This window comes from Dipteris shenzhenensis, chromosome 21 (genome assembly GCF_047967505.1).
Source record: "Dipteris shenzhenensis isolate YYH24624 ecotype China chromosome 21, Dip_SZ_1.0, whole genome shotgun sequence".
Lineage (NCBI taxonomy): Eukaryota > Viridiplantae > Streptophyta > Polypodiopsida > Gleicheniales > Dipteridaceae > Dipteris > Dipteris shenzhenensis.
The window spans coordinates 50340309-50412397 of NC_141616.1; the positions used below are offsets into that span (position 1 = coordinate 50340309).

The window sequence follows — 72089 nt, forward strand, 5'->3', positions numbered from 1 at the left end:
GATCAGGGAGAAGATGCAGCTCACGAGGACCAACGAACAAGCCAATAAGACGAGGACGATTCGGATTCGGATGAGTAGTAGTAGTAGTAGTGGTAGTGGCATTTTCTTCACCCTATACGTCATTTTGTATATCCGCTCGTTTGAGCAATTTTATATTGCCCTTTCGAAAGGGTAATTTTGTAACAAACAATGTTGTATATGTTCGACATGTATATGCTTTTGTTGCTCGATCATTTCATTTGAGCAATTTTGTATCACCCTTTTTTGCAAGGGAAATTTTGTTATAAAAAAACTTTGTTTTATAATTACCAAAAATAAAAAGAATTAGTGGGGCTAAACAGGGCCATAGCAAGCCCTGTTTAGCCCCACTAATCCTTTTTTTTAAAGTTCTATTAATCATCGCTATATAGCGATGTTTACCAGTGTCGCTATATAGCGATGATTAATAGTGTCACTATATAGCGACGTTTATCATCGTCGCTATATAGCGACGGTTCTTTTCCGATGCTTTTAGCGACTTTTATAGCGACGTTTGTGCTCGTGAAAAAAAAAAATTAATGTAAAAAGCGTCAGTATTTTTGTCGAAAAATGGCCTATGCCTTGTAGTGTAGCTTGATGGAGAGAGTGAAGCTACTGGAACAAGTAAGATGATAATGGCCTTCCTGGATGACACATTATTGCATGACTGTGTGTTGTGGTTATGCATGCATGCTCTACTTGGCTTTCTTCCTGGTGTTAGACACCCTTTGGCCTTTATAGAGTCCTAGATAAGAATCAAGTGGGTCAAAAACACTACTACACACAGACCCTATTGCGACGTTTACGTACCGATGTTTAGTGCCCGCTTAGCATTAATCGTCGGTATGAAAAGTGGGTTTCCTAAATCGTCGCTATATAGTGACTGTTGCTAAAAGTCGCTATATAGCGACTTTTATAAAAGTCACTATATAGCAACTTTTAAGTGTTGCTATATAGCGACACTGATATACAAATTTATAGCGACGCTTTTCCAGAGAGGTTTTTTTTTTAATAGGCCTTAAAAGTTAGTTTTTTCCAATGACAAATTTTTTTCAATTTTCATACATGTTTGAGCTCATAGAGAATAAAAAAATGAGAGCATGTACATCAAGCCTTTGAAGCTCATATATTCATGTCTAAGTTTGAGATGAGAAAAATCAAATAAGAGCATTTGCATCAACTTTTTCATCTTGAGCCAAGTTTAAGGCACCAAACAAGTCTATCTCCAACTCTATACCGAGTTGATCTTAGCATCGTACGTTCACCTAAAAGTATTTGATCATCTTCTTCAATAAAGCTTAAGTGTGGTGATTCTTAATGATTGTTGTCTTCTTCCTCAATATCGTGATCTCCATCCTCCTCCCGTGTGATGTCATTATGCACATATTCCTCTTGGCTCATATGGTGATCTACATCTTCTTCGCTAGATTCATCAATTGGATCCAGCATTGGTAGTGGCATCTCCATATCCACATCTTGATCTTCAAAAATTTGCTTACTTCGTGGTGCAACTTGGATCACGTACCACCATCTTGGATCAGAACGATTCGGATGAAAAACCACATATATTCAAGATGGGTGCCAAATGTCCTCAATTATATATATGAAATTATGCTCAAGTACATGTATCAATGGACTTTAAAAATGAAAGCTTCGACTAATTAAATTATTAGTATGCACCTGCTCACACAGTGCTCGGGAAGAACAAAAGTATCACTTTCATCGGTCTAATGTTTGGTGAAGTCTATTGCAAAGAGACCGCTACTATCTTTTCTCACTATCGCATGGGGACCGTTGTAAGTAGTTCTAAACCATTTTACATCAAGAATGAAAATAGTAAATCGTCTGAAATCAATTTCATAGATGTCGCGTATGGTTCCACAATAAACCAACTGTGAGGAGAGAAGATTGGTATTTGAAGCACTTGCTTGGCTATCTTGTGTGAAGATAGCGATGACTCCACAATCATACATGACTCTCTTTGAATCGATGCGTTCCACATGAAAATGTTGTCCATATGACCATAATGCACTGTACTTTTTGTACTGTAAAAGAGCATCATTAAAACAATGAAGATGCATCTATTTTATAGCATATATTGCCACAAATAATTACTTAATTACGTCAAGAGGTAAGAAACTTACATGCACCATACATCCAGATGATAACTCTCGCTCGTGCTCGTTTATTGTCTCTCCATCACGTTCGGCTTTACGTAGAGCCAGTTGTAGCCAATCAAGTGACATGTGAGTAGGGAGAAGAGCCAGATCCCGTGGATATGGTTGTGATCGCCTATACATTACTCTGAATCTCGTCCTTGCATTTATTCTTTCTGCTTTGGCCACTTCATATCTCTCAATCCACTTCTGCATCTCAAGGCTATTGAGGATACAAAACTTATTGAATTTCTCCATTTGCTCTTCGCTCATATTTCTTTCAATCCCTTTTACTTGCGGAACCTCGCCAACGATGTGATCATCATCCTTGTTGTGCCAAGCTTGCGGCATATTAGGATCCGTGGATGTAAGAAACTCTGTGATATATACTAATGACTCTTGCACAAGCCATCCCTCTGCCATGCTTACTTTCGGTCTTGCTCTTTGTCTTACAAACCCCTTTAAAGTTTTCATAAAGTGCTCGAGAAAAAACATCCATCGACTATGAACGGTACCTGCTATAGCCACCTCATCAACTATGTGCACAAGCAAGTGGACTTGAGTTGTCATAATGCTCGAGGGAAAGTGCTTCTCAAGCAAGCATACGGCTTCGATGGATTCCACCCTAGCCTTCTCGATGCTCGATATAGAGATCTCTTTTTGAGATATCTACCTATTTCACATGTCCATGCATATGTAAGATATTTGAGATATCCACCTATTTCACATGTCCATGAAGAAAATACATAATGCGATTTGATAGTAAGCATACCTCACAATACCATAGATCTTGAATATAACATTTCTAACATCTTCTTGTAAGCACCCTTTTATTGTAATTGGGAGGATGAACTATCAAAGCAACAATGAAGTCATGTCAACAATATAACATAATAATAATTACGCTAACACATCACAATTATCAGTACACTAATTCTACTTAGAATACCTGTAAGACCTTGTGCCAATCATGGGACTTGAGCCCACTAAGCTTATTGTCCTTTGAAAATGCTCCTTTCAAGTAACGCATGTACCCTGTCGGTGTTTGAAAAGAGGCAATGTTTGCCTTGACCGCTGCCTCTTCCCTCGTAGAGAGGATCCACGTTGCTTTCGGGAGGACAACTTTTCTTGAAGCATGTACTTGGGGCCACAAACGAGACATCCTATTCATAGCACGCAAGTCTTCTCGCACTCCACTCGAGTCCTTGGAACCAACCAAGTGTGCCCAAATAGTAGCCCCCACATTCTTGAAGATATGCATGGGATCCAAGAGATGATTGATTTGTAACTGACCCCAATAAGGAAGCTCGTAAAAGATCGATAGCCTCTTCATACCAGGAGGAGGTTCCTCTCCATTTGCCCTCCAAGCTTGAATCCAGTCACTTGCCTTCAAATATGATGGTGGTGGATCAAGCTGAGCTCCACGTGCGAGATGGTCGAGCGGAAGGTATCGAGCATGACCTTCATAAACATTTTTCCTCATATGTTTGGAGTAGTGTGCAAGCGATTTCAGAGCCGGTCCACAAACAGGACAAGCTTGGTACCCACTTGTAACAAGTCCAACACGCGTGCATGAATGTGTTAGTACAAGACATGCATGCAAAAGAGAGTCAAAAAAGCATAATCCCTCATTGTACATGTAAAGACACAACCACGTACCTGCGCACTCTCCATATCCTGGGTAGTCATGCATGGTCCACATAAAGATACCTCTGACCAAAATATCATTGGTATGTCTAGGAGCTCTGGAAATATCAAAGACCTGCACTCCTCTCCATAATATCTGTAACTCCTCTATCAAAGGTGCCATGTACACGTCCATGTTTTTTGCCTTGTACTTTCCTGGCACAAGTAGTGCAAGCATGAGGTGTCCGTTTTTTATTGTTAGCCATGGTGGGATATTGTAATTCACCACGACTATGGGCCATGTCGACCAAGATGTCGAGCGTAACCCGAAAGGATTCACGCCGTCCATGGCTAGCCCAAGATGTAAGTTGCGTGGCTCCCTCGCAAAGTCCGGCCACTGATTATCTATGTGCTTCCAAGCTGCACAATTTGCGGGAATCCTCAATGTGTCATCAGTGGACCGATGAGATGCATGCCATGTCATCAACTCCGCTATGGATTTGCATCGGAACATGTGTTGTATTCTTGCAATGATGGGAAAGTGTCTCAAGACCTTTACCGATATCCGCTCACCTTGCAAGTCATCTCTATATCGTTGTTCCCCACACTTTGGACAACTAGCCAAATCTCCATGCTCACAATGAAAGAGAATACAATCATTACGGCAAGCATGGATGGTACCATAATCCATACCCACCATTGTTAGCATCTTTTTCGCTTCATCTCTTGATGCGGGCATGGTATTTGGTGCAGGCAACATCTTCTGGAGCAACCTATGACAAAGACACTATCCAAATGATGATTCTCAAAACAAACAATATCGAAATAATGAGTCAAATTAATGCAAGAGCTAATGTCATTAAGGCCGAGATACTTGTATCCGACCACCCATACTGTACTTGTAGATTCAAGATTGAGAGACAAGCACGTAGTTTAGACATCCTAGCGCCCTCGTACAATTGTGTTGATTGCAACTCTTGCATTTTGACCTCAGACTATGACATCACGTGTACGTGGGATGTAGTGTCCCTAAAAATGGAATCCATCATGTCGACCATACCCTTGTCGTCATCCGGGAGACTATAGTCTTGCTGAAAGTGAGAAGGTATATGTGTACCCTCATCACCCTCCTCATCCTATTTTAAGATTTTGTGTAATATAAGATCTTCTATTTCCTGGTATACAATAAGATTGCGAACTTAAATAGCTTTGACTTACCGATGGTCCATCAACATGTGCAACACCAACGAGGGGTACTGGTTCCGGCTCCTCCCCATACATCCGCAAGTGGCGCATGATAATACGACGTTGATGTCATACTTCTCGCTTGCAATGAGTGCAATGACAGTAGAACCCCTCCGTAAGCCACTTCGTGCTCCCGGGCATTGGCGCATCATCGGACAAGCTTCCACTCGTCCCTTCCATCTACACTTATAAAATCACAACATAAGCATGAAGAAGAGATATTAACAGTTATAAAATAGCATGTTTGAGCTTCTTTTCATGTTACAACAAAAAGTGACTGTAAGCGTCACTATATAGCGACCTTTTTGCTCTGTTCTGTTGCTATATAGCCACGTTTTTAATTAAAAACATCGCTATATAGCGACGCATAAGAGTCACTATATAGCGACGTTGTGGGATAAAACCCGAAACTCTAATCGCGTAGTGTTTTCTTCGTCCTATTCTCTAATCTCTCAAGTAAGCAAGCCAATATCTCCTCCCACCTATTTTCGATGACCTCCCACCTATTTCAAGCAACCTCCCACTCTATTTTCCACTCCTCACCCTTCCCCTAGCTCAGCTTGTACTCCCTCTCTACCCTTTTCCCTCTTTGGTTTCTTGAAAGAAAGTTCTTCAAGAGGTGAGTTTGTTTCAACAATGTAGGTTGTTTGTTTGTTAGCTTTAGTTTTGTGAGTGTTTCTTCTTGTATTGCTAAACCTATAAACTAGTTTTCATGCTTGTTTTGAAAGGATTGAAACAAAAAACGAGATTTCAAGAAAGAAAGAAGACTCACCTCTTTTTTCTGTATTTCTCTTCCTTCTCTTTCTCCTTGTCTCCTCAATCTCCTCCCTTCAAGAAGTTGCTTTTGTAATCTCCTCCTTCCACTAACATCTTATTTGAAAAAATGGGTTGTTTTCTCTCTTTTGTAGGGCCAGTCCACTACACCGAGCGGGACATACTATTTGAGGTAAATGCTTCCTCTTTTTTCCATTTATTATTTTTGTTATTGCATTGCCCTGCAGCTAGCACCTTAAGTGCTAGCTGCACTGATGGGCGTAGGAACCCTCTCTTCCCCTCAAACTCTTTCCTTCTTCCCCCTTCTCTTATTCTATTTTTTCCCCCTTCTCTTTTTTCCCTCTTCTCTTTGTCTTAACTGTGTTGAGCTGTCCTAGCATGACATCTTGCACATTCTGCTTGATTAGGAGATAGGCATACTTGTCTTTCTTATCCCATTCTGCTTGAGCTCGGGCAATGGCAGGATCTTCTACTGGTGCGGAAACTGTTTGTGTAGATGTAGATCTCGTTGTAGATTCCATTGCTGGTGCTGTGACAACAGATGGAGTAGAGCTACTGGTGGCTGGATTGGCCAATGGTCTAGGTATAGATCCATCGACATACTCCCATTTGTCCTAAAGCACAAGAATGGTCTCCATTCGGTATTTCCATGTACCGTAATTGGAGTTGTCTAACTTAGCAGATGCCTCCAGATTGAGGTTTCTAGTCGACATGGTGCAAACAATGTACTCAAAAAAATGTCCTGGAAAACTCTGTATGAATCAACTACAAATACACTAAAGATGCCAAGTGAAATCTCTGTACCGTCGGTGAAGATAGAACTGCAGTATATAATATCTGATCTATGTTACAAGGCTTGTGGCAATGATGCCGGGAATAGCCAAGAGGCTTTACAAGGCTAAAAAATGATGTGCACGATGCCGTGAGATAGCCAAATAGGCTTTACAATGGTGGCATGTGTGTGTGAGATCAAGTGCTATCTGCCCACTGAACCAATCTACAATGCCTCTGTACTCTGAAGTCTACTCATTGAACTGATGAACGTAAGGTTTTAGGTAATGTAATGATGTGAAATCGGATGTGAGCATATGGACTGACTCTGAGTAGGTACTAGTCGAGAATTTCGGGCATGGCTTAGATTGGCAACTTGGGGAGTTCAAAGCATCCCCTCTATGGCGATCTAGTCTACTCTGATCTAGATCTAAACAAACCATCGATCGATGAAAGAGCAGCAAATAATTCCTTTTCTTTTGTTCTTTTTAAGTGCTGGGTCAGATGCGTCGATGTAGAGGCAAATGTGCGTGAAGGAAGTGGTTTTGTCGGCGAGGCACAAATGTGAGTGTAACTTGCACCGAAATGTGTGCATGATGTGACAAGCGCGTAGAGCACAAAAGAACGAGCGACTTTCCTTTTTGGAGCGCCCTCAAATTCTTCCTGGATCAAGAGATATGACTTGATCTAGGTGGAGGGGCAAAAGGAGTGCAAATGGTGCTCAATGATGATGTGTCACTGTGAGTCACATGCAGTGATGATGTGGCACTGTGCTTAGCAAGAGGTGTGCCAGTGAAGCTCTGTGCTGAGGTGGCAAGAGTGTGCACATGCAGTGTGTGCACAGTGTGCCTGGCAAGAGACTGTGCTTGCAGGGGTCAGTGCTGAGGTGGCACTACTGATGTGGCAGAGATGACGTGGCAGTGATGATGTGGCCTGGTGACGTGGCCTGATGACATGGCCTGATGATGTGGCCTAGTGACGTGGCCTGATGATGTGGCTTGATGACATGGCCTGATGATGTGGCACTGATGACGTGTCACTGATGATGTGGTAGGTGATGGGCTAATGACATGTCACTAGTGACGTGGCCAGATGATGTGGCTGTCGGTGCTGATGTGGCAGATGATGTGGCACTTAGAGATAAGGTTGCCACATGGCACACTGACGTGCTATCTTATCTTGCCACGTGTCGCTTGGAGAAGCTCACGGAATCTGCTGAGATGCTGATGGAATCTTGAAGATTCCGTCGTCATTTTCGTTGGAGAGGCCGATTGGAGCTCTGAGCAGTTGCAGAAGATGGGTTACGACTGGAGCCTTCGGAGTTGGCGGTTTTCATCCGTGGCGAAGCTACTTGGTCGTTGCCATTTGCTGAGTTGGTGGCGTAGCTATTGGAGCCGTGGTGGAGCTACAGCTCATGGCTGTTGGAGTAGAGCGGCTATGAATCGCGAGAGCGTTGAGAAGCGCTATGGAAGCCCGTTGGTGGAAAAGGGAGCCACCGCTCTTTGTTGCACGGGAGCCGATTGGGCATGCTTGTATGTAGGGCGCTGCTCGTTGTAGGGGTTTGTTGAGCTAGACGTTCATGGACGACTGCCGTTGATGAGCCAGTTGGGAGCCTATGTTGTTGTAGTAGCGGAGGTTGCTGCAAAGCGCTACTACACAGATGGAGCCAGGAGCCAGGAGCCGCACGTAGGAGGTGGCGAAGATGGTAGGAGTTGATGAGCCTTTGTGCTTAGTGCTTGTCGCAGCAGGTAGTCGATTAGGTCCTTTGCACAACTACTTAGCTTCCGCTTCGATGGCCGTCGCAGTGCAGAGCGTCAGTGCAATGGCAATCGATTCTCCTCCCCTCCTCAAGCCCGACGCTACAATTTTGTCAGAAATGGAGGAGGAAGACCTTTATACTCGAATGAAGACCCTTGAGCGGTAGCTTGAGTTCCTTGATATACAGGAAGAGTATGTGAAGGATGAGCGAAAGAATCTGAAATGGGAGCTTCTACGTGCCCAAGAGGAGGTGAAGCGCATTCAGTCTGTCCCTCTCATCATCGGACAATTCATGGAAATGGTCGATCAAAGCAATGGGATCGTGGGCTCGACGGCTGGCTCCAATTACTACGTTAGAATCCTGAGCACCATTGACAGGAAGCAATTCTTCACCCACAACCAGAAATTTGTGACCTCAAAGAACCATAGCACATCACAAAGCTCAGAGCCTTGTCGACTCGAGGAGAACCTCACAGAATGAATCTCTCTCAACTCAAAAGTAAACGAGATAGAGAAGGTTGAACCTTAGTCTCTGAGAAACTGAAATGAACCTCTCAAGCATGAACTCTCGTAACAGAATGGAACATGAATAGAATTCAACAGAAACTCTCTCAAAGAACTCAAGAATCTCTCTCTCCATAGACAGAAATTCTTCTCAATGAGAAGGAAATTTCTCTCTTTCAATGAACGGAAATCCTTCACTCAGCGGAAGTGAATGGAATGAAAGACAATCTCTCAATCTCACACTCTCAAGAATCTCAATGTCTCAGCGGAAGACAAGGAAGCTCTAATACCATGACAAAATATGAAGAGGGGAGAGGAGAAGAGTGGAGATGAGGAGAGAGGGCACAGCTAGAGAGCACACCACAAATGACTAACTGTACACTAGAATTAGTTGAAAAAATAGAATATATACAAACCCTTTTAGGGTTAGGGTTAGGGGATCTAACCCTTTCCTTTATAGCACTCTATAAGGTTAGTGCTATGCACATATGATCACGTGATGGTGCTATGCACACATGATCACATGATGTTGAGCGTGAACTCTCAACATCCACGCCCCTTCTGCACCTCCATCCCCTCTTATGCCCCTTCTGCACCTCCATCCCCTCCGCACCCCTTCTGTGCCTCCATCCCCTCCTGCGCCCCTTCTGCGCCTCCCACCCTCCCCTCACACTCCTCTCCCCCTCCCCACTCCCCTCTGGCTCTACCCCTCGGTCGCGATAGCCCCCCTCCCCTCCTCCCACTCAACCGCCACCAGCCACCACCCCCCCCTCTTTCAAAAAATAAAAATAAAAATAAATAAATAAATCCTAAAACTAACCCCGCCACTAACCTAGAGTTAGTTAGTTAGGTTGGGTTACGATAGGCTAACCTAGGGTGGGTAAGGTCAAGTAAGTTTAACTAGAGTTAGTTACATTAGATAATCTAACTGGAGTTAGTTAGATTAGGTTACACTAACTAGTGTTAGTTGGGTCTAACTAGTATTAGGTTAGTTCAATTAGAGTTAGGCTAATGTAACTATCACTAGATTAGTTTAGCCACAATTAGGTTAGAGTAACTAATTCTCGATTAGGTTAACTTAACTAACTAGTTAGGTTAGTAGCTAACTACCAGTTACATCAACTAGATTGGGCTAGTTAGGTCAATTGAGTTGGGTCAGTTACTCTCCCTTAGTTAGACTTTAAGTCCATTCACACTTAAACCTATTGACCAATGCACCCCCCCCCCCCAACACACACACACACAAAAAGGCCACATTTTACCCCTATTTTAACACATCATAACTCGTCCGTTTGGCAACCAAACTGGACCCCGTTTGAGGCACGGTTTCACACATGGAAACACCATGCTACAGGGATTTTTTCTAGCCCATTAAACACCATTTGGGAATCTCTAGCACTCGCCAATTTGCACCCTCGTGTGGGCCTCTTTTTGCACTAATTCGCTCATAAATTTTCATGGAGACGTCCAATTGACGATCTGTCTACACTGGCACATTTCCCTACACATGTGGGACAATCCTAAACACATTATTAACATGATGGTCCTTACAACACTAACACATCTCTAACCCCCCTAACACAACTACATCAACACCCGCACTTCCGACAAAGACACCTGTTCCACTCTCGCCAAATTTGCATGCAGCTACACTCCGTCCAATGCCTCTGACACCAATGCTCGCCAAATCCACATTCAAATCTGCTACAGCCAATGCCTCCGACAATCCTCTACCCCGATTCCCCCCCTGAAATTCAGAAAATCTCTTTGATTCCTCCACAACACAACATGGCCGAGTGCCATCGCGATGATGAGGATCTTGACCTCAATGCAAAGGGGACAATTTCTTTAACAATCGCATAAATTTTGGCAACATTAATAACAATCAAGGCAAGTGCCCCCTAAGCAAACTTGAACTTCCCAAATATAATGGTAGGGGCAATCCAGCCCGATTCCTCTAGCATTTTGATGCCGCATGCTGTGTGGGTGGAGATCAATCCAATGAAACCAAGGTCACTTGGTTTCTGATGGCCTAATCGATGAAGCCTCAGAATGGTATCTAGACCTCCTAGTGGAAGAAAGAGCCACATGGGACCTGCTGCAAATAGAATTTAAGAGGCATTCTCAATGTTGGCTCTTTCCTACGGCTTTCGTAGGAAGAGCAAGGTATTCTCAGTATCTTGATGTGATGTTCCTGAGGAGTAGTATTTTGTTTCACATAGATTCTTGTGACATCACTCCATGTATTTGTGATTCTTTCTATAAGTTCCATGTATGGACTTCATTGCTTGTATATTATCTTTGCATATATGTCACGATCACCAGCACATATATCTTTGCATATATGTCAAGATCGACCGCACATATATAACTACACTAGAGCTAGAGTTCCAATGCAGCAAAGAAAACACGCTAATAGAAAAGACTACCCACCTCACCAAAAGATGAAGTGACACCATTGGGAGGTGGACATGTCAGGTCATATGAAAATAGAATGATAAGGTCGAGCTTAATAAAATCTCTCCCTATTTAAGTGCAGTGGAGTGACAACTAAGAACCCATTCTGAAATCTAGCCCCAAACCTCTACAGATTGATCCACCTACTAGAAATCTATGGCATACCCAAAAGACTTCAAAATGCTCATGTTCTATCCTAATAACAATTTAAGATGAGCTAGACTCGGAGACAAGGGAGGAAGGTAGCTACAAGGAGGACATGCTTGGCAATTGGTTTTAGGACTTGGAGTTGGCACAAACGGTGTGAATATTCATTTACTTATCTATCTTTTCTCTTATTTCTTTAAGGTACTTGTCAATCTCATGATGTAGGTTTCTGTTGGTAGGACATCGTGGAGGCTTGAACATGTATAGAGCACCGAGTCTAGGATAAAGAGGATCCCCAGTGAAAGGAGGAGTTACTATGGGCATACAAGATGGTAGAGAGTAGCAAGCAGTTGGTGAGAAGAGTGTGTGATGAGGTCTGTTATAGTGCAGTAGACTAGCATAAAGAGCTATCAGATGCTTGCTACAGAGAGGTTGATAAGATAGTCGAGAGTTTGGAATTTCCCTAAGCTTGCTAAATGTGGTTGTATATTAGTTTAAATAAAAATCTTAGGCATTTTGTGGACTTGTGGACTTCTCAGACTACCATCATCCATGATCTATGTTGCTCTCCTCAGTTTGTAATACCTGATTTTGTGTTGATCTGCTCCCTCATGTTAATACTTAAATGTCTTTAGAAAGTTGTTGGTTTTTAAGTGACAATAATATGTGAGCATAATATTTTGTAAGAATATACAAATTATCTGAGTTCTATCTGAGTAAAGTGTTACCCCATCTTATTTACTCGACCAAAGTACACTCGGATCTCGATTTAATACATGAATACTTAAAGGTGAGCTATTTAGATTTGACTTCACAAGCTGAAATGTATGCTACCTTGCATGCCATTGCCCCTCAAGTAGTAACATCCATGGAGGAAAGGCAAAGTTGTTAGTATGCATGTAAAAAAAAAACTAAAATTTGAGTTAGAAATGTGGAGCCCAAGATCAACTAACTCATCTCTTTCTTTGGGGTTGGAGTGTGACTCTTTGAGGGTGTAGCCTGCTTACACCTGGCTGCTAGTTTTTCTTCTTTTTCGAAGAGTCAAGGCTGTTATTAGGCTAGCTGTCATTGCCAATGTACCCCTCCCAAGTATTTGTATTTGTGTTGATTGGCTTCTCATGCATGGTTCTCCTTTGTGAAGAAACATAAGCACTTGGCAAAGCATAAAATTTGCATAATAAGCTTGCACTAGACCATCTATTCCTACAAGAAATTGGTATCATAGCATACACTGAATAGTACCTACAAATAAGTTAATCTGAGGAGAATTTAAAAAATGTTGTTGTCCCACATGCTTGTGCTGGAATCACCTTTGACATTAATCATATCAAAACACAAAAGGTCATTACAGAGATATATTGTTATTTTAGTGAGTAAAAATGCTAAAGGACATCTTCCTAACCTCATTACTTGTGCTAACATGTTCTATTTGCATTAGTAGTGGTGTTAATAATATGATAGTGGTTTCATATACCACTTGATACCACTTCATACCAATAGAAAATAAGCATTGGTTTCTATCTTGTATATGATTTAGTAGTGGTATTAATAATAAAATAGTAGTGCTAGGAGTGATATCAGTATTACACTAAGCATAATGATACTTTCCATTACATATACCAGTTGACCGATAAACAAAGAACACTACCTTCCAACATCTGCATTACTAGTGGTGTTAATAATATAAAAGTCATTTCATACCAATAGATACTACTTCGGACCAACAGAAAATAAGCAATGCTTTCCAACATCTTGTATTGGATTTAATAGTTGCATTAATAATATAATAGTGTTCTAGGAGTGAAATACTAGTAAGCGTAATAGTAGTTTCCATCAGATAGACCACTTGATACTAACAAACAATAAGCACTACTTTTCAACATCTTGTTTTTCCTAAGTTTAATAGTAGTTTCTTGTCACAAATACCACTTCATACCAATAGAAAATATCACAAAGAGATGAAATACTGATATTAAGAACATGAGTGTGATGTCAATAGTACAATAGAGGTATTACAATAGGTTTCCTATAATTAGGTAGTAAGTAAGGTAACTCTCCAAGTTTAATAGGGACAAATACCACTTTATACCACTACACAATATCCACCATATTGAAATATACCTCTCCCAAGTTTAAAAGGGATAGATACCACTTTATACCACCACTACACAACATATTGAACGGTAGCTCTCCAAGTTTAATAGGGATAGATATCATTGTATACCACTACACAATATCCACCATTATTCAATCTCCAATGTAGATCTCTCACAACTCTTGATAATCTTCAAGACATCTCCCTTGTCTTCTAGACACCATCTCTTTTACAGAACGATGAATCTCCTAGTTGCACTTAGTTTTTAGGAAATTGAAAGGCATGCATGTGTGAAGTAGAATGAGTGGTATAAGTGTTTGCAAGGAGAAATCAAAAGATTTAGCATGTCACCATCGTTAGATAAGAGCATACTGCAAGTAGTGAAATTGTCATCGATGATGAGTACACACATCTCTTTGTGCAACTTTGGTAGTCATTGTGAAAACAATGAAATGCTTCACCTTTGATGAATCATCTATTTAATAAATTCAACTTGCAATCTCATTTGTTCCACTTCTATTGTCTTCTCCATGTAAGCATGCTGTACATGAGAAAAAGTAATGCATTGAGGAATTGTGATAGGTCTTGGGTGCATGTAAGTAACTCCTAATTTCTCTAAGAAGATAAATCTCAAGAACAATTAGTCAATACATTCATCACTTGTGCTTCCTCTAATGAGGTCTATAGGTTGTCATATGATTCCACACTAGAAGGGTTTGTGTACTACAATGCTTTTTGTAACCTGCAACTTCATCTTTGAGATGCTTTATAATGCTAGCATCAATCGCCATCGGCACGACAATTTTTGCTTATTCCAAGGCCTTCTCTGATGTACATAGTCTTTCCTTGAGGCTTGCCTTCAATCCAAATACTCCATCATTGCAATCCTGCTCACACTTTGCACTCTCCACATTTCCAGCCCATGAATCCATAAACAACATGAATTTCTATAGTTTTTGTTGCACCAACCCTAGGATATCTACTAGCAAATGTTCAGCTACATTGTCAACTTGGTCTTCCAAAATTTGCTCATTGAATTCTTCTAGGCCTAGAGCACATGCAATGTTAATGGATGCTTACCAGTGCCACTGTAGAGGCCATTGGTTGGTTCACTAGTTTCATGGGACCACATTTGTAGCTTTCTCAGAATGCCACCTTCTACACTTAGTTTACTCAAAACACTCTATCCAAACTCAACCCAATTAATTGCCCCTATGCAAACTTCAAATACAAATCCTTTTGCAAATTCCTTGGCTTCTCTCCCTCCATATAGAACTTGAACTCATGATTGAAGTCATCTTTTGTTTTGCAAAAGGCCTTTAGTGTTCCTTCTTCTACCTTGGGAGCACGCAAGTGGCTTATTAAAACTTTGTAGCACATCCCACCACCAAAAGCAAAAAAGGAGCCATCTGAATATTTGACTGAATACTAAAGGCCAAGAAACTAATGGTGAAGACAAAATTGAAAACGAGACCCAATAACAGAAACTCACCCTTGGAGAGTGCACACCTTCATCCTCCTTATTCTTTCGTTTACCAATGGGTTGAACAAGTTGCATTGCTGGAATTGAGCAGTCCCCACATAACATACTGGAAAAGAGTTCAAAAATGTGCATACGACCTATGTGGGTGGGGCAAGCAAGGAAGTTTTGGTTCTTGTGGCAAGCACAAGGCAGGGCATGCATGAAGTTTGTCGACGCAAAGTGTGGAGGGAAAGATGTGCATGGAAAAATGTTGTTGTATTGATGATGTCAAGCTATTAGCGTGGTGGTTGTTTATGGTAACCTGTTAACAAGTTTTAAATTTCAAACACATTCATATTCAATACCACTTCCTCAAGGTTTCACAAAATGGGTTAAAAGTGTACTAACTTACCTTTCATGTACCCAAATAGTTTTCTAGCTTTGTGAGCCACTCCTCAACTCATTGGGAGTCCGAGTGTACCCTTTAAACTTATGGACTAAGAGCATATCCTTCACATCCTTGTTTGCATAGTTCTTGTTGTACCCACTAGAATATCCGTCATCCTCATGTTTAAGACTCATATACTGAGAAAAAGGCATCTCATCACACACATCCTCAGGCAAAGCCCAATAAGAGCATAAGGAATCTAAAAGCATATCGTCCGTGGTCACTTGCTACCCATTTCGAGCATTTCATTGCATAGTAACACCACTCGCTTGATGCAAGGTCTACATTTGGCTAAAAGTGTTCTTTCTATCAAAGCCATAGAAGCACGCATTCCTGGTTGAGTCTGCCTCCTAAAGGCATCCCTTAAAAAGATGGCGCAATAAAATCCTGAGAAGGGGAGTAACCTCTCTCCCAGATGCCTTGCAACGCAAAACCATAGCCAAGCATACTCACGGGTGTAGTACTAAATGGATGCATACCCAAAGGTTGGCCTAGTATAGATGGCTTAGCCTATGTAGAAGCAGAAAGTTGTGAGCCAAAAGGTGGCCTAACCTCCGTCAAGAAAGTTCTCTACGGCACAAAAAAGGCATCACCCAAATTGGTATAATCCCCATGCTGGGGTACATGCAATGGTCTAGAAAATAGGTGCTCATAGGCACAACATGCATCAGCACCATAAACCCTCTGCGTTGGCCCAAAAACTCATCATGGCTATCTGACTAATCCCGATTTTGGGGTACATGCTACTTACCCTTACCCTGTATAGCAATGGCAGATGTGATCTCTACTGACCAATCTAATGTCCCATCTGAGCAAGAGCAATATCTGACATTAGCCATGGTCATGGTAAGCTACTCGCCAAGCTGCTATCCTATCTGGCAACAAGTACCCTAGAGCATAGAAGTAAGGGCATACAAAAATTGCGCCAGCACTTCTTGAGATGTAGGAGAGAGGGGTTGAGTGGTAGGAACTTTTGTACCACTAGTGGATGCAACCACTATGATAGGCACTTGCTCATACTGAGTAGCCTCATCACTGTCATGCAATATATCATGAGGGGGCATGCTTAGGTGCCATGATGACTATCACAGGAGAGAAGGAAGGTCAAATGTGTGGCTTTCCCTATTATAGTGTGTAGGGCCACAATAAGGTCGATGGAGAAGCTTTGGAGGAAGGTCGTCAAAGAGGTTTCAAAACGGGGCTTGAATGAGCCCAATTGAGGACGTGGAAGGCCTTCAAAAGATGCTATGATAAGATGGATTTTATTTTTTAGGGGGGTTCCTAAGTCACCTAGGATAATCAGTACACTATCCTAGGACTCCTAAGGCAGTCTCAAGGCAGTTAGGATTGTTGGTTAGTGTAATCTAACCAAACTATAATTTAACCCAATCCTAGTTAAATTGACCTAATCTAGCCCCACTAACTTAGCCTAGCCTAGCTAACCTGCTTAACCCAACTAATCAGATTTAAACTTACCTAACAATTAATTGACAACTCACGCTAAGGTTTTGCAACAGGCGATAGACATGGATCGCAAGATGGCAACACAACCCGATGGACTTTGATGGGCAGTGGCATGGGTGTGGCACCAAATCTCATAGGTCAAGGAGATTTGAAAGTGGCTAGAGAAACTTGTAATTTTATGGTCAAGCTGAGACTCTAGTTGGATGGTTCATTTGATTCATTTAAGTCTAGGTAGTCGTTTGGGACGTGAGTGGCCAAGCAATCCCTACCTTCAGCATTGGGGTTCCTTCAAACCCATTGTTTGGGTCCCTACAGATTGGTCAAGTAGCCGCTGATTCATGGGATGTTATGTCATGGTGCAATTGGAGTGAGTGATGATGAGGGTCTATCCATTGCAAGGCATCAACAATCAGACGGGAACTACCAAGCCATCATTGCTGCATGAAGGCTTCTAGCCCTATGTAGCAATTGAGCTTGTGACATAGTTCTAGAGTTTTCCAAGTAATATGCGATTGCTTCCTTGCATGGGCATCTGTATCTTAGAGCTAGATTGCCCCGTCTGAAGCCCCCTCTCAAGTCGAAACTAATACACTATTGCCAGATTGATGAACTTCAGTGCTCCAATGACAACGGGCAAGGATCAATCCATTGTATCTAGATTCCCACATTGGCAATCTCCTGTCCCATCTAGATTTCGAGCAGCTCATTAGACAATAGCTGCAGTAGAACACTAGAAGACCCCCTCTGGATCTACTAGGCCATAACATTCAAACAAAATATAGACTAGTTACATACTACCACCTAGGTCGGCAAGAAGAATGCCTCATGGCTCTAGGTCTTGCATGAAAGCTTGCCTTGATAAATGACTCCCTTCCTCCTACACCTGATTGGCATGTCATGCTACCACCAACAAGCAAGCAATCCTCCATCTAGATCCAAAAAGCCTACTAGCAATGCATCCTTTCTTATGCTACTAGAAGGATGGATATGTCATAGTAGTGGTAACACTATCCAATTGAATATTAGCTCCCTCATTGTTCCTTTGAGGACATTGCCGCCAGTAATAACCTTTTTGGCCACATCAGTTATATGTATGGGATGCCTTGAGTGCTTCTCATTCGTTAGCTATCAATTGATTTCTACCTTTTTGCTTAGTTGCCAAAGCCTCAGGCTGACTCTCATAGGTATGATCTACAAAGTGCTCCTCCTGGTCAAGCACCATCGGGACCACACTTCCTCCTAGGTCAATGAATTCATCCTTCCACGTGTTATCAAGGACAAATAAAAGGCCCCATACTAAGAGGATAGTTGGGATAGTAGAGCTATGTCCATGTCCTCAGACAATATCTGCTTCCTTGCCTGGAGGATCTCCTTCCAAAGTTCCCGTAACTTGTTGATGTGCTCTCGCATTGTTGAAGACTTCTTGGGATCCAACAATCGCATCTAGACTTCCATGGAAACCCCCTTCATGGGAGAGGTTTGATTATATAGGGATGCCAAGTGCTTCATTTGATTAATCACTTGAGGAGTACAATTAAGGAAAATGAATGACCTTACCCTTGCATTGGCATGCTGAGACATGGGCTCATCCTCCTTGTGCTCCAGGACGCCAAGATTGGATGCAAGGGGATCAGGTGTGGCAACTCCTATCAATATGAAATCTGCCAGATCATACAACTATAACACAGACTCCCTCATCACCCACTAGACTCCAAAATTCAGCCCCATCAAATTGGCAGTCATTATGGTCTTTGTATACAGAAGAAAAGTGGCACACTCATCTTTATTAGGAGAGTGTCTTGAAGATCATAATTCTTGATTTGTTTGAAGACCATAGATCCCTAAAAGTTGCACATGGGGGAGGCCAATCTAGATTTTTTCAAATAAGAGATTGTTGCTGTGGAGGGAAAGGAGTTGCTGCTCTAGTATGGTTGTTGGTTTTATTGTTGTTGCTATAGTGTCTTGTTGCTGTTCTAGAATGCCCAATCAATGTGTATTCATGAAACAAAGGCACAGTTTTGAGTGCACAATCAAGTGCACTAATGGTAGCTTGAGGAGCAAGATTGCTCTCAAATACCATCATAGTTATGGATGCCTTATGTATGCTTATTTGGAGATTGAGGGCTTGTAGGATGAAAGAGCTCATGAAGATTTTGAGAAAGCAAGCTGAGCATGAATGTATAGACAAGCAACAGATTAATGAAAATAGAGTTTGATCCATGGTTATTTCTTGTTCATTCTAACATAAAACTCGTCAACAAATATAGAGAAAGGAGTGACAGTTGAGACATAGTCAAAGAGAAGCACAACAAGAAACATCTCACAACAAGCCAACGATAGCCATGCTCCTCGACAATAGCAATTCAAGGAAGAGTTACTATTTTTAGAGATGATGAAGTACTTATGAAAGCTCATAGGCAAGTACTTGAAGAAGTGGTTTGACAACATGAATAGAAATGCAAGAGTCTGTTGGCCTTACAATAAAGCAATAGAAGTGGCCAACAAAGAGACTTTAGAGTAGCTCATTATTGAGTACAAGGAACCCAACAAACCAAGTAAGGGAATGGGCTAATGATGAGGTAGCACACGTGTCCTATTGATATGACACCTATGGCTATGGTATCCACATGGCCAAAATTGAGCCTAAGGTTTTAGCCCTTAGGATCTAGAGCCAGATAATAAAACATTATCCTTCCTCTTTTTGCTACTGGACATGCTGTTGATCTTGCTATCTCTTTAGCTCTTTGTGCTCGATGCAAGCTTCTCGTCCATGGGTTACATATAGCAAGGCTTATTCAAAGACTCTTCTTAGTAAATGGGCTTAATAGGAGTTCCTTTCTCTCCTTTCCTTGTTGACAGACCAGTGGGATCCGTTCTCCTTGTCTTGATCTTTGTATTGAATAGAAAGCTTGAACAAGTAGCATCACAAGTAGGTCTAGACCTCCTAAACATATTTTGCTCAAGCTACTATTCAGTTCTTCTTCTTGACAATGCTACACTCCTTGTAGCATAGAAACTGATCCAATTATTGACTTCTCTTGTGTTGTAAAGGGAAATTCCATAACCTCATAGCCTAAGAAAGTTTCTCTGATATCATGATAAAAGATAAGAAATGATCACCACTAAGCCTAGAGAACATGTCATCAATGTAAAATATAAGGAGGATCGAACCATGCAAGATAAACAATCTTGATGTGAGAGACAACAAGATAATAAGACTCAACTTAATCTCTATTACGATGTGATTGTCCATCATACAATGGGAGGATTCATATATAGATAGCCTTAAGATCACCAATTACACATCATCATGCCAAGTTTCTACCTTTTCTCACCTCTTTCCTTATCTCTCCACAACTCATCTTGATCTTCTAGAAATTTCTCATCACTCTCACTCTCTGACACTACCACTCCTCCACTCTTCTATTGATTCCCATTTCCAAGAAGGGGAGAGTTAGCAATAAGCCTTTGGAAACTGTACACACAGACATATGGAGGCTGTACAGAGTGTATCATTTGTTGATGGAGCCAAATTCTATATTTCCTTCATTGATGACCATAAAGGTATGACATGGGTATATGTCTTGAAGCATAAGAGTAGAGCCTTAGATACGTTCATTAAGTTTGAGAGGATTATTGAGAAGGAATTTGATATGTATGTGAAGTGCTTGAGATCAAGAAATGGTGGGGAATACATGTCTAGAGAATTTGATGACTACCTAAGGGAGAATGACATTAGGAGACATCTAACATGTAGCTACATGCCTCAGCAAAGTTCTGGTCACACTGAGAGGAGAAAATGAGTGATTGATGATGTTGCTAGGGATATTATGAACCAAATGGATGTTACATTGCATTATTGAGCAGAAGCAGTGCACATTGTAGTGCAACCCACCGCTATCATATCTGTCATATCTCCATATGAGATTATGACTATGAGGATGGTGATTGCATTGGTTACAAGCAAGGATGGAAATTAGGGAAGATGGATGTAAAGAATGCATTTTTGAGTGGGACATAGAGAGAAGAGCTATATGTGTAGCAACTTGACAAATATGTGCATCCTAGTTATCAAGGATATGTGTGCGGGTTGAAGAAGGCCATTTCTGGATTAAAGCATGCATCCCAAGCATCGTGCAAGATGATTAACAAGTACTTGATGAGTCTTGATTTTTTTCCCCAAAATATGAGTCTTGCATTTAGAGTCATTTACACTAGTAATTAATTATATGTGATGCACATGAAAAAAGGAATAATGATTACGGTTATATATGTAGATGACTTGATTAGGACAAGTAGTTATCGTGAGAAGCTTGCATATGTCAAAAGCAAGATAAGCAAGCAATTTGTTATATCAAGGAGTTAAGATAATTTCTAGGTATTGAGGTGCTAAGAATACTACATGATATATTGCTAATGGAATGGCAATGTCTTGATTATGCTAGAAAAATATGGCATGTTAGGATGTAAGCCAATTGATGCTACCATGTTGGGATGGAAAAGTAATATGGCATGTTGGAATGTAAACCGATTGATACTCCCATGGATTGGAATGGAAAGTTGGAGACGATGGCGCATACATTGAGGACATTGCAAAATGGTAGGAAGCCCAATCTAGCCTGCCATCACATGACCGGATTTGTGCTACATTGTTGGTATTACTAGTAGTTAGTTTATGCAAAATCTATGTAAGATCCATTAGGACATAGTGAAGAGGATTCTAAGATATGTGAAGGCCTATTTTACATATGGATTCTTCTATGAGAAAGGAAAAAACATATAACTCTCTGAATATTGAGAAGGAAACAACCAATAGTTCCATTGTCTAGCATAGAAGCATAGTATAGAGGCACTGAGTGGCCATATGTGAAGAAAGGATGAGATTATTGCTTGTTGAGTTGGATATTAACATTAATGGAAGTGTCATAATCTATTATGAGAACATCAGTAGTATTATGTTGGCAAAAAACCTAGTCTACCATGCCACTAGGACCAAATACATTGAAGTGCACTACTACTTCGTTAGAGACTAGGTGATTCGGTGGATAGAACCATCTAGAGTAGGTTTAAAAAAATGAATAGGTGGTTGACATATTCATGAAGTCCCTTGAGAAGGACAAGTTTGAGTACTTCCAAGGAGCTTTCAGAATTAATTCTTAGCTTAAGGAGGAGTATTGAGAACCCCTATCATACATGCTATGTGTTGATGGTGTGTGCGATGTGAACTAAACCTTGAGGTAGTAAGATAGGGTCTATATTGTATTATGAGATTGAGAAGGAAAAAGCCATCAAGAATGAAGAAGGAGAAGTTTGACTAAAAAATATGTCCCCCAAGTGCGACTATAGTGAGTGGAGGCCCTTAGTATGGTAAAAAATGTTCAAAATAATGGCATGATTTTCTTGAAAACCTATTTATTCTCTATGTTGATCACCAACCATGCTTCATTTAGTAAAAAAAATAGCCATCCAAGGAAGAATGGTACATTACATGTCATTGTTTTAGGAATTCAAATTCAAAATCATCCAAAAGCTCAGGAGTTGTTCAATGGGAGTAAGATGAAACCTTACCAAGCACCCACACTTCAAATTTCACATTTATGACACACTCATGAAAGAGAGAACTCACACATGTAGGTAACAAAAAACAAAGATGTACCATTTGGCAGCATCATGCAACCTTCATGCAGCCATTCAAGGAGATCCATCATAAGTAGCACCCAAAATGATCACAAAAACAAACCCTTCATGTATTCAAACAATTTCATTCATAGCCAATTTGTGTTGCACTTAGATTTAGATCCATCAATCCTCATAGCTCCCACTTTTTCTTTGTTCTGTCCCCTCTATACACAAAGCTTCATTGACACCCTCCATCTCAACCATCACCTTGTCGTTCTCTTTAGAGTCCCCTCTCTAGCCCATGCCTATCAAGAAGAGACTTTGAAAGCCACACTCTCATGTCATTCCACCACATCCCATCGACTGGACTCTTTGCAAGCCTTGCATCCTCTCGTGCTTACTCCTTGCAGTCCTAGTTCCTCCTTGTAATCCATCGGGGGATATTTTTTTGCGAGCTTTGCATGCGAGCTTTTTCATTTTCTTGCGAGCTTTTTTTAAGTTGTGAATGGAAAAGACATAAAAAGGAACACTGAAAACATACAGCTTTGTGAGCTTAAGGGTTTTCTTGCTATCTTTATTTGAGCCTCAAAGTAAGAATTTTGTGTAGTGAAAAAAAAATAAATGAAATTGGGGGAGCCATGAAGCACCTTCTACCGAATGCCATCTAAAACAAATTTCTATAGCTCACTAAATTTTTGCTATCCATATGACTGATCCATTTTGTACTCAAAATGATCAAGGAACGACTATTGGCATAGCCCTTGGCCAAGCTCTAGGGATCCTTTTTTTGGTCTTTGTTTAGGACAATCTTCCCCTTCATGTGAAGCTAATAAGGATGCCCTTTTAGTATCACTTATTATGATCTTGTTGAAATGATTGATTATTAATAACTACTAAGTATATATGTTCAAACTATTGATATACAATGACAAGTTCAGGCTCTTATGAAACAAAGAGTTTTCAAGAAAAACTTTTTAAATATTTATAATTTTGACACTACTACATAAGAAATGGCTTTGTTCATATCACACCGATCAGTTTGACTACAAACATGACCATATTTGGAGCCATATTGACCAAGTTATGGCCAAAATAAGACTTGCTGTTCAAGCTCCCCAAACATGGCCAGGGGCTGCACTAGCGCAACCCCATAAGTGCTTGGGGGGCTTGGACAGAAGCCATTCTTATTTTGGCCATAACATGGTCAATATTGACTCCAAACATGGTCATGTTTGTAGTCAAAATGATCGGAGTAAAATGAACAAAGCCATTTCTTGTGATAGAGTGTCAAAATTATATATAATTAAACAATATTGCTTTAATTTTTCTATTGAACACTTACAATTGGCAGTTTTTAACTAGAAGTAGGATGCCTTATTGGCATAAGGGTTAGCTTCTTGTGCATAGAGAACTCAAAGAGTATCTTCATAATTGTCTTGTGAAATGGTTTAGAGAGCCCAACGAGCTAGGTGGGACTAGGACATCTTGTTGGCATAAAGGCTTGCATCGGTCTTTAGAGACCCAAAGAGTATCTCTCGAGTATCTTCATAATTTTCTTGTGACATGGTTTGAGGATTACATATATTGTCATCAACACTTGTGATTAAAGAGACATGAAAGGTTTTCAAGATTAGGATCTATTACATTATTCGTGTGCATGCCTTGGTTGTAGTGCTTGCGTGGAATGAAAGTTTGGAATGCTTGCCTTCAAATACACGATGCTTTTTATGCATGACCAAAAAGATGCTTTGACGGCATGATTCTAATTAGTCATTGCATTAGTTTTAAGATCAATGATTTGAAGGTTTTTTTAAGAATGCAATTTTGAAATGATTGCCTTCATATAAAAAATGCATCCTTCCAATCATGGCATTTCTTTGAAGATGTGCATGCTTTTAATCCTTCAAACGCTTGTAGTGACTATATTACTTCAAATATTAATGCATGTTTAGAATCCTCTGAACATGCAACCACACAAGAATCTACCATTTGAGACCCTTACCCTCTTTTCTTGAGCTCTCACACTCCTCTAAATCCATGTCATAGAACCTTGACAACCGACCTTACTTCTCAAGTGATCATGGATCAAGGGTTGTGTTATAAGTGTTGCTCAAGATAAGTGACTCTTATATTATGTGAAGTCCCCCAAGAGTTTTGTTACATAATGTTCTAAAAAATGACCCAAAAAATCAAGTCCCCCAAGCTTTAGCCAAGGAAAAGCTCACAAAAAAATGAAAAAGCTTGCAATCAAAGCTCGCAAAAAATAAACACCCCCATTGGTCCACCTTGCAAGCCTTCTCCCTATAACTTTTTTTCCTTGTACTAATCATTGAAGCAAGGAAAATCATTGAAGTCTCAGAGGCACAATCCATGGTCCAATACCCTCCAACCAAATCCTTTGCAACATCCAATGGTCCCACTTCTGCAAGTAGTCTTGCAAACATGACATCCAATGCATCTAGTGATCTCTTGATCTCGATAGCTTTCTGAGACGTCTTGAGAGAATTGAATATGAAGGAGGGATACATTGTATGTGGGGGTGTAGAGTCCACATTCACACAAAGATGGATGAGGACATGATCAAAGTTCATGGAGGTAGTTTGCAAGCTAGTTTCTTAGGGCATTCATGGAAGAAACAAACCTTATTAAGGAATTTCCCCTTGTTTAGGTTAGTAATGATGGTGTAGTCAAGGTTTAACCTTGCCAATGAAGTTATAAAATATTTAAAGAAAATAAGGCATTTCGTTTTGAATACTCAAGGAATCACAAAGTACTAGAAAGTTTGAGAAATAGTAAAGCAACTACATGGAGCTCAAGTCTCCTATTCAAATGTGATTACCAGAACCTTAACCAAATTAAAGAACCATTTTAAGCACATGTCTCTAATATTGCATCAGACAAACAAAATTGCAATCCACCTGCTGGGCAAGGTCCTTTATGTGGGGGTTAAAGGTCACTGTGCCTTTACCCCAGTTATGTACAATACTCAAACACATATATAAATGAATGAAAAAGAAGATTAGGGTGGTTCTGCACCCAGCAAAACTTGTGTGGCTCTCTGTCTCTCTCTCTCCTTCTTCCGTTCTTGCTTCCGTTGAGAGCACTCTCAACTGGTATTAGAGCTCGAGTGATCTAGCTGAGCGTGCGTGAATGCTGGAAGCTCAGCAGCTCTGTGGGAGGAAGGAGAAGCTTTGTGGAAAGCTTTGTGGGTGACTTTACTTGCATCCGAGTGTGCAGAGACTTGGAGGAACCTTTGGAAAAGTCACTTTGGCTTTGCGAAGTGGTTTTGAGAGCCTGTTAAGAGCTTTCAAAGAAAAAGTCGTTTTTGGAGCTTTTCCCTATTCCGTTCGATGACAGAGACTCCGTATTGACTTGTAGAGGCAACTATTGCTTGCTTTTGGTGTCCACATTACTTAGGAGCTTGGAAACACCTTCATTCTTGAATCTGGGATCATTTCAGTGGATTTCTGGCTCACTGTGTCAATTCTTGCGTTTTTTGCCCGGGTGTTGGAACTCAAGTTTGGAGCAACCATTTGCAGATCTGTCAGTTCCGGTGGACTCAGGAGGTCCTAAAACTTCTATGTTGCTCATCATTCGCACTTCGGTGGAGTTTACAAACAGCTCTGTTTCCAAAAACGTTTTTCAGTCCGTGTGTTGGACCCAGTGATTGAGACCACAGTTTCCAAAACCGTCTATCCCATTGCGTTTCGGATGCCCAAAAACCCCTACCTGTCAGTTCTTGCATAATTCGGTGGAGGATTTTTAGAGTTATAGATCTCTGTGTATTCGATTTCGTCTCTCTGTTATGCATTTTTCATACTAAGGTCGAACCTTAGATTTATGCCACATGGCAGTGGATAAGTGTTGACTCCCATTTCTCATTCATTGGGGGAAACATGAGGAAAAGTGGCCACAAAAGTTGTGGTTGGATTCTAAGGGTGCACGGAGGTCCTAAGGTGGAGAATTTTAGAGGGTGGTAATAATGTAGAAAAGTGGAATGTGTCACCATATTTAGTATAACTAGCCATAGTTATACTTTGTATGCTGTATGAAAGTTCTCATGAAACATTTCAATTTTAAATGCATATGTGTCAACTAATGTGGAGAATGCAAAGCAATTAAATGGGGACAATTGGGAGTCGGTGTTGTGTAGGTAACGTTTTGGGTGCACCTAGTATTTGGTGTGATTCTCTCTTGCAAGCACTAGCATTTGGGATTTTGTTTCATTTGCATCATGGCATCCTCTTCCACGTCTGAAAAGGAGTTTTTCAGCATTAAAAAGATTGATGGGACAAACTTTTCTTTGTGGAAAGAACAAATAAGGGATGTGCTTATTCAAAAGAAGCAGATTAAACCCTTGGCAGGGATTGAAGCTAAGCCTGCAAATATGTCTGAGGCACAGTGACCTTTAAACCCCACAACCTCCCACTTAAAGGACAATGTGCCTTTAAGGGAGAACAACCAGTGAGCATACTATCGAATGCCCATCAATACTTGACAATACTCAAACCGCTAACTAGGTAGACTCTTCGTCAGCATATCTGCAGGGTTATCATCTGTATGAACCTTAACAAGCTCTATGCGCTTGTCCTCAAGTACCTCCTTGATGAAATGGTTCCTGACCTCAATGTGTTTGGTCTTTGCATGAAAGACCAGATTCCGTGCTAGCTGAATAGCACTCATGGAATCACTATGCAATGTCGGTACACTTGTATGAATCCCCAAATCTCCCACTAGCCGATCAAGCCATATAGCCTCCTTGCAACCCTCTGTGGCTGCAACATACTCAGCCTCTGTGGTAGACAAAGCCACGCACTTCTGTGCATGAGACATCCACGACACTGCACCACCTGCAAAGGTGAACACATAACCAGAAGTGGATCTCCTACTATCCACATGCCCTGCATAGTCTGAATCTGTGTACCCAAGTACACGCATGTCTCCTTTACCAAAGCAAATGCACATCTCCTTGGTACCCTTCATGTACCTCATGATGCACTTAACTGCCTCCCAATGCCTCTTTCCTAGATTAGCCATATATCGGCTAACAACTCCCACTGCAAATGCACTGTCTGGTCTAGTAGCTATCATAGCATACATAAGACTCCCAACTGCTGATGCATAAGGAACCTTGGACATCATGGCCCTTTCCTCATCTGATTTGGGACTATCTGTATGACTCAGTTTCACATATGGAGGCAATGGAGTACTCACTACCTTCCCCCCCTCCATATTGAAACGCTGCAATACTTTTGTAACATACTCTTTTTGTGAAAGCCAAAGGAGTTTCCTACTTCGATCACGCGTGATGCGCATACCAAGAATATGACCTGCAAGTCCCAAATCCTTCATATCAAAGGCCTCATGCAACTTGGCCTTTAATGCATCTAGCTCATAAGTATTCTTGCTAGCCAATAGCATATCATCCACATATAGTGCCAAGATTATCAGGCTATTATCCTTAGCCCTTTTAGTGTAGAGGCAGTGATCAATTTCACTCCTTCTAAAACCCTGGGACCAAATGAAAGCATTAAACTTCTGATACCATTCTCTAGGTGCTTGCTTAAGACTATAGAGACTCTTCTTTAGCTTGCAAACTAAATGCTCTTTGCCCTTTTCTTCAAAGCCTTCCGGCTGCACCATGTAAATTTCCTCATTCAAATCCCCATGCAAGAAAGCTGTCTTGACATCCATTTGCATAAGCTCCATATCCTCTACTGCCACTAGTCCAAGCATGCATCTAAGTGTGTTCATCTTCACAACTGGAGAGAATATCTCATCAAAGTCCACACCCTTCTCTTGCTTGAACCCTTTAGCAACCAAACGGGCCTTGTACCTAGGCACATCATCACCTGTGACCTTCATTTTGTAGACCCATTTACATGGCAATGCTTTCTTTCCATGTGGCAAAGAAACCAAGTCCCAAGTCTTATTCTTCATAAGTGAACTCATCTCTGATTGCATAGCATACTCCCACTTACGTTTATCCTCACGCATCATAGCCTCTCTGTAGCAAGAAGGCTCCCCGCAATCAGTAAGCATCACATAGTCTACCCCTGGAACAAACCTATCAGGTGGTCTAGACACTCTAGATGATCTTCTCAAGGGCATTTCAGCTTGCTGTCCCACCTGCATATTAGCCACATTTGGCTCATCATTTCCACCAATAGATGATCCATCATCTACCCTTGATTGTATACCTGTGGGAGTATTGGTGGTACCATTTCTTGCACATTTGGTGCATGGACAGCTTGCTATCTATCAACATATGCAGGTGGATTCACATCCTGGAAAGTGATTCTCCTCATTTCCACATCCCTCATGGGTGCCTTATGCATCTTCTTCTCATTGAAGACCACATCATGGCTGCGTATGATCTTCTTTGCTTCTGGATCCCAGAGACGATAGCCCATCTCTCCACTTTCACCATAACCCAGAAAGATGCATTTCCTAGACTTAGGATCTAGCTTCTTTTGAAGCTCTTTTGGCACATGTGCATATGCCTCACACCCAAATATACGCAAATGAGAGTAAGAGGGCTTCTTGCCACTCCATGCCTCTTCAGGAATACCACCATCCAAACTCTTACTAGGTGATCTATTGATCACATGCACTGCAGTCTTCATTGCCTCAGCCCAAAAACCACCAGAAAGACTTGCATTGGAAAGCATGCATTGCAACCTTTCTTGAATGGTACGGTTCATCTTTTCTGCAACTGGATTTTGCTCTGGAGTATGAGGGGATGTGAGTTCCCTCTTAATCCCACGTGTATCACAGAAATGCTGAAAGTCATGAGAGAGATACTCTCCACCATTGTCAGTCCGTAGGCATTCAAGCGTTCTACGTAACTGATTCTCAACCAAGGCCAGCCATTTCTGAAATACCTGGAACACATCACTCTTCCGAGCTATAGCATAAGCCCACACTTTCCTAGTTGCATCATCAATGAATGTCACATAGTATTCAGCCCCGCCTAATGACCGTGTAGGCATGGGACCACATACGTCTGAATGCACCAAATCAAGCATTTCAAACTCTTTCTTTCCTTTTCTTTTATGGGCTGATTTAGTCTGCTTCCCATAGAGACAGTGCTCACAAAATTCAAAATCAGAGAAACTCAAATGCGGTACATAACCCAAACGGCATAAGAGTTTCATTCCATTCTGGCTCATGTGCCCCAACCTGCAATGCCACAAAGAAGTGCTTGGCTGCTCGGTTATTGCAACAACATGATCAAATACCCTTGATACATGTAAGGGATATAAAGTCCCACACTTGGCACCCCTGGCCAAAAGCATAGAGCCCTTCTGAATTTTCCAACTCTGAAAGCCAAAAGTGGTGTGAAAACCAGCATCATCTAGCTGACCCACTGAAATAATACTCTTGGTCAGCTTAGGCACATGTCTCACATGTTTCAAAACAAATGCAGACCCATTTGCAAAAGAAAACTTTATGTCACCTGCTCCCACTATGTCACATGCATAGTCATTTCCAAGATGCACACAACCTGTCTTTCCACTATCATAAGTGGAGAACCATTCCCTATGGGGAGTAACATGGAATGAAGCACCAGAATCCAAAATCCAATCCTGGGAATATGCATCATCTGAAGTGGTAAGCAACTCTGCAGCTAAAGTAGACATGAAGAGAACATCATTGTCACTATCATGTGTGACTGCATTGATCTCCTCGATCTTCACTTTTCCTTTGTCCTCCCTTGGACTCTCTTCCTTTTGATTTGCACCCCAATTTGCATTCTTTTTCTTATCCTTTTGCTCTCTTTTCAGCTTGTAGCAATCCTTTTTCATATGGCCCTTCTTGCCACAATGGTAACACTCAATGTTCCATGCCCTGGATTTGCTACGAGACTTCCCTCTTTCTTGGGACTTCCCCCTGAACTGTGATCTGCCCCTTTGCACATTTAAGGCTGCATCCTGCTTGTTGCCATCCATAGACTTCCGTCTAATCTCCTCGGCCAACAAGCTACCCACAACATCATCAAATTTCAGTACTCCACCAGGTGCAGAGTTACTGACAGCTATACGGAAGGTATCGCATGAGGATGGCAATGAACATAAGAGAAATATTGCCTTAGTCTCCGCATCAAAATTCATTTTCTGAGCCTGAAGCTGGCTGAAAATAATATTGAATTCATTCAAGTGAGAAGCAATGGAGACCCCTTCCTTCATTTGCAACTCAAACAACCTCTTCATGAGGTAAACTTTATTAGAGGCAGTTTCCTTCTCATAAGTGGCACACAGTTTCTTCCACAAATCTTCCGTAGTCTGCTCATTTACTACTGTGAAATAAACTGACTCTGCAAGATGAAGTCTAATAGTAGACTTTGCTAATGCATCCAACTCATTCCAATCATCCTCAGACATATTTGCAGGCTTAGCTTCAATCTCTGCCAACGGTTTAATCTGCTTCTTTTGAATAAGCACATCCCTTATTTGTTCTTTCCACAAAGAAAAGTTTGTCCCATCAAACTTTTTAATGCTGAAAAACTCCTTTTCAGACGTGGAAGAGGATGCCATGATGCAAATGAAACAAAATCCCAAATGCTAGTGCCTGCAAGAGAGAATCACACCAAATACTAGGTGCACCCAAATGTGTATGCCACAATAGAGTGAAATATCACCAAAATTCAAAGCTCAAAGCATCAAAAGATGCATCTGACTCATGTGCATATACTATGCATCCATATGAGCAAATCTGGCCCAAAAGAAAATGCCAATAAGTGCCAAATGACTCAAGCATAAACACCGTCCACTGGCATATGCATCAATAATATCTCATCCAAGAGAGCATAGCACTATCAGTGCATCACCTGCAATGTGTCAAAGCTGTCCCTCAGCTTAAAATAGCATCCATGTGCAAAGCGTCCATAAAAATAGCATCCCACAAGGCAATTTGGGCCTATCAGCGCATCCAATAAGGACCGCAATGCATCCAAATGGCCTATAAATCATCCACTACAACCCAATGCACACCACGAATGAGCACACACTGTTCAAACTGCAACCAGAGTGATCTGCATAAGGTATGCTCAAGAAATCATAGTCCCACGGTAATGAGCGCTACTGAAAATAGAACCTGAGATGCCTCAAAACATGGGCGCCATTGCATAATCAGAATCAGCAAGAAAATCTGCAAATATCTCTCTTCTGCCAGAACTCCAAAATCCCAACTGATGAGTGAGAAATGGGAGTCAACACTTATCCACTGCCATGTGGCATAAATCTAAGGTTTCAAAACCTTAGAATGAAAAATGCATAACAGAGAGACGAAATCGAATAAACAGAGATCTATAACTCTGAAAATCCTCCACCAAATCGCGCAAGAACTGATAGGTAGGGATTTTTGGGCATCCGGAACGCAATGGGACAGACGGTTTTAGAAACCGTGGTCTCAATCACTGGGTCCAACACACGGGCTGAAAAACGTTTTTTGAAACAGAGCTGTTTGTAAACTCCACCGAAGTGCGAATGATGAGCAACATAGAAGTTTTAGGACCTCCTGAGTCCACTGGAACTGACAGATCTGCAAATGGTTGCTCCAAACTTGAGTTCCAACACCCGAGCAAAAAACGTAGAAACTGACACAGTGAGTCAGAAATCCAATGAAATGATCCCAGATTCAAGAATGAAGGTGTTTCCAAGCTCTTGAAGTAATGTGGACACCAAAAGCAAGCAATAGTTGCCTCTACAAGTCAATACGGAGTCTTTGTCATCGAACGGAACAGGGAAAAGCTCAAAAAACGACTTTTTCTTTCAAACCACTTAACAGGCTCTCAAAACCACTTCGCAAAGCCAAAGTAACTTTTCCAAAGGTTCCTCCAAGGTCTCTGCACACTCGGATGCAAGTAAAGTCACCCACAAAGCTTCCCACAAAGCTTCTCCTTTCTCCCACAGAGCTACTGAGCTTCCAAGCATTCACGCATGCTCAGCTAGATCACTCGGGCTCTGATACCAGTTGAGAGTGCTCTCAACAGAAGCAAGAACGGAAGAAGAAGAGAGAGAGAGAGAGAGCCACACAAGTTTTGGTGGGTGCAGAACCACCCTAATCTTCTTTTTCATTCATTTATATATGTGTTTGAGTATTGTACATAACCGGGGTAAAGGCACACTGACCTTTAACCCCCACATCCACCGCTACGGCAGCGGCTACCTTCCACAGAGCAAGGGCTTTAGGCCCTTAGCTCTTAGGAGTGGAGGTTAGGGAGAGGAGGGTGGATAGCAGGGGGGTGGAAAAAAAGGGGGGGGGGGGGGGCAAAGGGGGGAGGGGGGGGAAGGGGGGAGGAGGGGGGAAGGGGGGGTGCAGGGTGTGGAGGGTGGGGGGGGGGGAGGGGATGGAAGGGGGGGGCGTGGAGGGGATGGAGGGGGGGAGGGGAAGGGGGCGGAAAGGGGGGGGTGGAGGGGGGGGGGGGAAAGTAGGGAGGGGGGGGAATATTGGTGGAGGGGGAGAGGGGGGGGGGATAGTGGTGGAGGAAACTTGACGGACAGAATACTTTGACAGAAATCAAAAGCGAGGAAGAGATGGTCACTTTAACGCTCTCCAAGTCTTTCTCGATGTAACCGTGGATTGTTGAGGGCGAATGGATGGTGGGTGGATGGCTAGGTTATCACTACGAGAAGGGCTCGAAATAACTCACCGTGTGAGGATGGGAGTAGGGTGATGGTCAATGGAGAGGGAGGAGGGTCTTGCATAGGGCTCGGAATGGGGAAGAGGATGGAGGCTAGATGTGAAAGAAGAAGAATGAGGGGTTGGAGTGAGTTTTTATAGGAATGGGTGTAGGGTTAGGGTCAAACCCTAAACTCTTCCCGGGCCATAACTTTTCATGGTTAGCTCGGATCGCTCTTCTGAAAAAGGTGAAATGGTCAAAATTGCAAGCTCTATGAATTCGTGTACATTACCTAACCTGATTTGTTCTTCAAGTGGCTTATTTTTAAGAAATAAAGAAAATTTCTTAAGGTCGTAACCCAAGGTTGATGCTTGGGGTTGATATGTTTGGCTAGAGTTGGAAAAAAAAAATCTCTCCTTGCCCTTGAGTGTTATGGGCTCTTTCCTACTGCTTCTGTAGGAAGAGTAGGGTATTCTCAGTATGCAGGGTTCCGAGGCTTTTGTCACCTACAGATATATCGGTGTTGTCATTTGTAGTATAAGTGTAGCTCAAGACCTCGAGTCACACTCCGATGAGAGATGTAGGCTTAAGTGTGGTAAGCAAACATAATGCATGCATCTGTGAAAGGAACGTGCATCATCATGGTTGGGGTAATGAAGTCTTTTGCCTTCATTGGGGGTTGAAGGGTTTAGGAGGAGTTTAAGGGTTAGAGGGAGATTCAGGGTTTAGAAAGAGGTTCTAAGGTTTAGAAGGAGGTTCTAGGGTTTAGAAGAAGGTTCCAAGGTTTAGAAGGAAATTCTAGGATTCAGGGTAGAGCACATGGTGGAGAACTCATCTCCCACGTAGATCATGGAGGTCAAGGGTTTGTTGGATAAATTGATGTTTAGGGGACACACTTATGGACATGGTCATGTGATGTGTGTGTGCCAGTGTGCTAGTGCTTGTGTAGGACATGGTGTGAGTGCTAGTGAGCACCATGGTAGGTGTGTCAGGTGACTCATCAGTTAGGTGTCACCTATGTTGGTGTGATTGAGATAAGTTAGGGACTTGGTGGTCAGTTTGATGGACTTTGGTGTGTTACTGATGGAGACAATCAGGGAGATAATCATGGATCTAGAGCTACCTACTCAAGGGCATTCCACTATATGTAACTCTACTCATGAATGAAATCATACTTGCTATTGCTCTCAATTGCTCACTTGCTCTTGCCTTCTTGCTTCCTCCATGTATTCACATGTGGTATTAGAGCTTGGTTGACTAAGGCTTGACTTTGCTGCTACCACGTGCTCATCCCTACCAAGCTCCATTCTTGCTTCCATGGTGTCTTCTCCTTTGCCCATGATTTTGCAAGAGAAAATACTCAGCATCCGACCAATGGATTGAGGAAGCCTTCAAGCTGGAGATTGCTCATGACTGGGCAACGTTTTTGTCCGAAGGGATCTCCCCAAATCGCCATCGATTTCGTGTGACGCTTCCTCTTCTTCATGGCAAGATTTTTGCAATGCTGGCTGTATACCTAAACCATTCTCAAATTCCTCTAATAGGAGGCTGGGTGACCCCAAGGGCTACTCCTAATGGAATTTCATGTCTGTTGGTGAAGTATTCAGGCCACACTCGTCAATATGATAGTCAGAATTCAGTATGTAATGCTGGGCGATGTGATGTTGAGGGCTCTTGTTCCCAGTATGCTATTTAACTTTAGAAAGTAATGGTTTGACTCTCTTGACTTTGATTGTCTTGAATGATTGAGACATTTGTAACTATTGGTCAATAGAAAGATTTATCTTTGTAAGGGACTAGACACTGCCACATCACTGGTGTAATAAGACCTCCCCAAGATGGCCTCCACTAAAGAGTCATCTAATGGCAATTATGTAAGAGTTAAAAAGAGAAAGTTTAAGACTACTTGGCTAAAAGGGCCAAAGTACTATGGTCAGAAGGAACCAAGGGGCTACTACTATACCAAAGCCTTGGGTATGTCCGAGTTCCTCTTCAATAACTTACATCTTTATGGAGAAGGAGATTTCTTCTGCCCCAAAGAAGAGCAAGAAGATGTCATGAAGGAGAAGGCCTTACAGGAAAAGGATCCAAGCAACAAGAAGTATGAAGTCTACTGTGATGATATGATTGTCATCAATAAGGGAGATTTCATCTAGGGGGGCATTGACCCTATCACCTAGTTTTATGTTGTGTGATTGAGTCAATAAGGTGCTCTCCCATGGATAATTCATCCTAAAATGATATGTTATTTCTATTTTAGTCAGTCATGTTTGCTTGCTTTGAGTCATATGTCCTATGGTGATATCCAAAGACACATATTCCAACTTCCAAGTGGACTCTCTTATTGTAAACCGAGGTAACCTAATTTGGAGTGAGATCATGGTGGACCTAGGATGTCTACATGAGTCTATTGCTGATGCAACTGGAGTGAGAACAAGGTTGGGAGCATGAAGACCATGTAGTATCCCATTGTCTACTGCCAGGGTAGAAGGTCATCAAGTTAAGGGGGGTTATGTTGGATAAATTGATGTTTAGGGGACACACTTATGGACATGGTCATGTGGTGTGTGTGTGCCAATGTGCTAATGCTTGTGTAGGACATGGTGTGAGTGCTAGTGAGCACCATGGTAGGTGTGTCAAGTGACTCATTAGTTAGGTGTCACCTATGTTGGTGTGATTGAGATAAGTTAGGGACGATGGGTTGCAAGGTTGGAGGAGAGGGGAGGAGGAGTTGCAAGGTTAGGACATGTTTTTGGACTTGGAGTGCAAGGAAGCATGGACACTTGGAGACAATTGCTTGGAATACCAAAGAAAAACTCAACACAATGCCCCAAAGAGTGCGGGCTTCATTCCATTATGGGGTATTTATACAAGTTGGAGAGCTTCTCTCTCTGCATGTAAGAGTTGCATGTTGCATGTAGGAAGTGAAGTAAGGATCGAATCACTGCATGGATTGATATGGGAGGATTAGTGGGCTTAATGTGTGGGGTGGTCAAAAAGAGAGTATAAACAGAAAATTTCATAGGGGTGTGCATAAAATAATAATTCATGGATGGGAAAACATACATGTGTGTGTGTGTGTGTGTCCCACCCTCAACCCAGAGGGTACGACCACATGGTGGTAGTGAATAAAAGTGGATCTAGCTGATAGTAAATGCGTAAACCACTTCTGCAAAATAGATATAAAAGTTAGTAAAAAAAAGACGGATCACAAAATGGCTATGGATTAACCATGCTAAAGAATTATCCAATGGATGTAAAGTGGCTGTATGGCACTAGCCACCCAACCAAAGGCTAGTTCTGAAATTAAAGTATGCAATAATTGAGAAATTAATTCCATCAATTGGATAAAAAGTTTAAAAAGGGAAACATATAAGGAAAAAATGTTTGAGGCATCTAAGTTGAAAAGTGCAACAACTTGAGTTTGTAAATTTTTCTACCAAAATTAAGAATTTTTAATAATATTGAGTTTGACAAACATAATATTGAAAAAAGATGTCATATCCTTAGGCATTCGAGGTTCCGAGGTCAGGGTCCACTTACCTGCCACCATCCAAACAAATTAGGTGTTAGAACATCATAGTTATGTATGGGTAGACAGGTAATGCCTATTTTCCCTGGCTTATTATTGCTTTACCTAGGAATATAGACAACCATATGGATTCTTATATAATTAAAAAAAAAATTTTGAGTCACAAGTGGAGTAAGGAGCGAATGAGTGCATGGGTTGAGAAGGGATTAGAGGAGGTATGGGAGGATTAGTGTGTTGGTTGTGTGGGGTGATTGAAAAGAGAGTGTAAAGGGGAGATTTCACGAGGGCATGGGTATATAGAAAAGAATAATTCATTGTTGGGGAAGTATACATGTGTGTGTGTGCGTGCGCACGCGTGGGCGCATGCATGCGTGTATGTTCGTATTCTTATAATAATATAGGACATTGCATTAATTTTTATTAAGACTTTAAATGTAGTTGTAATGTATAATGCCCCTTATATATTTAAATGGTGCAGGAATCTGCTACCTCCAAGGGGCACAAGTCTCATGAAAAAGGCTGATTTGAATATGTCCAGCATTTCTCTTACAGAGGGTCATAAAGAAAGCCTGCAAAATCCTTCATTGTTGCATTTTACACATAAACTTTCTTTTTTCAAAAATTAACCTCTAATAAGACAACCATACTTTGAAATCAAGTCAAGCTTCAAGAAATCGAGCATTTCTAGAGGCTCTCTATCTTGGCCACAATACACCATGTAGCCTCTCAAGCTCAATTCATGCACTGCATTTAGCATGTTTGAGACACGGTGAAGACCAAGGTACTACAATTGGGTACAACTTCTAAGATCCAGAGCGGTAGTCAAATCAGTCTCCTTAAAGGTAAGCATTTGTAGAACCATTAGACATCCAACATCCTCCCACGTCTCACATTTACAATGCTCTATTATCAAGTCTGAGACTTGCCTTTGCATCCTGTAGCCCCTCCAATCTTTCCATAGCTGATGAGAAAATTGAATTTATTAACTCTAAAACTTGCAAATCCCTCACACCTTTCACATTTAATGCTTCTCTATCACACTCATTCCATAGCTGCCAATCATGAGCTATGACAAGGTTGACATTCTTATAACATTCATGGGGCTGATAATTCTATTCTATTTGTCACCTTCCTTTGACAACAACACCACCCTCTCTAACTTACTCCACTTCACTAAGTCAACTAGCTTCAAAGTCCAACCAATGCCATGTTTTCTTTTTCTTTCAAAATATGTATTGATTGACAAAATGTCTTAGCTTGTCTTTACCAGTGCATAGTATAACCACCTAGGGCTATTGGTCACTTTCCATCTGGCAAAATCCACATAAAGATCATGGACCTCTATTTTTTGTTTAGGATGATGGAAGACCAAGAGACATGCGATCTCAATCTCTAAGATCTACAACAGGAAGGTCAAAACTAGTCAATCGTATACTAACTCCCACAAAATGCGAAGTTATAAAGAAGCTTGTATTCAAAAATATGAATGTAGCTTGACATGTTTACTGTGGCACTCATGTGAAAGGTCATATATTTGCTTACCATCCCATGAAGAATGCTCAACCAATCTATAGTAGTAATAAAGGTAAGATCGCATATAGGCAAAGACAAGGCTATCTCTTCAAGCTTTTCCTCAAATCATCATTATGTAGATTACCATAGCTAGTCCCAATTATATTTCCTCTTCTAGAGCTCATGAGTATTCACAGTTAAGGAATTCAGTGACGTTGTTTCCACCTAGCCCTTTTGCACATAGTTGAGAGCCTAATGCTTTCATTAGCAACGAATGATAATGGTTTTTAAATAAACATTTTGTGACTATGTCACTGTACACATTGTCTGGCAATCCGTTTCCACCGTAGTGCATTAATATGACAACAGTGGACTTTAAGTTCATGCTAGGAACATGTTTCAAGCATGTTCAGTCTTCACAACTTGGGAACAGCTCATCTAGCAAATCTAGAGACTGGGACGTGATTAGTATTTTGGTTTCTAGTTTGAAGGTGGCTCTGAGAATCTTGCGAACATATTTTTTGGATTTTGGCCACACATTGTCAATGGAAAGGAAGAACTTTTGACGCCTCACGTGTTAACTAAAGAGGGTGATGATTTGCATGATGAACACACAAATTAGGATGATTTGACTGTTGGGAATTGTGTGATCAAGGGCTTGTCCTATGATCATGTGTGTGTGTGTGTGTGTAGCACACTAAGTGCTACCATGACATAACTTATCATTTAATGCAAAGGCCCACATGTATGGGGAGGTGCCTTAGATTTAGGATTCCCTATGATGTAGGGATTGATGTACTTTAATGTAGGAGAGGTGCCTATGATCTAGGCCCTCCCTAGGCCACCCTCTCTCCTACTCTAATAAAGAGAGGATTTCCTCTTAAACTAATGGAGAATTTTTCTCTTGGTTCCCACACTCTCCTCCATGATGTCCATCTTCTCTCCCACCCCCCAACATGTGGTATCAGAGCCTTTTTACCCTCCTTGATCCCCAATCTTTGTCTGACACACTTTCGATGAATTCGTCATCATGCTGGAGTACAATTGCACTAATTCCTTTAAGCCATAGTAGGGAAATTCTAATAGCTATCTACTACTAATGTATGTTGAGCTTGAATTGATCAATATCTGAGGAGAAATTAGCAAAAACACAGTTGGAATAGGCGCATCTCATACAACATGATATTTTGTGATTCCTTTCATGGGGACACTCTCTGGTATACAAGCTTCATTTCTATCCAAAAAACCCTCTCAGATCTACTTCCTTCAACTCCAATTTTGGCCTCCAGCTTCAGTCATCATTTTGGAGATTGGTGACTTGTGTTGAGAGATACTGGTTGTAATAGTATAGACAATACCCTTGAATAATATATCAAGTGGTAAGACCTACTCAGTATCATGTCTTCACAAGGTAAAGGAGTTGCCCAAAGGTACTTACTTAATGTTCATAGTGACATATATAGAAGACATCACTTTTTATTGGGTGCTCTACCCTGACCTTGATGTCTAAAAATATTGTAAGTGATGAGAGCTTGGATGTGATATGATCAAGATGATATTTTGTGGTACCAAGATAAATGTTAGACACTTCAATAAGGGATATGGAATGTGGCAAATGGTAAAGAAAAGAAGCCAAGGGAAGGACAATGGATGGTCCAATGTGAAAAGGCCCTTGCTATCATAGAATTGTACTTAGTGCCTCATACATTCATCACCTTGATGGGTGTGAGACTTCACATGAAGTTTGGGTGCAACTTGAAAAGGTATTTGGTGCACAAGTTTTACTCAAAAGTCTTCTAGATGAAAAGTATAGCAACACTTTTCCATCCAACTTGGTGGATATTGAAGCTTCTTTTTTGGAAGAGGAGAGAAATGGATTCCACTACAACTCCAAGGAAAGTGAAGTATATCTTGTGAAGAAGGGCTACATCAACAAAAAAGCCAATCTGGTTGAAGAGAGAACTCCATCAGCAAATGAAGTCTCAAACTTTGTGGTACAAGAAAATAAAGATTTTATCTTTTGAGTTTTTTTATTATCACTTGGTAAATTTTGAGGTTCTCTGCCCGGAGTAGCACTCCAAAAACAATGTTATGTGTTTTTTCTTTTGTAAATCACCTCTGGTCACCATATGATGTAGGCCATGTGATATGTCTTTGCCTCCATGGTACCTCTTGCAGACATGAGAAACTAGGTCCACACAAAGGCCTAAGATTAGTCCTTGTACATGCAAGGGAGATAACCATTTGGGGGGGGGTCTATCCCATTTTGTAAACCTTGACCCTTGGGCACCTTTGCTAGCATGAAATCCTAGCCATAGATTTATCCTTGACGAGGTGCCATAAGATTGCTTGTGAAACTATGTGCCTAGATGAATCCTTGATGTCATAGCAAGAGGCAAACCTTTGAGGGGGGGTATGTTGGAAATTGTGTTGATCAAGGGCTTGTCATGTGTGTGTGTGTGTGTGTAGCACACTAAGTGCTATATGATGTGTCTAGACAATGACATAAGTGATGATGTAATGCAAAGGCCCCCATATGGGGAGGTGCCTTAGATTTAGGAGTCCCTATGATGTAGGGATTGATTTCCTTTGATGTAGGAGAGGTGCCTATGATCTAGGTCACCCTCTCTCCCACTCTATAGAAGAGAGGATTTCCTCTCAAACTAATGGAAAATTTTGCTCTTGGTTCCCACACTCTCCTCCATAATGTCCATCTTCTCTCCCACTCCCCAACATGGAGTACACGTTGCAAACAACCATGGTAAGTTCACGTTCCAAGCCACATCTATCTTGTCTAGAAAGCCAAGCAATGGTTGGGCAAGGAGCTTTAACAAAAGAGATAAATATCTACATATGGGTGTTTGTATAAAATCTCTTATAGGATCAAGTTCAAAAAGCACTCGATCTATGTCTGATTCTTGTCTAGAATGAGGTTGCTACTTTCTAGAGCTCATGTAGGACATTTTTGCATTGTCAGAGTATTTCACCCTTATCACAGTGAGTAGGAAGCTATAAGAGACAATATTTAGTTGCTTTGGGCAAGATGAGATTGCTTGGAAACCTTTTTCATCTTTCCCCGCGATTGGTCCCAGAAACATGCTTCCAACAAACAAACCATATAAGTTTTCCTCAACCAATTACAATGTGCCTAGCAGCTGCGAGGACCATTTACAAAGGAGGTCTCGAAGAGATGGGCGAGCTATGCCCTATCATAGAAGACAACTGATCTATCCATGAGGGGTCTAGAATGGGTTGAATTGTGTAAGGCCGAGGGGATTCTTGGTTCGGAGGGTGGGATTGAAACCGATAACCTTGGGGATGGGCTTGGGGGTGTTGGCTAGGAGATCCATGATAGAGAAATTGAAAGTGTCGGGAATGTACCGAGAGCACTTGCCGAGCATTTTTGCAAGAGCAGGCAAGATGTGAGCTAAGCAAGAAGCGATGAATTAGGCAGGTGGAGTAGGAGTATTGACACTTGAATTATCTATGGAAGGGAGGAGGGAGGTGGCCAAGCACGCACCATACAAAGTGGAGGAGACAAAGATTGTATTTCATGTGTACAAATGCTTCTGCAAGCATAGACGAATTGTATTTTGGAATCGAGGAAGAGGAAAGAGATCCTACCAAAAATCAAACGATCGACCCCACATGCAACAAATGCATCGGATGGCTTATATTCAACCTAAAAAATCCAATGATTGAAATTCCTCCAAGCATTCTCTTCTCATAACTGAAACCTCTCATTAATAGATAGAATAGATACAATACATGTATTTAAAATATACATGTTTAGAAAGCCCTTTCTTATAAAAGGCTCTACTCATTAAACCTTACACACCCCAAGGATAATATAACACAATCTTTCAAACTCAAACCACTTTCGTGCCACATACTAAACAACATAGAAAATGTCAACTAACATCTTAAGCTTTGGAACTCCGTGAGGAAATAAACCAAACATTATTATGTTCTATAAGCTTGGGCCAAAAATACATTGTAGTATAAAGGTGAGTACACTCTACCATAAAAATGAGTGAGAGGGGGCCTTTCCTTGAGAAGATTGGACAACATGAAGTTTAGGCATGCAAAGGTACTCCTTCCATAACTAAGAAGAGCAATTGACAAAAAGACATGATTTGATGTCATGAAGGGAAGGCAAGATTTGTGTGAAGAGGGGGCGTTGATGAGCCTCTTGGAGTGTGCAAAGTAATCCTAATTCCAAAAGTGCATGGATTCCGTTTTAGGGAGCCTAACTCTTTAGGGAGAGAACCAGTCAACCGGTTTCTTGTGAGCTCCAAAATAGCGAGTGCGGAGCAATTCGATAAAGAGCGAGGGATTTGGCCTTCGAGATCGGTCCCATACAAGATTAAAACTCGCAACTGGGAAAGATAGCCAAGCTAGGACTGCAAGCCATTTCGAGACATGGAGAGATAAGTAAGGTGTGTGCACTTGCCAAGTGACATTGAGGTTATTAGAGTCCAGATCGATGGATCGAATAAGGCTGAGATTGCCAAGGGAATGAGGAAGAACACCGGCAAATTAAATTCTCCAAAGGGCCCCTTTTTGAGTCCAAATTTTTTGTAATGGAGGCACATTATTGATTAGTTAATGGGTAATGGCATCTCTTTGTGTAGCAAAAGCTTGTTGTTGTCTGATTAGCAATTCCAAAATTTTGTCATCAAAGGCACTGGTTGCCTATTCATTGTTCAACATGTAAAGAGGCTAAAATTATCACCAATGAATGGTTGCTGAAACCAAATTGAATGGGCGGGCCTTTCAAACATTCTTCCGCAGGTACATTGGGGGTCAATTCTACCTGATGTGACTCCCTACTTTGATCAAAATGGCTAGTAGTAGTCTGGGTTCCCTTATTGAACGAGTTTGAGGGAAGGAGTTTGTAAATTGATCTCTCTCTCTCTCTCTCTCTCTTGCCGAACACCTAATTCTCAATGGTGAATGCTCTCCACCAAATGCTGCCCCCCAAGAGTGTTGTAGGATGGAGAGCAAAGGCAAACAATTGATCCCATGACTTGGGAAGCATTATGAAGGGGCATCGAGGGTACAGTAGAAGATTCATCATAGGGGTAGAAGGGGGCTTGGAGAGAGCGTGGAAGGGGGTAGGAGAGAAATTTTCATGGGTGCAGTGAATTGTTTCTCTGTCCTTGAGGACTTTTTATAGCTAGACTTGCCACCCTCCAACTCTTTTCCCCTTCATTTCTTATATTAGTTTGTGCAACTTTGGGTGCCTATCGCTGCTAAGAGCACACAATCCACCCACTGGATTTTGCTGGTAGCCCAGCTTAGCACAGGCAGTCCATCTACGTGATCGTCTCACCACCATGATGTGCGATTAGATGGTTGCCATGCTAGAATTTCTTGGTCATTGGAGCCAAGATCATGATAATTCAATGGGATGAGGGGGGAGGAGCGGTGGCACATGCACCCGACATGCTGATAGCCTAGCCTAGCCTAGGCGGTCATTTACATCATCGTCTAGCCATGACGAGCAATTAGATGGTTGCCATGGGAGAATTTCTCAATCATTGGAGACAAGATCATAATAATTCAATGGGTGAGGGGGGAGGAGCTATGGCACATACACCCAACTTTGCTGGTAGCCCAGCCTAGCGTAGGCAGTCATATACATCATCATCTAGCCATGACGTGTGATTAGATGGTTGCTCATGACATGCGATTAGATGGTTTCTCGATCATTGAAAATTTCTAACAGTCTAATATGTTCTTACAGTCTATCTCCAGCTTAATGCTAATCTGAGCATGTGAATTAGATGGTCCCTCATGAATATTACAGTCTGATTTCAAATCAATGCTAATCTGGGCCTGTGAACTAGATGGCCCCTCATGCAAAGTCCTTGTTATTATAGTCAACTAAAGAAAGACAAGATCAAAACAAGACACCAGATTAGCATTGAGTCGATTCATCAGGCTATAATAACAATAGTTCTCATTCTAAACTATTGTTATTACAATGTGATAAACCGACTAAATGCTAATCTAAGCTTGTGCACTAGATGGTCCCTCATGCACAATCATTGTTATTATAGTGTGATTCTGATTGAATGCTAATCTGAACCTATGAATTAGATGGTTCCTCATGCACAATCATTGTCACTAAAACAAACTCGGTGGTTGTTTGGGATTAGTATACTATTAGAGATTTACATTTTCCCTTGTTTGGCCAAGATTTATTGATTGGGATTTATTGAAACAAGTGCAGTGGTTGTTTGGGATTTACTAAAGGTTATATTTTGTGGGGGTGTATGTAATTCTAAACCAACAAAAATGCATTTTGTTGCCAGTGCCTACCTCCTCTAGCCAGTGCCTACCTCATCTAGCCTTAACTATCATACAACTAACTTGTTATATTCATAACTGTAATGTGTGGGGAATCTATCAGTACATGGGTCTTCAAAGATGGCAAAGATCTCATTGGATTACATCGTTGAGCATGTCAAGACGGCTTGATATGAGAGATTAGAATATGTGATAGCAGGTGAGCAAACTAGTTAAAAAACCCGATAGGTCTCGAATGAAGGAATAGCGGAGGAATAGAGATGGAAAGCCACAGAGGCAATGACATTTTTCCTGCCGCTTGTCTTGAGCTTGATGAAGCCATTTCGCAAGGGGTCCCTCGAAAACCCAAGATTGTTGTAGATGAGATTGATCGCTTGGAAGAGGAACACAGATCCATTTTAGGATATTAGTAGCAAGGCGGTAGTGTAGGATAAGTGGTCAGCATAAGTGTTTGCCAGTGCAGTGGTTGGTTGCACTGGTTGGTTGCACACTAGGATATTAATTGCCACCAGCACGGTAGTTTGCTTCTATTATTACAAGATCAATGGCATGCAATTCATTCGTTTAGGATTTGTGGTCACCCATGGATTTCTGGTCACAGCTCAATGGTTGAAATTTGACAATAGTTAAAGAGAACTAGCCTAAAGGGGACACCGTAAACAAATGCATTTTCTAATATTTCATGAGCTCGGTGGTTGAAATCTGATAATAGTTAGAGAGAACCAGTGTATTTGTGGGAGCTATTTTCCTTGTGTGCAACCAGGAAAAATGCAAGTGGATACCATGATGTCCCATTAGATAATTAAAAACAAGCACAGTGGTTATTTGGCATATACTAAAAACAAGCATGGGGTTAATCTATCGTTTGGGATTTACAAAAACAAGCGTGGTGATTTTTTGGGACATATGATGACGATCCAGGTGGCCTTTCTTGCGACACATGATGAGGATCTGGATGGCCTACAAACTGCACATTCATTGGGGAGACATGGGGATTGATCCCCATGGAGCAATGCTCCAATACAACTAGATCTCAAGTCATTCACAGCTTGCCTGCACAAGTCAAAGCCTATGTGTGTTTGGCAAATTGGCAACAACAAATATTCTTGTCTTTGAGTTTCTTGACGTACCAGGGCTTCCAATGCTCAAAGCTCCTCTGCCCAATTGAAATGTTAGGATTCTGATCCATAAAATTGAGATACAATCTGTCTGATGACCCAACATGTAAGCCCCTTTTTGTAATACGAGGAAAACAAAACAAAATACTGTATGTGCAAATTAAATTTAACTAATTTAAGTACTAAGAAACATAGTAATTTCAACCATCGAGTTGGTCAACAACTAATGTCTATCCAACCACATTGGTGTTTAAGGTGAACCAGCCATGGTTGCATGATCCAACCACCCGGTTGGTTTAGTAAAATAACAATATATTGTTGTTTAATTGCAAAATATATTGTTGTTACTTTCTGTTCAACCACACTGGTTCGGGACAATCACATAACTAGCGTTTGAGCTGACCCAACCACGATTGCATGATGTTCCAACCACCGAGCTGGTGTTAGGACAATCACATTAAATCCAAGCCAGCCTGGTTCTGGTGTTTGATCTGAACTAGCCACATGGTTGCATGATATTCCAACCACCAGGCTGGTTTAATCACATTAAGTCCAGGCTAGCCTAGTAAACTATCCCAAAGCTCAATCACAAACAACCACCGGGCTGGTTCAGGCAACCATTGACTTGCGTTGCATCAAGAAATGAAACAAGTAAACTATCCCAAAGCTCAATCACAGACAACCACCAAGATGGTTTAGGCAACCACTGACATGTGTTGTATTAAGCATGTGTATGATGTGCTCGTCAAACATCTTGCATCCCATCTGCTTTCTACAGATGTCCTTACTATTTGGAGAAACTCTCGAGAGATGACAAAGAGTGGAAGTAATCCATGATCATCCCAATCCGAGTAGTCTATGGGCTTCAACAAAACATAAGAAAAGGAGAGACATCCTAACTGCAAAAGTCATTGCAATAGTGGTCATGTTTTTGCATGAAAATATTGCAATGCTCCAATACGACTAAATCTCAAGTCATTCACAGCTTGCATGCATAGGTCAAAGCCTATGTGTGTTTGGAAAATTGACAACAACAAACATTCTTACCTTTGAGTTTCCTGATGTACTAGGGCTTCCAATGCTCAAAGCTCCTCTGCCCAATTGAAATGTTAGGATTCTGATCCATAAAATTGAGATACAATTTGTCTGATGACCCAACATGTAAGCCCCTTTTTGTAATATGAGGAAAACGAAACAAAATACTGTATCTGCAAAAACAAAATACTATATACGCAAATTAAATTTAACTAATTTAAGTACTAAGAAACACAGTAATTTCAACCATCGAGTTGGTCAACAACTAATGTCTATCCAACCACATTGGTGTTTGAGGTGAACTAGCCATGGTTGCATGATGTTCCAACCACCCGGTTGGTTTAATAAAATAACAATATATTGTTGTTTAATTGCAAAATACATTGCTATTACTTTATGTTCAACCACACTGGTTCGGGACAATCACATAACTGGCGTTTGAGCTGACCCAACCACGATTGCATGATGTTCCAACCACTGAGCTGGTTTAGGATAATCGCATTAAATCCAAGCCAGCCTGGTTCTGGTGTTTAAGCTGAACCAGCTACATGGTTGCATGATATTCCAACCACCGGGCTGGTTTAGGACAATCACATTAAGTCCAGGCTAGCCTAGTAAACTATCCCAAAGCTCAATCACAAACAACCACCGGGCTGGTTCAGGCAACCACTGACTTGCGTTGCATCAAGAAATGAAACAAGTAAACTATCCCAAAGCTCAATCACAAACAACCACCAAGATGGTTTAGGCAACCACTGACATGTGTTGTATTAAGCATGTGTATGATGTGCTCGTTAAACATCTTGCATCCCATCTACTTTCTACAGATGTCCTTGCTATTTGGAGAAACTCTCGAGAGATGCACGAAGAGTGGAAGTAATCCATGATCATCCCGATCTGAGTAGTCTATGGGCTTCAACAAAACGTAAGAAAAGAAGAGACATCCTAAGTGCAAAAGTCATTGCAATAGTGGTGATGTTTTGGCACGAAAATATGAGGTGTTGGTAGGGTTGTCACTCTATGAACTTTAGGGTGCACCTGAATGGCCTGATGTTGGTTCCTCAAATGCTACCACCAACCGTGATATCACTGCTCATTTTCTTTGCTCTGATGGTAATGATCGAATGCATGCATCTGCAAAACTTCTTCCTGTTGTTGCTCTACAAGGACTCTTCTATTCCTTTTGCCCTAACCAAGCTTTTCAACTTTTCAATCTCACAGCCTCTGTTTGCTTCTCTTGCAAGCCATGGCAAGCTACATGTTGCCATGGTGATGATCAGTGAAAGACCACAATACCAAACTAAAATAGAGAGAATCTAGCTTGTGAGCAAGCAAAGAATAAAAGACAACTTACCAGAAAGAAGACAATGGCAAACCAAAGTCTGCGCAAGGTCACGTCGATTGTGTGGGTTGCAGGGTATTTGCAGGGCAGGGGTAGGTTGCAAGTACTATTTCACATGAGTGCCACTGTAAGCATGTCAAGCTACATTCATATTCTAAAGATAAGCTTCTTAACTTCAAATTTTGGTAAAGTGCAACAATGAAGGATTTTGCAAGCTATGTTCATGCCCCTCTACAAGAGAAATGCTAGACATATTAAAATCAGTGTTTGGGCACGAGACTTGTGCCCCTTAGAGGTGGCATATGCACGCATTATTTGAATATATAACAACTACATTTAAAGTCTTAATACTAAATTAATGCAATGTCTTATAATTTTGTAAGAAATTCAATACAAACATGCACTCTCTCTCTCTCTTTGTCTTTGTCTCTCTCTCTCTCTCTCTCTCTCTCTCTCTCTCTCTCTCTCTTTAATGAAATCTTATATTTCTTTGTGGGAAACCTCAGAAGAGGTGAAAACCCACCATGAAGTACAAAATTAAAAAGATTACAAGTAGGCACTTGGGAAAAGCCAGGAGGCTACTACCTGAAAACTAGAAAAGTGAAAATGTTTACAAGTCACTAGGGGGCATCCATCAGGATATCCTCCACACACAGAATGCAGATAACAAGTAACCAAAAGACAAAGGAGGAAAATATGAAGTTACACGCTTCTAGGGCAACATAAAGACAATATCCTCCAAAGTGATCCCTTGTTGTACAAGAAAAGCATTGAGTGAAGTAGTAGGCACTTGGGAAAATCTAGGAGGCTACTACCTGAAAACTAAAAAGTGAAAATGTTTACAAGTCACTAGGGGGGGCATCTAGCAGGATATACACACATAATGGAGATAACAAGTAACCAAAAGACAAAGGAGGAAAATATGAATTTACACGCCTCTAGGTGGAGACATAAAGACAATATCCTCTAAAGTGATCCCTTGTTATACAAGAAAAGCATTGAGTGAAGTAGTAGTGCCGTCAATAAAATACAATTTATTTTGACCTTTGTGATTTTTCTTGACATAAGAAGGAAGGCGAAAATGTTGAATCACTGGGTCAAAAACCTGTCACAACATAGGATGCATATCTTGAAGATTGATGGTTCTTTTTGGTAAAGGATAAGTATTATGAGTATCTTGAACTCTCAAATCCACAGTATGTTCCACTGTATCATCATCAACTATATTAGAAGGAGAGATATCCACCTGTGTATCCTACTTTGTCAAATCAAGGACTAGAGTGTCCGGCTGAGACCGCTCGACAACTAGGAGGGCATACTGAACTGAAGAGGGCTCCCGATGATCACAAATATAACTAGTAGAAGAAGTTGAAACAATAGAGGAAGAGGGAACATCATGATGAACCATTTTAGGCATTTGCAACTGAGTATCTGACATAAGAGTATTAAGGAAAGAAAGATCCTGAAAGGGATTTGACAAAGGAACCGAAGAAGACACTCTGACAGAGGCTTTTCCTTCACGGTGCACCCTTCTCCATTCTTTTTTATGCTTAGGCTGTTGATCCAATTTTTCAGACCAAAGAGGAGTAGAAACGAACCAAGGTGCCCTTAATAGGATTAGATTGGCGTGAGGCTGAGGGGAAACTCCTCGGAAACTCCGAGCAAAATTACCAAATTGTTTGCATTTGTAACATGCATTCTGGAAGGATGCAAAATTTAAGAGAATGTGAGAAGGATGCAAAAACCCATAATCAATACCTAAACACGAAGGATATGGGCTCTTCCATATCCCACAAGACACAAAATCGGATGTCCCTACTCAAAACCAACCATATTGACTGACGATTAAGTGTATCCACATCAACACAACGTTCGTAATAAGAACTTTACCAAGAAAGACAAAGGAATCCAATTTGTGATCACCAACTGCTGGAGACTAAGTGCTGTGCAAATTGGGATCCATAGAACTAACGAAAAGGGATTCTGCAGCTTGCAAGCAATGCAATTTGGTGCAAAGCAGGAATGCATAGCTTTTCGACTGAGATCAATACCAAATGGAGCTTTTTGTACATTGAGATAGTGAGATATCCATCTCAGAGGGTAGCTGGAAGCCAAACTACTATTATAGCATTGCTAACAGTAGGGAGCCCGCAGACCCTCCTCAATGTCGCTCAGAGTAAGAAAGGTATAATGTTTGGGTAGAATATGGTTGGCATTGTATGTTGCTGCTATTAAGGAGTTGGATCGTGGACTTCTTGACACGGAAAATCAACTACTAAATTGACCTACTATTCACATATTTTCGAATGCCGTGGTGGATAATAGGAGTGGCGCATCAGAGTAGTAGTTGCAGCACTGGCTCCCAATTTGTAAAATCCTCATCATTCAGGAACTTGATACATGTCTATTGAGGTCAATAGCTTCATGACTTTTTCTCTCTTCGATCAGACTGTATTCCGACCACCCAATATTTCCTGGTGTAGGGTTCTCTTCAACAAGTCTCCCATCATCAAAGCCAGCTCCAAAGCTCTATCACTTGCTCCTAATTTCTTGGCTTCTGATGAAGCGAGCTCCAAAGCTCTATCACTTGCTCCTAATTTCTTGGCTTCTCTTTTAGTTTTACCTGTTTGACTAATTATCGACAGTAACTTCCCCTTTTGGCGAAAGCTCTACCCAGAATCCCAGCTGCTTGGTACCTTTCGTTTTCATTGGCGCTTTCTATATCAGGAGCATCGACTGTCGCTGCTGAAATTTTGGGACCAGTTCTTTGTTTTCTAGATAACAGTAGCTATTTCAGCTGAAACACTTGCGATCAATTTAATATGAGGATTTTGAAGCTCTGCGAACTCCTCCTTTCTCTAATAATCATCACAGCAAGAGTGGATTCTATCATTTTTCAGGGGAAAAAAGAGTGGATTCTATCATACCACTCTTTTCCACATTATATTCTCTTTGGAGACCAATACTCATGCCCGATATAGGGAGGCCATTTCAAAAAAAAATCGAGACTATAAGTGTACACCAAGATGATTCAGTGGATACTATAGTTGCTTATCTGCAACACAAATTTTAATGAAGTTTCGTGTACTGTAGTTCTATGTGAATGGAGAGGAATTGACAACATAGACATAGTACTCAAATTTGTCTCTGGAATGGTCTCATTATCACATCTGCTGGAGACCCAAAAATGCCTCTACTTAAATTTATCTTTGCAAGGCTGCATCTCTATGGAAGGAGTTGCAGGGAACGTTGGTGAACCAAATAGAGACTTGATTCCTACGATTCCTACGTTATAGTCCTTAAAACTTCCTTTGAGCATTATTAGCTGAGCTGTCAGAGACTTGTGAAGCTATTAGCTTCAACACAAATAGCCCACGGGTACACAATACACCTAATCCACATGCAAGTTGAGGTATTTCTCTTAACACTACTTGCCATACAGGTTACAAATAATATATAAAATCTACGACATAAAGCCAAAACCATTTCAAAATGGCTTAGTGGATTTGCACTATATTGATGTGTGGCTACACAAAGGAGAGATATTGGAGCGCTTTGTCATGTAACTAGCAAGGCTATCTGATGTTTTTGTGAACGATGCATTTGGATCATGGAAATCGCATGCATCCTTGCAAGCAAAGGCCTTTGATTGTACGTATGTAGGGTTTATCAAGGGTAGGGGATACCAATAATTAACCAATCCTCTACTTTGTCATGCTAAGGTGATCCTAGTTTGAATTAGACCATTTATTCATGAGGTTGTTAGTGCTAAATTTACAAAAAGGTGGATAGCTTATTTTGAGCAACATAATGTATAATCGGTGTGAAAATTGAATGAGTATGAGTGAGTTCATTTGGATGCAAGAGGAAGACCCCCTTGAGAACTATTCTTGCAGCTATTGATGTTCTAATGAGGTAATCAAGTCTAAGTATACATAGGAATATATATCTTGCCAGAGGCTTAGTTCTACCTCCCTCATCAACCTATCACAATTGTTGCCCACCTATGACATCATTGATTGGTTGCTACTGATTGATCTAGGCCACACCTCTTGATTGCCCTCCATGGCTGTCACGACGTCACCTAAGGTGATGTCACGATGGCTTTTAGAAAATGTTGTAATAACAATGGCTTTTGGAATTGTAGAGTTTGCTTAGAAGAGAGAATTTATTTGAGCATATTCATATCTATTGTGATTATATGTGCATCAAATCCCCACCAAATAAGGTGCTATTTACCTCTATATAAGCTCCAAAATCCTATGACAATCTTTGGACTTTGAACAAGTCAAGAAACTTTCAGATAACAATCTCTACAAACCTATACGATAGGATCACAATGTTTTTAACCATATAAATTTTCCCACATCATGTAGTCCGAGACAATTGGTGCTTTCATGAAGATGAAGTGTTTAGCATATGAGGAAGAAAGATTATGTATGCATGAAAATGCAAGGGTGATGAATGTTTACCCATTTATATCTATCTAAGGTCCTTAACCCGTTTATATCTATCTAAGGTCCTTCCTGTCGGGCGACAGGTCATGCTACTCGTGTGTTTAGAAAGCCCTTTCTTATAAAAGGCTCCACTCATTAAACCTTACACACCCCAAGGATACACATAACACAATATTTGAGACTCAAACCACTTTTATGCCACAGACTAAATAACGTATAAAATATCAACTAACACCTTAAGCTTTGGAACTCCTTGAGGAAACAAACGAAACAACTATTATGTTTTATAAGCTTGGGCCAAAGATACATTGTAGTATAAAGGTGGATACACTCGACCATAAAAATAAGTGAGAGGGGGGCCTTCCTTAAGAAGATTGGACAACATGAAGTTTAGGCATGCAAAGGTACTCCTTCCATAACTAAGGAGAGCAATTAACCAAAAGACATGATTTGATGTCATGAAGGGAAGGCAAGATTTGTGTGAAGAGGGGGCGTTGATGAGCCTCTTGGAGTGTGCAAAGTAATCCTAATTCCAAAAGTGCATGGATTCCGTTGATGCACTTAAGATTACTTTGTTTAGTGAGGCTAAAATCTGCAACTCGTTCTGTCGCCATGGGGAAATCTGAAGCTACCCATTCAATCAAACCTCCTGCAGCACTCACTTCATCGCTTGTTGGTCGCTTCCTGGTTATCAGCTCCAACAGCAACACGCCGTAGCTGTAAACATCTGTCTTCAACGATAACGTGCCATTTAACCCATAATCTGTAGTCAGCAACCCACAGAAAAGTTAGAAAAGTTGCTTTCGCCCCTCCAGAGTTTTCTCCCATCCCTGTCTAGCAAACATTACTTGTTTGTACGACCGACTGAAAGATTACTGCTTAATGTAAGACTGACTGCATTGCTATACGTAAAAATAGGTGCTCGTTATTTTGATATTCCTACCGGGCGCAGCATAGCCTATGGTGCCTCTAAATACTGAGGAGGTGGATGCTCCTTTGCTGCCGTCTCGATCAAGGAGCCTTGCAATGCCGAAGTCCGATACATGTGCTTCGAGATCCTCATCGAGAAGGACGTTGCTTGGTTTGAGATCACAATGCACGATGGGTCCAAATCCGGACTCATGGTGCAAATAGACCATTGCTCTGGCTACCCCAATAGCTATATCGAGACGTTCTACCAAGCTAAGACTGCACGCCTCGCTCCCATGTAATTGTGTTTCCAAACTTCCATTAGGCATCAGCTCCATGATCAGAGCTTTTGTGTCCAAGTTCGAGCATGTGCCGAGGACTTTCACGAGGTTTCGATGTCGCACCTTGCTTAGAAGGTCACACTCCGCAACAAAGCTACGCTCAGCTTCCTCCCGATTTACATCCAATCGGAATACCTTCACAGCGACAGCTCTTCCGGTTTGCAACACACCCTTGTACACAGTACTCAAACTACCAGATCCAATAACATTACAATCGTCAAAATTAGACGTAGCGGCTTGAAGATCATCTGCTGTAACATTCAGCAACGGATTTGGGCTCCTCGGGATCAAATCTAATTCGTTCACGCCAGACGATTGCATATGGCGTGAGTGCAGATATTTCAGGATGGTCCAATAGACAGCCAGCAAGAGGCCCAAGAGTAAAAGGATACCACCAGTACAACTTAAAACAATGAGACGGGCCGAGGTCGACTTGGTCGAACCGCCTAAAGTGGAGTTTCCAACGCACGTCTTGTTTAGAATCTGTCCACAGAGACCAGGGTTTCCAAAGACAAACAATTGTGAGATTTTTAAAAAATCCTTGATTTGGAACCTCCCCTGTCAACTTATTGTTTGAAACATTGAATGCTCGGATATTCTGTAGACCTTCAAGAGCTTTCGGAATGCCGCCCTCCAAAAGGTTGTTTGATAGATCCAGCACTTCAAGAGCGATACAGGCACCAAGGCTTTCGGGGATGCCAGCGGTGAGTCTGTTGAGGCTGAGGTTAAGGGTCTGGACCAGTCCCATTCCTCCAAATTCTGCCGGTATTGGTCCAGTTAGTATGTTATCAGCAAGAGAGAAGCTGGAGGACAGACTGCGGAGGTTGGCAATCTCATGGGGGATTTCACCTTCTAGCCTATTGCCCGAAAGATCTAAATCTTCCAATTTTGAGCAATTTCCAAGTGTGGCAGAGATAGTACCAACGAGCAAGTTGCTGTGAAGGTCTAGAGTCCTCAAGCTTGGTGCAAGGTGCCCCAAAAGGACGGGTATAGTGCCACTTAGTCTGTTCTGAGCGAGCGTGAGAGAGGAAAGAACTGGGCAGTTGGAGAAGGATGGAGGAATGCTTCCTGTAAGGAAATTAGATTCTAAATCGAGGACTTGAAGAGATGTCAAGTTGCCAAGATCGTCGGGGATGCTGCCAGTAAGCACGTTGAACGAGAAAGAAAGCCCATACAAGGCCGTCAGATTGCTGATTTCTGGAGGAATTTTTCCCGAGAGGTTGTTTGCATTGAGTTGAAGCAGCTCCATGCGAGCGCTGAGACGCCCAAGGCTTTTTGGAATCGCCCCTGTCAAGTGGTTTCCAGCCAGTGCCAACCACTGTAGGGAGGAACAGTTTCCGACCTCATCGGGGATGCTTCCCCGGAGTGCGTTGATTGCAAAGTTGATCGTCACCAGGCGCTGAAGCAAACCCAACTGAGGAGGTATCTGTCCGCTGAGTTGATTAGTATCCAGATCCACAAAAGTCAAAGCAGAGCAGTTGGAAAACGATGTGGGCACTGAGCCTGAGAGCATGTTTCCCCAGAGTAATAATCCCTCTAGCTGTTGAAGCCTTCCGTAGTCACTCGGAATTGAGCCACTCAGAGAGTTCTGTTCAGCTTCGAAATAAACCAAAAGCGAGCAATTCGATAACGAAACTGGTACGTTGCCTGTAAGATTGTTTTGAAACAGGTAAAGTCCCTCCAGCTGGCTTAGGGAGCCTAACTCTTCAGGGAGAGAACCAGTCAACCGGTTTCCTGCGAGCTCCAAAATAGCGAGTGCGGAGCAATTCGATAAAGAGCGAGGGATTTGGCCTTCGAGATCGGTCCCATACAAGATTAAAACTTGCAACTGGGAAAGATAGCCAAGCTCGTACGGGATGAGCCCCTGCAAGCCATTTTGAGACATGGAGAGATAAGTAAGGCGTGTGCAGTTGCCAAGTGACGCTGGGATGTTTCCGGTGAGGTTATTAGAGTCCAGATCGATGGATCGAATAAGGCTGAGATTGCCGAAGGAATGAGGAAGAACACCGGCAAGCGAGTTATAGCTGAGGTTAAGGGTGGCAAGGGAGGGGCAAAGGCCAAGCTGAGGAGGGATGAGACCCGAGAGGTGGTTGTTGGAGAGGTCCAAGACTGAGAGAGAAGGGAGCAGGGCGAGCGAGGGAGAGATGGAGCCTCGAAGGTGGAAGCTGGAGAGATTGAGGGAGGAGACGAGGGCAGTGCGGGGGTGGCATTGGACACCTTGCCATGCACAGACATGTGAGATGTTGGGGACGTTCCAGGAGTGGAGGAGGGCGAGGGGATCGCTAGCGATGGATTGTTTGAAGAGGAGCAAAGCTGTGGCGTCTGAAGTGCTACGGTTGGACGTAGCAGCAGCGGCGGCCCTAGTGGTGATATTGAGGTGATGGAGAGCAACAAAGAAAAGGAGCAGCAACGATGGAGGTGGGTTGAACAACCCTTCTCTCTTCATAACGAACATAATACGTCTCTTCCACGTTGTTTGCTCATCCTCATCATCATTTTATATAACAACTAAGAGTGTTCGGGACGTCTCTTCGACGTCGTTTGCTCATAATACGTCTCTTCGACGTTGTTTGCTCATCATCATTTTATATCACAACTAAGAGTGTTCGGGACCTCCGTCAAGGTCATAGGTTCGATCTCCACCATTGGATCAAGCTCTCTTTAAAGGGTGGAATGAGTCTCCCAAAAACCTACAATCGTACTTGCCACATGGCGACCATCTATCCCCTCGTCGAGAAAGGCCATGTGTCGGCCTTCTCGGATTTGGCTCCCGACCTACCGGCCGATCGCCAAAATCTTGTCGGATTCCTCTCGGGAAAGGCCTCCCTATGGCCCTTCCCTACTCCGTCAAGGTCGGCGGTCGGACGGAAGGAAATCCCAACCGTCTGATCATTGACTCTTGTTTTTCAGAAGCCTTCTCGGATTTGGCTCCCGACCTACCGGCCGATCGCCAAAATCCTATCGGATTCCTCTCGGGAAAGGCCTCCCTATGGCCCTTCCCTACTCCATCAAGGTCAGCGTTCGGACGGAAGGAAATCCCAACCGTCTGATCATTGACTCTTGTTTTTCAGAACTTTGCATCAGTGATCTTGCAGGTCTACATCATCAGCCGCCATATCGCTTTTAGTGACAGAAAATGTCTTGTACGTCGCTATCCGTGATAGAAAATGTCAAGGATGTTGAAATGGCACAATACCATTGGTGACATTCAGCCTCCCGTCGCGAGCCTCGATGCCTGTAAAAATCCCTATAGTCGAAAATTCTAGAAAACAAATTAGTTCGTGGCTCGCAATTTTATTTTCTAGAATTTTACGAGTGTTTCTACAATAACCCACCATATCATGGACGGTCAACATTGCCGCCCACATCCAGCTCAAATACATTCAATGTATGATGGGTAGGCATATGTGAGTATAGTCCATAAGAATGCAATCTAGCTAGGCATAGCTAAGTTTAGTCTCTAAACACGCTTAGGGTGTTGACATCCTATGCCAACCCATGGATGAGTGTTTACACAATTGTTGCTTCTTCGTAAAATTCCATTGATAGTCTCGGTAGGCAGACTGCCATGTCACATTGCTTTACACATTATGATCGTAGGTTGCTTATGCTACCAAAATTACAAGTGATTTTGGTGATGAGCGATTAGGAGCATGCATGATGGGAGGGGTGGTTGGTACCCATAGCTTGGGTGGGCCATTGTGGCTAGAAAAAAGAAAGTGAGAAATTGGGCTCTAGTAATTAGAGTTTACATTTTCAGGCATGGAGCCAATCTATGAGATATTTCCATGTGGGCGGCCTTAACTTGGAATTTCATTGGCTATTCAAAAGAAAAAGACTTGGGCTTCCACCCCAAGTGTGTAAACACCCTAATAACAAGTACAAAGAAGAGTATGGCATGCGAAAAGATACTATGTGCAAAAAGTCAAAAGAGCTCTCCGATGGGTTTAGGTGGGAGAGGACACATGGCATCATTTCATGTGTTTAGAAGGACACATATCATCCCATCACCTTTCCATATACTTTCCAATATTCTCATCCTTAGGTCTTGAGGTCATAGTCCATGATGGGAGAAAAAGCGGCCATTCCCACAAGCAAGGCAAATTCAATACAATCTGTCATCCACGGACCAGTCCCTGCGCTCATCCCATCACCTTTCCATGTACTCTCATCCTTAGGTCTTGAGGCCATAGTCCATGATGGGAGAAAAAGTGGCCATTCCCACAAGCAAGGCAAATTCAATACAATCCGTCATCCAAGGACCAATCCCTGCACTTTGTGTACAAACTATTGGTATGCCACTTGGTCTAAGATGGGAGTAATGATGAATAGATTCTTATCCTAGACCCATCCATGTGTTAAAAATCCTAGGAGGAGTTGGAACATGGTGGTTCTCGACATTGCATCATCATCATCATCATCATCATCATCATCATCATCATCGTAATAAGTCTAATCAATGTAGCATCTTGGAATCATCGATTTATAACAGCTAATAACAAGTAGAAATAAATTGCAGTATAAAAATGTCAAAAGTGAACCCTCTTTTTCCATTGACAAGTTTTGTTCAATCATAAATTTCCATTTACCATAAAATACATCAAATACATATGTACTGTATGTGGAAAATGAAAATTTCTTCTATTTCTCCTTTTTCAATTGACATTGAGAATGTACAAGCATCGGTAATTGACAAAGAAGCAACTTATGTGGGGGTTAAAGGTCACTGTGCCTTTACCCCGGTTATGTACAATACTCAAACACATAGATAAATGAATGAAAAAGAAGATTAGGGTGGTTCTGCACCCACCAAAACTTGTGGCTCTCTGTCTCTATCTCTCTCTCTCCCTGCTTCATTTAAGAATGGACTCCCATGATCGGACACAATCTCCATAGTTGTCCCAAAACTGAAGCTCAGCAGCTCTGTGGGAGGAAGGAGAAGCTTTGTGGGAAGATTTGTGGGTGACTTTACTTGCATCCGAGTGTGCAGAGACCTTGGAGGAACCTTTGGAAAAGTCACTTTGGCTTTGCGAAGTGGTTTTGAGAGCTTGTTAAGTGGTTTCAAAGAAAAAGTCATTTTTTGAGCTTTTCCCTGTTCCGTTCGATGACAGAGACTCCGTATTGACTTGTAGAGGCAACTATTGCTTACTTTTGGTATCCACTTCACTTCAAGAGCTTAGAAACATCTTCATTCTTGAATCTGGGATCATTTCATTGGATTTCTGAGTCACTGTGTTAGTTTTTACGTTTTTTGCCCGAGTGTTGGAACTCAAGTTTGGAGCAACCATTTGCAGATCTGTCAATTCCGGTGGACTCAGGAGGTCCTAAAACTTCTATGTTGCTCATCATTCACACTCCAGTGGAGTTTACAAATAGCTCTGTTTCTAAAAACTTTTTTCAGTCCGTGTGTTGGACCCAGTGATTGAGACCACGGTTTCCAAAACCGTCTATCCCATTGTGTTTCGGACCCCCAAAAACCCTTACCTGTTAGTTCTTGCATGATTCGGTGGAGGATTTTCAGAGTTATAGATCTCTGTGTATTCGATTTCGTCTCTCTGTTATGCATTTTTCATTCTAAGGTTTTGAAACCTTAGATTTATGCCACATGGCAGTGGATAAGTGTTGACTCCCATTTCTCACTCATCGGTTGGGATTTTGGAGTTCTAGCAGAAGAGAGATATTTGCAGATTTTCTTGCTGATTCCGATTATGCAATTGTGCCCATGTTTTGAGGCATCTCAGGTTCTATTTTTAGTAGCAGTCATTACCGTGGGACTATGATTTCTTGAGCATACCTTATGCAGATCACTCTGGTTGCAGTTTGAGCAATGTGCGCTCATTCGTGGTGTGCATTGGGTTGCAGTGGATGATTTATAGGCCATTTGGACGCATTACAGTCCTTATTGGATGCACTGATAGGCCCAAATTGCCTTGTGGGATGCTATTTTTCATGGACGCTTTGCATATGGATGCTACTTTATGCTGAGAGACAGCTTTGACACATTGCAGGTGATGCACTGATAGTGCTATGCTCTCTTGGATGAGATATTATTGATGCATATGCCAGTGGACGATGTTTATGCTTGAGTCATTTGGCACTTATTGGCATTTTCTTTTGGGCCAGATTTACTCATATCGATGCATAGTATATGCATATAGTCAGATGCATCTCTTGATGCTTTGAGCTTTGAGTTTTGGTAATATTTCACTCTATTGTGGCATACACATTTGGGTGCACCTGGTATTTGGTGTGATTCTCTCTTGCAGGCTCTAGCATTTGGGATTTTGTTTCGTTTGAATCATGGCATCCTCTTCCATGTCTGAAAAGGAGTTTTTCAGCATTAAAAAGTTTGATGGGACAAACTTTTCTTTGTGGAAAGAACAAATAAGGGATGTGCTTATTCAAAAGAAGCATATTAAACCCTTGGCAGGGATTGAAGCTAAGCCTGCAATTATGTCTGAGGATGATTGGAATGAGTTGGATGCATTAGCAAAGTCTACTATTAGACTTCATCTTGCAAAGTCAATTTACAACTCTCAGTAGCTCTGCACCTGGTGGAGTACTGAAATTTGATGATGTTGTGGGTAGCTTGTTGGCCGAGGAGATTAGACGAAAGTCTATGGATGGCAACAAGCAGGATGCAGCCTTAAATGTGCAAAGGGGTAGATCACAGTTCAGGGGGAAGTCCCAACAAAGAGGGAAGTCTCGTAGCAAATCCAGGGCACGAAACATTGAGTGTTACCACTGTGGCAAGAAGGGCCATATGAAAAAGGATTGCTACAAGCTAAAAAGAGAGCAAAAGGATAAGAAAAAGAATGCAAATTGGGGTGCAAATCAAAAGAAAGAGAGTCCAAGGGAGGACAAAGGAAAAGTGAAGATCGAGGAGATCAATGCAATCACACATGATAGTGACAATGACGTTCTCTTCATGTCTAGTTTATCTGCAGAGTTGCTTACCACTTCAGATGATGCATATTCCCAGGATTGGATTTTGGATTCTGGTGCTTCATTCCATGTTACACCCCATAGGGAATGGTTCTCCACCTATGACAGTGGAAAGACAGGTCGTGTGCATCTTGGAAATGACTATGCATGTGACATAGTGGGAGCAGGTGACATAAAGTTTTCTTTTGCAAATGGGTCTGCATTTGTTTTGAAACATGTGAGACATGTGCCTAAGCTGACCAAGAGTCTTATTTCAGTGGGTCAGCTAGATGATGCTGGTTTTTACACCACTTTTGGCTTTCAGAGTTGGAAAATTCAGAAGGGCTCTATGTTTTGGCCAGGGGTGCCAAGTGTGGGACTTTGTATCCCTTACATGTATCAGGGGTATTTGATCATGTTGTTGCAATAACCGAGCAGCCAAGCACTTCTTTGTGGCATTGCAGGTTGGGACACATGAACTAGAATGGAATGAAACTCTTATGCCGTTTGGGTTATGTACCGCATTTGAGTTTCTCTTATTTTAAATTTTGTGAGCACTGTCTCTATGGGAAGGAAACTAAATCAGCCCATAAAATAAGGGGAAAGAAAGAGTTTGAAATGCTTGATTTGGTGCATTCAGACGTATGTGGTCCCATGCCTACACGGTCATTAGGCGAGGCTGAATACTATGTGACATTCATTGATGATGCAACTAAGAAAGTGTGGGCTTATGCTATAGCTCAGAAGAGTGATGTGTTCCAGGTGTTTCAGAAATGGCTGGCCTTCGTTGAGAATCAGTCAGGTAGAACGCTTAAATGCCTACGGACTGACAATGGTGGAGAGTATCTCTCTCATGACTTTCAACATTTCTATGATACACGTGGGATTAAGAGGGAGCTCACATCCCCTCGTACTCCAGAGCAAAATCCAGTTGCAGAAAAGATGAACCGTACCATTCAAGAAAGGTTGCAATGCATGCTTTCCAATGCAAGTCTTTCTGGTGGTTTTTGGGCTGAGGCAATGAGGACTGCAATGCATGTGATCAATAGATCACCTAGTAAGACTTTGGATGGTGGTATTCCTGAAGAGGCATGGAGTGGCAAGAAGCCCTCTTACTCTCATTTGTGTATATTTGGGTGTGAGGCATATGCACATGTGCCAAAAGAGCTTCGAAAGAAGCTAGATCCTAAGTCTAGGAAATGCATCTTTCTGGGTTATGGTGAAAGTGGAGAGATGGACTATTGTCTCTGGGATCCAGAAGCAAAGAAGATCATACGCAGCCATGATGTGGTCTTCAATGAGAAGAAGATGCATAAGGCATTCATGAGGGATGTGGAAATGAGCAGAATCACTTTCCAGGATGTGAATCCACCTACATATGTTGATAGACAGCAAGCTGTCCATGCACCAAATGTGCAAGAAATGGTACCACCAAGTACTCCCACACGTATACAATTAAGGGTAGATGATGAATCATCTATTGGTGGAAATAATGAGCCAAATGTGGCTGATATGCAAATGGGACAGCAAGCTGAAATGTCTTTGAGAAGATCATCTAGAGTGTCTAGACCACCTGATAGGTTTGTTCCAGGGGTAGACTATGTGATGCTTACTGATTGCGGGGAGCCTTCTTGCTACAGAGAGGCTATGATGCGTGAGGATCAACGCAAGTGGGGGTATGCTATGCAATCAGAGATGAGTTCACTTATGAAGAATAAGACTTGGGACTTGGTTTCTTTGCCACATGGAAAGAAAGCATTGCCATGTAAATGGGTCTACAAGATGAAGGTCACAGGTGATGATGTGCCTAGGTACAAGGCCCGTTTGGTTGCTAAAGGGTTCAAGCAAGAGAAGGGTGTGGACTTTGATGAGATATTCTCTCCGGTTGTGAAGATGACCACACTTAGATGCATGCTTGGACTAGTGGCAGCAGAGGATATGGAGCTTATGCAGATGGATGTCAAGACAGCTTTCTTGCATGATGGGGATTTGCATGAGGAAATTTACATGGTTCAGCCGGAAGGCTTTGAAGAAAAGGGCAAAGAGCATTTAGTTTGCAAGCTGAAGAAGAGTCTCTATGGTCTAAAGCATGCACCAAGAGAATGGTATCAGAAGTTTGATGCTTTCATTCGGTCCCAAGGTTTTAGAAGGAGTGACATTGATCACTGCCTCTACACTAAAAGGGCTAAGGATAGTAGCCTGATAATCCTGGCACTATATGTGGATGATATGCTATTGGCTAGCAAGAATACTTATGAGCTAGATGCATTAAAGGCCAAGTTGCATGAGGCCTTTGATATGAAGGATTTGGTATTTGCAGGTCATATTCTTGGTATGCACATCACGTGTGATCGGAGTAGGAAACTCCTTTCGCTTTCACAAAAAGAGTATGTTACAAAAGTATTGCAGCGTTTCAATATGGAGGGGGGGAAGGCAGTGAGTACTCCATTGCCTCCATATGTGAAACTGAGTCATACAGATAGTCCCAAATCAGATGAGGAGAGGGCCATGATGGCCAAAGTTCCTTATGCATCAGCAATTGGGAGTCTTATGTATGCTATGATAGCTACTAGACTAGACATTGCATTTGTAGTGGGAGTTGTTAGCCGGTATATGGCTAATCCAGGAAAGAGGCATTGGGAGGCAGTTAAGTGCATCATGAGGTACATGAAGGGTACCAAGGAGATGTGCACTTGCTTTGGTAAAGGAGACATGCGTGTACTTGGGTACACAGATTCAAACTATGCAGGGCATGTGGATAGTAGGAGATCCACTTCTGGTTATGTGTTCATCTTTGCAGGTGGTGCAGTATCGTGGATGTCTCACGCACAGAAGTGTGTTGCTTTGTCTACCACAGAGGCTGAGTATGTTGCAGCCACAGAGGGTTGCAAGGAGGCTATATGGCTTGATCGGCTAATGGGAGATTTGGGGATTCATACAGGTGTACCGACATTGCATAGTGATTCCATGAGTGCTATTCAGCTAGCACAGAATCCGGTCTTTCATGCAAAGACCAAACACATTGAGGTCAAGTACCATTTCATCAGGGAGGTACTAGAGGACAAGCGCATAGAGCTTGTCAAGGTTCATACAGATGATAACCCTACAGATATGCTGACAAAGAGTCTACCTAGTCAGCGGTTTGAGTATTGTCGTGTATTGATGGGCATTGGATAGTATGCTCACTAGTTGTTCTCCCTTAAAGGCACATTTTCCTTTAAGTGGGAGGTTGTGGGGGTTAAAGGTCACTGTGCCTTTACCCCGGTTATGTACAATACTCAAACACATATATAAATGAATGAAAAAGAAGATTAGGGTGGTTCTGCACCCACCAAAACTTGTGGCTCTCTGTCTCTGTCTCTCTCTCTCCCTGTTCCATTCTTGCTTCCGTTGAGAGCACTCTCAACTTAATGACAATGAAAGCATATTCAAGCACTAGAAAGAAGAGCATGGCATTCAAAAAAGGTAATATGTGCAATGAGTCAAAAGAACTAGGGATGAGTTTAGGTGGAAATGTAGCATGACATCTGAAAAAGGTACTATGTGCAAAAAGTCAAGAGAGCTACGAATGGGTTTTAGACAAACACATATCATGCAAAAAGTAACTATGCAAAAAAGGTACTATATACAAAAAAGAGGGTTTTTTTTTTACTTTTTTAAAAGGAGGACACATATCATCCCATCACCTTTCCATATACTTTCCAATATTATCATCCTTAGGTCTTGAGGTCATAGTCCACCATTGGGAGAAAAAGTGGCCATTCCCACAAGTAAGGCAAATTCCATACAATCCATCTTCCACGGACCAGTCCCTACACTCATCTCATCACCTTTCCATGTACTTTCCAATATTATCATCCTTAGGTCTTGAGGCCATAGTCCATGATGGGAGAAAAAGCGGCCATTCCCACAGGCAAGGCAAATTCAATACAATCCGTCATCCACAGACCAGTCCCTCCACTTTGCGTACAAATTATTGGTATGCCACTTGGTTTAAGATGGGAGTAATGATGAATAGATTCTTATCCTAAACCCATCCATGTGCTAAAAATCCTAGGAGGAGTTGGAACATGGTGGTTCTTGACATTGCAGAAGCATTCTCTCATCATCATCATAATAAGTCTAATCAATGTAGCATCTTGGAATCATCGATTTATAACAGCTTATAACAAGTAGAAATAAACTGCAGTATAAAAATGTCAAAAGTGAACCCTCTTTTTTTATTGACAAGTTTTGTTCAATAATAAATTTCCATTTACCATAAAATACATCAAATACATATGTATTGTATGTGGAAAATGAAAATTTCCTTTATTTCTCCTTTTTCAATTGACATTGAGAATGTACAGGCATCGGTAGTTGACAAAGAAGCACCTTAACAACGACAATGAAAGCATATTCAAGCATAGGAAAGAAGAGCATGGCCTTCAGAAAAGGTACTATGTGCAAGGAGTCAAAAGAACTAGGGATGGGTTTAGGTGGAAATGTAGCATGACATGCGAAAAAGGTACTATGTGCAAAAAGTCAAAAGAGCTATGAATGGGTTTTAGACAAAAACATATCATGCAAAAAGTTACTATGCAAAAAAAGTACTATATACAAAAAGCAGGGTTTTTCTTTTACTTTTTTTTTCAAAAAGTTTTCTTTAATCGTATTTAATTCCATAAATCTAGAATTAATTCTTTAGAAACGTTATTACTTATCAGGTCAAAGAAAACTTGAAAACCTGCTACCTTTGATGAGGGACTTTACAAATTTCTTATGGCTTATGATCAAATCCCATAAGGGACATGTGAAATTCTTAATAAACCTGCTACCTTTGATGAGGGACTTTACAAATTTCTTAGGGGATATGATCAAATCCCATAAGGGACATGTGAAATTCTTAATGGGACTTCAAATCCCTTGTGGGACATGGATCAAATCTCATAAAGGACCCCAAAACTCCTATGTGGGACTTTAAATCCCATGGGGGATCCCGAACTCCTATATGTGACATTAATTCCCTTGTATGACAACATCTCATACAAGATTGAAAAACTCCAATGTGGGACTTAAAATGCCATAAGGGATCCCAAAACTCTTATACACGATGCAACACATCTACGAACTCTTGGCTTTCAGTGCTCGAGCCGATGTGAAGAACACTAAGCTATGGCATGAGAGGTTTGGTCATCTAAACCTTAGTTCTTTAAAGGAGATGCATAAAAGTGGAATGATTGCAGACCTACCAGAAATTACAGATCTACCTGATGTATGCGAAGCTTGCATGATGGGCAAGTAGCATTGGCAGCCCTTTCCTAAAGAGGCTAGTAGGGCAAAGGCTCCTCTAGAGCTCGTTCACACGGATCTCTGTGAAAAGATAGAGACGGAAGCTTTGGGTGGTTCCTACTACTTCATGACGTTGATCGACGACTACAATAGAAGGATATGGATATACTTCCTAAAGACTAAAGATGAGGCTTTTAGTAAGTTCAAAGAATGGCATGTAATGGTCGAGAAAGAAACGCGGAGGAAGGTGAAGAAGTTGAGATCAGACAGAGTTGGTGAGTTCACATCAAGTGAATTCAAAAGTTACTGCAAAAGTCACGGGATCAAGAGGCAGAAACCCCCGCCACATACATCACAACAAAATGGAGTAGCAGGGCGCAAGATGCGCGTCATCTGTGAAATGGGGCAGGAGTATGATGAAAGGGAAAGATTTGCCAAAGACTTTCTGGGCTGAAGCATGTAACACGGTAGTTTACATTCTGAATCGTAGCTACACGAAGGCTATGAACGAAATGACTCCACTACATGCCTTTTCTAGTAAGAAACCTTCAGCTGCACATTTCAGAGTTTTTGGATGTGACTGTTTTGTGCATGTCCCTGATGCGAACAGGACCAAATGGGAATTGAAGAGCCAGAGTGTATTTTATTGGGCTACAGTGAAGAGGCGAAGGGTTACCGTCTCTATAACCCTGTTACCAAGAAGGTAATAGTAAGTCGCGATGTGGTCTTCTTAGAACAGCCGCATCAATTGGAGGAGGATGCTTCCTTCCCAGACAACCAGGGCCAGGATATCCATCCAGTACAACCACCAACAGTAGACCGAACTCCCCCAATGGTGCTTGGGAGGATTCAAGATAAAGAAGAGGAAGAAGAGCCTGCAGAACCACAACAGCAATGGCCATTCCCGAAGTGGGTAAAGCAGCTTTTGGACAACAGAGAACCTCCAGCCATTGAGGAGGAACCATCCAAACACCGCCGGTCCAAGAGATTAGAGGAGCAAAGAAGGGCGCAGGAACACTTGGTCGCTTTGATGATAGAAGTGATCCATGCTGATGAACCCAAGTGTCTTGAAGAGGCACATGGTGATGATAGGTGGATGGAGGCTATGCAGTCGGAGTATGGCTCCATAATGAAGAACAACACTTGGGACCTTGTGGATCGACCACCAAAATGCAAGGTAATTGGCACCAAGTGGGTGTACAAGACCAAGTACAAGTCCCGATGGCACGTTGGATAAGTACAAGGCTCGGCTCGTAGCAAAAGGATTCGCATAGGTACATAGTTTTGATTATTAGGATACTTTTGCTCCCACAGCTTGACCAACCACAATTCGTAGTGTGGCTTTAGCAGCCCAGGGAAGTTGGCCCATGTTTCAGATGGATGTAAAATCCGCCTTTCTGAATGGAGATCTCAAGGAGGAGGTATACGTGGAACAACCACCAGGTTTTGTGATCCCCGATTCAGAAGGTAAAGTCTGTAAACTGAAGAAGGCACTTTACGGGCTGAAACAGGTCCCACGAGCATGGTACCAGTGAATTGATGCCTACTTTTTGCAAAACGGGTTCAAGAGGAGCCCATCTGATGCAAATTTGTATATCTTCAGAGAAGGAGGCAAGTGTATGATCGTGGCCCTTTATGTGGACGACCTTGTCATAACAGGGAACCATGAAGTCTAGAAGATCTTGCAGACAAAGCATTTGCTAGGAAGAGGGTTTGAAATGACAGACCTCGGACTGATGCATTTTTGTTTGGGGATTGAAGTTTGGCAAGAGCCAAAACAGATCTTCATCTCATAGCTGAAGTACACTGGAGAGATATTGAAGGCATTTGTCATGGCTGAGTGCAAGACAATTGGCACCCCTATGGAGGTTGACGTGAAGCTCTCAAATGAGGATTCATCACCACTGGTGGACGAAGCAAAGTACAAAAGGCATGTGGGCAATTTGATTTACTTGTGCAACACATGACCGGACATCAGCTTTGTGACTGGTGTACTAAGCAAGTTTTCCAATAAGCCTCGGGAGAACCATTGGAGGGCAGGGATGCGGGTGCCGAAATACATCAAAGGCACACTTGATTATGGCATCACCTATACCAAGGGCAACATCTTGACCGGATTCTATGACTCGGATTGGGTAGGAGATGTGGACAGCAGGAGATTAGTGACAGGTTATTGTTTCTCACTTGGATCTGGAGCTGTGTCATGGGTCAGCAAGAAGCAACCTACAGTTCTTCTACCGAGGCTGAGTACAAATCAGCAGAAGATATCCAAACAATCCATGGAGAGGTTGTTTATGAACCTCCACCTAACAAGGAGGTAAATCCAGGGGACACAAGTTGTGGATCTCCACCCAAAAAGAAGGCAAAGCAAGGGGAGCCAAATAGTGAATTTACACTTAATAAGAAGGGAAAAAAGAAGTAGTAGGAGTGAGGTTGAAGAGCCCTATTGGTTAGATGGCATCAAGTGAGGTCAATAACTGCTAGCTTAGTCATTGGTGATTTCAATACACCCCAAGATGTGATGTGAGCACCTACATCAATTTTGAAGAGCCTTTGACCCTTCTCTTTTGAGGGCATAATTTGCATTTGAAACTTAATAGCTCTAAACATATGAGAGTAGAAAAAAATCTCGAGTCTTATCTAAGAGTCTATATCTATATCTATGACTTTCTTAGATGTCTTCTTGTACCAAATACCTCTAACCACTACTTCCCAATTCACATAGGTCAAGCCCCAATGATTCCTAAATTCTTCCTTTACCTTATGTTTGAATTTGGTACACCGCAACACAAAGTATGGGTCATCTTCCTCATTCTTTTCAAAAAACATCTTTAATTGCAAATTGTTGCCCTCTTCTAGTGTAATATTGAGTTTTCTGAATTTCTACCCAAACTGTGGTCCATTTATTGTCCCTTTGACATAGCCATCATGTACAGGATAAATTTGGCATATTCTTCCATTGGTTCACAGTTGCAATGTCCCTCATAATCTCCCATGATGCATGCTACAAAATCAAGAAAGCTGTTGAATTTTGGGACAAAAGTGGTTGTTTAAAAAGCCCCATGTGCTATGCAAATTATGTGTTCCCTTTAATGGCATTATAGTCATATCTCTTTCTCCTCTCTACTTCATCCACGTTCAACTTGTGGAACGCTTTGTGCACTAATTTGTTGTTGAGGCTCTATTTATTGTATGTTGATTATGCCCTTGTGGTGGATAGGTTAGATGCAAGCCATGTTGCTTCATCATGGGCAATCTGCAACTTATCTTAAGGATATGTTAATTGATGTTGATAAAGAGATTGCTTAATAATGGCACCACGTCCATCATGTTTTCCGTTGCCATGGCTGGATCCAAAGAATTCCACAACATATTTAGATTAGTGAGGGATCTAAACCTTGCAAGTTGCAACAAAGTAGAGTCTTCGGGCTGATTTTAGTTGAGAGGGTGCACCATCTGACCACACCCAATGTTGTTTCACTATTTCCTTTACTTGGGGATTGTCTTTGGTAAACCAACCCCAATCCAATAGAAAAGCATGCTGGACAAACAGTGTGTCATGTTCTCTGTCATCCAAAATGTAGAAATGGTTTGTGCATTACACTTTCCTAAACTCCATAGAGTCAATTGGAAGATTGTATTAGTCATAGAATCCTATAGATGGTTGTAGGCGATATGCACCAAAATATTTATTTGCTTGTTGTACCATTGTGCACTTTATATCTCATCTTGCTCTTGAAAAGAGTAATTTTTAGCAAAATCAATCATAGAGATAATAGTGGCTTGGGGAAATTGTTAAGGCACGTCATGAATTGTTTGTCTTGACAACGTGCTTCAAAAATATGAAGCACATATTTTGGTATGGGTGGTACTATGTGGTTGATAAGCTCATGTGGTTCCAACATACAACAACTACAAGATTGATCCAACATACCGAAACTACAAGATCAATCATGGACTCATAGGTTTCTTACATTTCCTTCCTTTTTAAACATTTTTGCCTAGCTCCTTTGTCTAGTTACTTCCCCCACCATTCATTCCATTGGACTACTAGCTCTTCTTACTTTTTACCTTCTCGGGTTGAGCCATCCACTTCACTTGAATTATTCTTACCTTGCCACAAAGCAACACAGTGTATACCTTGCTAAACTACCTCATCTTGACATCCACTACTCTATTTTACTACCATAGGGACTCACAATTTTCTTGCACCTTCTTCTTTTTTTGTAACTCATAGCTATTCACTCCCACCATTCCTTTGCTTCTTGCGAGGCAGTGTGGTTGAGGAGGATTTTAGGGGACATGGGTGTAGTGCAGAACAAGCCTACACAGTTATCATGTGACAATCAGAGTTGCATGGCGATTGCAAAGAACCCTATGTTCCACACTCGCACAAAACACATTGAGATTCAATATCACTTTGTACACGAGCTCATCATGGATGGAGAGGTCAACTTGGTGTACTGTCTGACTATAGAGAATGCTGTGGACATCTTCACGAAGGCTCTTAGAAGAAACTTGCTAGAGAGGCATCTTCATCGACTTGGCATTGGGCCGAAAAAGTAAGTTCACTTGCGGGTGGACATTGAGGGGGGGTGTTAGATATCAATGCTCCACTCTCATGTAACTACGCGGGAACCAGCTAACTCTACTTGTAAGCCCCCCATATGAGGAGAAGGCATTTGAGTAGCTCGGTTATCCAGTAGGTCCTGGTTTGGATACTAGATGGGGGCCATGTGTGGCCTGATGGCTGGACGGAGTTGGTAGACTGCCAACTAGGCTACATGCAAGTGTGGAAAGGCATCCCATGACTAACCACATTGAGGGTAGATGGAGCATTTCTCAGGGCAGCCCAAACTCTCAGGTTGTGGGGCCCGTTTGGAGCCCTGGATGATCCCGGATGGCTCTAGACCGTAGGTTAGTCGCTCTATTTTACGCCACGGTTCTATCATGTGGTCGGTGGCCTATTTTGGGACCGACCCCCAGTCGGTCGTTTTGGGCGGACTGGGTTGGCGGTTACCCAATTGGGTCTAACCGACTACGACTGGTGGCTATATAAGAGCAAGCCCATGAAGCCCATTTCATCACTGGCTACAGCAACCCTGATTCCTTAGCATCCAGCCTCCATCCTCTACTGTTTCCAGCTCGCCATCGAAGCTTGTTTCACAGGAGCGCACGGTTGGGAGGCAGCGCCATCTATTGTATCAGTTCTACAGTAATCAAAATTTTGATTCTCCATACTATCTGCTTTTCTCTCTTGCATACGAGATCCTATTATCTGTTGAGCACAGACGTTGTATTGTTTTCTTACAGTATTAATATATAGCAATGCTTGGATACTAGAAACCTATATTCTCATTATAGGATATCCAAGTGTTATGATGTTTCCCATTATTTGATGTTCATGAGAAAATGCAAAATTTTTACATGATCGGAATTGAGATGCAATGGGTAATGGAATGAAATAAGCTTGTAAGGAAAATTTTGTAATAATGAAAATGCAAAATATTAGTATTAAATATGGGATATTTTTTTATTCAATTAAAATTTAAATAGTTTTTAATCCCAAATTAATTCTTAAAAAATGTTATTTCTTATTAGGTCAAAGAAAACCTTAAAACCTGCTAACTTGCACATGGGACTTCAGGGCGGTTGCAAGCTAAGGGTGTCCACCTTTGTGCCACTCCAGGCAAAGTGGGACACAAGGGGGACACCAAAATACAAAGGAATTGAGCGGACTGGGAGTGGGCAACAATACCTCGATCGAGGTATTGCCAATCAATAGCATGGGTACATGTGGCAAGGTGCTTAGGCCTGAGTGTCCCTAGGTGTCATCTCTAAAATCTCGATCAAGGTAATGACATGGCATTCTTGAGTGAGTTGGCACCTTAGGGAGTCTTATGTGGCAGGCAAAGCACATGTTGAGGTGGCAAATACCTCGAACGAGGTATCTAGGTGCCACCCATGTGGAGGTATTGAGGTGGCACATGACATGCCTTGTTGTCATCTTAGTGGGCACAAATACCTCGATGAGGTATCTACATGGCACAAATGGCACACATGTGACTTGGTGATGTGGACAAGGCGGCGTTGTTGAGGTTGCAAGGAATACCTCTTTCAAGGTATCCGCATGGTATTCATACATGGTGCCGACATGCTTGCATG

General features: G+C 41.8%; 1 pseudogene; it reads right to left on the reverse strand.

Moving 5' to 3' along the window:
* Positions 1-8580: 8580 nt before the first annotated feature.
* On the reverse strand, positions 8581-56175 carry LOC147889016 (uncharacterized; annotated as a pseudogene).
* Positions 56176-72089: the final 15914 nt, after the last annotated feature.